The sequence below is a fragment of the Cervus canadensis genome, chromosome 21, assembly GCF_019320065.1.
Source record: "Cervus canadensis isolate Bull #8, Minnesota chromosome 21, ASM1932006v1, whole genome shotgun sequence".
NCBI classification, from domain to species: domain Eukaryota; kingdom Metazoa; phylum Chordata; class Mammalia; order Artiodactyla; family Cervidae; genus Cervus; species Cervus canadensis.
This window is the reverse complement of record NC_057406.1, coordinates 18,616,647-18,672,816: the sequence shown is the minus strand read 5'-3', so window position 1 is coordinate 18,672,816 and position 56,170 is coordinate 18,616,647. Positions and strand designations below refer to the sequence as shown.

At 38.8% G+C, this 56,170-nt stretch overlaps 1 protein-coding gene across 1 annotated transcript; it reads left to right on the top strand.

Annotated features, from left to right (window-relative positions):
- The first annotated feature begins 828 nt into the window (after nt 1-828).
- On the top strand, nt 829-55,579 carry LOC122423799 (pregnancy zone protein-like). Its single transcript, XM_043441190.1, has 37 exons — nt 829-960; nt 3,479-3,769; nt 6,012-6,192; nt 7,348-7,498; nt 7,646-7,698; nt 8,829-8,849; nt 9,299-9,467; nt 11,391-11,475; nt 14,270-14,393; nt 16,716-16,830; nt 19,228-19,337; nt 20,033-20,194; nt 20,692-20,919; nt 24,579-24,642; nt 30,193-30,335; nt 30,910-31,059; nt 33,910-34,074; nt 35,649-35,748; nt 37,289-37,460; nt 37,851-38,079; nt 38,955-39,081; nt 39,282-39,403; nt 39,932-39,983; nt 44,754-44,837; nt 45,376-45,552; nt 45,844-45,931; nt 46,730-46,886; nt 47,268-47,342; nt 47,840-48,017; nt 49,093-49,316; nt 50,719-50,937; nt 51,102-51,232; nt 51,829-51,919; nt 53,139-53,207; nt 53,842-53,944; nt 54,734-54,775; nt 55,405-55,579. The coding sequence occupies exons 2-37, from the start codon at nt 3,687-3,689 to the stop codon at nt 55,425-55,427; spliced, it is 4,467 nt and encodes a 1,488-aa protein (XP_043297125.1). The 5' UTR covers nt 829-960; nt 3,479-3,686; the 3' UTR covers nt 55,428-55,579.
- The last annotated feature ends 591 nt before the right edge of the window (nt 55,580-56,170 follow it).

Genomic DNA, 56,170 nt, shown 5'->3' with positions numbered 1-56,170 from the left:
CAAAATATTGATATTTGCACAAAGTCTCTTAAATCAATAAATCACGAACCCATTGTAGCTCATAAGCCCTCATACATCCAACTGTCTTAAATATATTTCTGGTATTAAAAATGTATAACATTTAAAATGGGTACTTTTGACTCATTTTGAAATTTTCTGTACTCATTTATTATAGTGGTGGGAGGTAAAAATAATAAAAGTTTTCATTTTTAAACCTCACCTTTTTCTTCCTCAACTCTTGTCAGTGTTTATATTGCCCCTGGGAGTTGCCTAAGAATAAAGGAGAGAGCACAGAAAGAAACACTGAATCCAGGAAAGAGATACCCAGCAAAACTCTTGATCTTAGAGTTCAGAAATGGGATTTCACTTATCTTAGACTCCGGAAGTGGGATAACTGTCATAAGAATGTACTTTTGTGAGTTTATTAGAATTAAAAATGAAATAATATTTTTCCTATCACTCATAAATCTAACTTGACTGATTGACAATGAGGTCTAGCTTTGCAAATCAGATTACTTGTAGGCACTTTCTAGAAATATAATTATGCAAGTCATAGTTTTGACAATAATAAAATGCACTTTGAGGTTTTATATTGATAAAAGTGTATTTAAATTAATAATATTTCAATTTTGCCAAAGTTATTGAGCACATCAAGTGATTCTAAGTAGGACTGTAGCAATTAGTAACCATTTATAAGTGCCTTTTTTGTAATGTTTCTAGACAGTGAGAACAAGAATGACTAATAACTGAGTTCCAAATCCTTTTGCAATTGACCTAGTTTCCAGTGGTGTGCTTTCAATAGAATTAAGGAAGTCATACTTGATTCATCAGCTGATCGGTAATTAAGCTCCAGTATTCTTGCCTGGAGAATCCCATGGACAGAGAAGCCTGGCAGGCTGTAGTCCATGGAGTCGAAAATAGCTGGGCACAGCTGAAGCAACTAAGCCCTGCACAGCACAGGTAAAATTGAAATTCTTTTTCAATGATGATTGCAATGTGACCTTTGGCTTATAACTTAAATAACTAAATATTCAGATGATGATGTTATAACAGAACTTCTTGTGTTTTTTTCCTATTTTAGAAAAATACTTATTTTATTTAGTTGCACTGGATCTTAGTTGTAGCATGTGGGATCTTAGTTCCCTGACCAGGGATGGAACCTGGGCCCCCTGTATTGGGAGCGTGAAGTCTCAGCCACCAGACCACCAAGGAAGACCTCTATCTCTCTTTAGGTGAACAAGACTTCTTGGTGCTTGCATCTATAGAACAGGAAGTAGAATAGGAATAGTCTAGAATAGAAACATAGGAGAGTAGACCATAGGAGAATAGAAAACATAGCAAGAGGATAGGTGAGATGTTTGTCAATCTAGCAGTAAATCATATTCATCCAAAGACACATGATCTGATTGGGGGACCCAGATGGATGGAATATACAATTAATTTCATTTAGAAATGACTTTCAAACAAAATTTTTCTTGTGTTTAATATTATTGAAATTATAGTAGCTATATATAGCTTTGATAAAGAATATATTGACCATACTTATAATGATAGCTTAATCTGGAAAAATCTATTACTACTCAGAACTGGATAGGTACAGGAACCTCTTTTATAGTTTTCATTATCTTTAGTTTCAGAAATGTATGATAGAGTGATCTTTAAAATATATTGAAGCAGTACTTCCCCAGTGGTCCAGTAGTTAAGACTTCACCTTCTAATGCAGGGGGTGCAGGTTCAATCCCTAGTCAGGGAGCTAAGATCCCACACATTTCGAGGCCAAGAAAAAAAATAAACAAAGTATAAAGCAGAAGTAATATAAAAAATTCAATAAAGGCTTTAAAAATGATCCACATCAAAAATTTTTTTAAAAAAATAAAACATATTGAAGCATGAAATAACAGGGTAAAATTATGTGGGAATACTAGATTGAGCAGAAACAAGAATGATGCAAAAATTTCCAACTTTTAAAAGAACAGTTTGCATTGTTTTAAATGGATAATGGTAGGCAATAAATGACTGCAGTATTTATATCAGTATTTATAAATATCAGTATTTATAATATATTTTTTGTTATCTTGCTCATGATAAGAAGTTTTAAAAGCTAAGCTTGTGTGAAAGGTTAAAATTCTTTTGGGAATGCAAGGAGGGAAAAGACTGAAGACCACAAAAATATGTAATATAAGCACTAGCAGAGAATGTGGAGAACATACTGTTTATGCTCTATGATAAATATTTTAAATGTATCCACTATCATTTTCAATTAAAAATCACAACAATAAAGTTATATAACACTTCAGATTTATTCTTCTACTCTAGAAATTTAAACTGGAATGGTGATTTTTCTTCATCAAAATGTGGATTTTTATACTTAGTCGTTAGGCATTTGGCTAAAGTAAGGGATTGGTATATATCCAAAAAAGTATAATTACGCCTATGAAAAGTTACTTGGAGCATTCTTGAAAATCATTTATTATTTATCATAAGTTACTTTATTCCATATTAAGCTGGCAGAGAATGAAGATATTTATTTATGGCAGTGTAGGAATGCAGGGTGGAAGTGGAAAGAGCATAGTTTCTAACGAGAGAAGAAACCAAATGAAGCTGAAAAGTTTTACCTTCATTCAGCAAGCATTTGCCAGGTACCAAGGCCTCAAACAAGTATTCTTACAGTTTACTTTAACCTAGCATTATATCACTCATAGTTTATTATCATCATTGAAATTTTATTTTAAATTAATCTTTATTGGAGTATACTTGATTCATAATGTTGTATTAGTTTCTGTTTACAGCAAAAGTGAAGCAACTTTACATATACATATATCCACTCTTTTTTAGACTTTTTTCCCCATATAGATCATTATAGAGTACTGAGTAGAGTTCCCCATGCTACACAGTAGGTTCTTATTAGTACATATTTTGTATATAGTAGTGTGTATGTCTATCCCAATCTCCCAATTTATCCCTTCCCTCTCTCCCCATGCTGTCCCCCTTTGTAGCTTTGTTTTCTACATCTGTAACTCTATTTCTGTTTTGTAAATTAGTTCATTTGTACCATCTTTTTAAAGATTCTAAAGGTTATTTTCTTAGAAGATAAAATTAATTAATTGGCTTTATATTCTAGATGTTAAATGAACTAAGAAACTATAATAATGTATTACATGGGTTCATTTTCTTTATAAATAAATATAAAGATAGATATAAAAAGTGAAAACTAAGCTTTCAAACAATGGAGAGATTATCTTTATATTTATTTTGTTTAAAATTCTGGGATAAATTTTCCTTTGTTTCGTTAAAGAACTCTGTTGGTTGACGCTCAGGGAATATGTGCTGTTCCCTGGACTTCCAGGAAAAGATCTGTGTTGTGTATTTACATAAGTAGCTCTTGATCATATCATTTATTTTGATTTTTTTTCTTAAAGATGTTTAAAGTGCTTTTTAACAACCACAACTAATGTAGTCTCAACATTCTATTTTTCAGGCCCTTTGAAAATTTGAGCAAGTGGATGGAAGTGATCTGCAATTGATTTTTTTATACTGGAAGTAGTTAATATGTTACAAAAATAAATGGTTAGCCATTTACTTTCACTATCCATCAGGTAAAATAAAAACCAGGGATTCTGGAACAAGAACAGAGTTCAAGGAATCAAGGACTCAGACTCCCATTCTTTCCTGGTCCTCTCTACACCATGAGGGGACATCAACTGCCTAATCCAGTCTTGATTCTGCTTTTCTTGCTCCTTCCCAGAGATGCTTCGGCTACCTCCAAACCGTAAGCAACATTTCCAGAAAATTCTAATGCCCTCCTCTTTCCCATTCTGTTATATGTTTCTTGACGTCTGTCTTTTTGTTTATTTCCTAATTCTCTATGAAATTATCTGCTGTTGAAAAGCATTGAAAATGATTACCGCAGGTGGTAAAAGGTAGACTCCAGTTCTAGAAAACTCAGAAACACAAGGTAATAATATTTGTGAAATATTTGTGAAACGTTCACCTACCAAGATGATGGAATTCTACAATATTCACCAAATAAAAATATATAATTCCTACCAAAAAAAAAAAGATAAATTCTTTACTGGCTAATGAAAAAGGCTGCAGTGTCTTGTCTTGGCCATTGCAAAGTGACATAGTATCTGTGTCTGCTCCAAGCCATGGGTTCCCAAGATGGATGAGACCTAAAGACAAGCCAGGATTTGTGTGTCAAGTCACTCAATCCTTCACCAAATCTTTAAAGGCTAGCATTAGATTTTGAGAACATACAGATCAACAAAATGTGGGCTGTGACCTCAGTACCTCATAGTATAAAAAAGAAAGAAAGAGAGAGAGATGGTGCACAGAGAATGAAATAAAATGCAAAAACAGAACCAAGATTCTGTGGGAATTGTTGTTCAGTCACTAAATTGTGTCCAACTCTGCAACCCCATGGACTGTAGCCTGCCAATGTCCTCTGTCCAAGGGGATTTCCAGGAAAGAATAATGGAGTGGGTTGCCATTTCCTCCTCCGGGGGATCTTCCTGGATCAGGGATCGAACCCTTATCTCCTGAGTCATTAGGCAAGCCCTCTGTGGGAATACTGACAAATAATACTCACTCCTCATGGGAACTGATATAAAGGAAGGGGCATCACCAAAGTCTACATAATGAAGTTGTTTTTGAGATGAGTCTTATGAAGCAAATAGAAGTTTTCCAGCTAGACCAGGACACTTCAGATAGATCGACAAGCATAAGCCACCAGAGCATCAGAGTACAGTATGTTTGTGCTTTTCTAAATGATGGATAAACAGCAACAGAGGAATGAGGAATGAGGAATCCCAGAGGAATTGTCTTCTGGCTGTATGTGGTAATACATCTGATGCTTAGCCTAGTTTGTCTTCTATCGGCAGATAGTGGAAAAAAGAAAAGAGCTAAGGTTGCTTCTGAAACAGTATTGAAAATAGATTCAGTTCCTCTCCATGAATTGTTATCTCTTTAATGTTTCCTGCAACAAAGTGATTTGTGATACCATCATACGAAACCCAAGACCACACACACACAGACAGATTCTCTTATTGGTTTCAGTGATGATTAATTGATTAATAATATTGTTTGTTAATAAATTAAAAGTGTTTTGAGAGGACTGTTGAAATATTACTGAGAATTAAAGTGGTATGATATTAATGTGTACAACACACATATATGTTGTGAAAGGATTTTCCCCATTGAGCTAACTAATCTATCACATAGATTAATCTAGTGATTTATCTAGCACATCTGTCTTTCAGCTATCTATTTTTGAGGGAGAGGTAAGAACATATAATTTCTGATCTCTGAGCAAATTTCAGTTATATAATACAGTGTTATCAGCCATAGTCACCACGTTAGATATTATATCTTCAGCTCTTATCACCTCATAAATAAAAGTTTATGCCCTTTTACCAACCTATTCCTATTTCCCTCTACTTCCCAGCCACTGGAAAGTACTTTTCTACTCTATGTTTCTAAGTTTGACTTTTTTTAAAAGAAGATTCCACATGTAAGTGATACCAGGCATAATTGTCTTTCTCTGGTTTATTTCACCTAGCATTGTGCCCTCAGGGCCATCTATGTTGTCACAAAGGGCAGGATGTCCTTCTTTGTTTAAGGTTGAATAACATGTGTGTGTGTGTGTGTGTGTGTGTGTGTGTGTGTGTGTGTGTGTGATCACATTTTCTTGGTTCACTGAAAATTTCTAATTTAGAAAATTACCTCTCCAAAATATATAACAACTCATGGAGTGCTTATCCATAGCTTACAAATAGGTTTGCTAATGTTGTAAGGGTGACTATTTCCACCATACCAGAGAAATGTCTGGGTGTTTAACTTGGTAGGGGGTTTCTGAGTTTCTACGGTCTCTGGATTGGCCTTTGAAGAATATACTCCTTGCCACTCCTGCTGAAACCTAACTCGGTTCTGTGACTGATGAAGATAGCAAAGATTATCTAGAAGACAACCACAACAACCTCTCCATGGCTGACCCAGACCCCTCTTCTCCACAGGCAGTACGTGGTGCTGATCCCCTCACAGCTGTATGCTGGTGTTCCTGAGAAGGTCTGCGTCCTGCTGAATCACCTCAATGAGACCGTGGCACTGACAGTAACTCTGGAATATCAGATGCAGCGCAGGATTCTCTTCACAGACATGGAGGCGAAAAACTCCTTTTACTGCCGCTCCTTCACGGTCAGCATTCCTCCTTGGGGGAAGGGAGATTATTACCGAGAGAGCACATTAGCTGATGCCTTGGGTTCTGACCCCCAACAATTAAAAAAAACCTCAGCTTGGTGCTCTGTGATGACCTTGATGGTTGGGGTAGGGATGGGAGGGAGGCTCAAGAGGGAGGGGATATGTATATTCATATACTTGATTAACTTGGTTGTCCAGCAGAAGCTAGCCCAACATCATCAAGCAATTATACGCCAATAAAAAATAAAATACAAAAAAGAAAAATGAAGAAAACTGAGGAGTACAGAATGAATTTCAAATAAGTCTAAAGATAAAAGTTTTACTGAATATACTTTCATAATATTTACAAACGGAACTGGTGCAATATACAAAAGATAATAATGGCTATAGGAGGGATTTTATTTGCTCTTAAAGCAAACTTTGAAGGTAAATAATGTTCATGCCTTTATAGATATAAACACATAGATTCATAAAGTTTAGTGACTTATCTAAGATTTCCCAGGTGATTGATGGTTAATGTACTGTCCTTGTAACCTTTTCTAACTTAAAGTATTAAATAGTTAATCATACCAGCTTACTACCAATGATAATATACAGTGCTGCTTTTGACTGTTAGAAAATAAATTTTAAAAATTATTTTAATACTACCATATTACTGTCAAAATGAGAACTTGTTATTGCCTTCATTGTCATGACTGGTTGAAGAATTATTTCATCTTTATTGCAATGACTTTTCTCCTTTAATCAAATCAATAAATTGCCACTTTCATGTTATACAATCATATTAATATATAAAGCAGGGGACATTCCATTTGACCCTGAAAAAATGAAAATGAAAGTATCTGTTTCTCAGTCGTGTCCACCTGACTCTTTGTGACCCAGTGGTCTGTAGCCCACCAGGCCCCTCTGTCCATGGAATTCTCCAGGCAGGAATCTTGAAGTGGCCATTCCCTTCTCCAGGGGATCTTCCTGACCCAGGGATTGAACCTGGGTCTCCTGCATTGCAGGTGGATTCTTTACCATCTGAACCACCAAGGAAGCCTAGCCCTTATTAATTCCCATGGAACTAACTGGAGAAATGAGAAAGTCACAAAGGCTGAGACATTCAGAAGTGGATCTGGACAGATTCTTCAGCTCATTTCTGTTTTACAGATTCCGGAGTCAGCTTCCTCAGCATTCATAACTGTGCAGGTGCAAGGGCCAACCCAGAACTTCATAAAGAGGAAGCCAATATACATTAGAAAAGAAGAAAGCCTAGTCTTTGTCCAGACAGACAAACCCATCTACAAGCCAGGACAAACAGGTATAAGGAACCAAACAAGCAAAGGCAATCTGAAGGGTTGGAAGTGTGGTTCTCTGTTACATTTTGGAAATCCTGGCACATTGTTATTTGTGTTATCATCCTGAATTTCCACTGGTGGCTTTCATGAGAAAAATCTCTGTGTTTCAGTGAAATTCCGCATTGTCTCTATGGATGTCAACTTTCACCCTTTGAATGAAACGGTGAGTCTCATAACAATGGCTATTTTGTTGTTGTTCAGTTGCCAAGTTGTGTCTGACTCTTTGCAGCCCCATGAACTGCAATACACCGGCTTCCTTGTCCTGCACTAACTCCCAGAGTTTGCTCAAGTCCATGTCCCAATATTGAGTAAGTGATGCTATCTAACCATATCCTACTCTGTCGCCCTCTCTCCTTTGCCTTCCATCGTTCCCAGCAGTAAGACTGGCAGAAAAAAAGGCCAAAATGTAAAACCTGTTCTTTGGAGAACCTGAGACCAATATGAGATACTTAAATCTACCACAGAAAGTTCTCCAAAGCATATGACTACTCGAGGATAAGGGAGATAAGTTCATCAACTACATTCTTAAAGTTAATTAAATATTCAGTTGAAATTATCTCCTTAAAGACTCAATTATTCTAAATGGGCAAAAGAAAATAAATGCATTTGATATCTCTCTTAAGAGAAATGGAGAATTTCTCACAGATAAAAGTTAACTGCAAAATAAAACTCATTATTTGGACCTTTTTACATAAGTCTAGGTTGCATTATTTCATAAAAGGAAATCATGATTTCTTTTGTTTGTTTTTTTAAGAATGGTTTTTTCCTTCTCTTTAAAAAAAAAAATTATTTGTTTTTGGCCATGCTGGGTCTTTGTTGCTCTCAGACTTTTCTCTAGCAGTGGAGAGCGGGGGCTACTCTCTAGTCGCAGTGCACAGGCTTCTCATCGCGGTGGCTTCTCTTGTTGCAGAGCACAGGCTCTAAGGTGCCTGGGCTCAGCAGTTATGGTTCCCAGGCTCTAGAGCACAGACTCAATAGTTGGTGCACACAGATTTAGTTGACTCACAGAATGTGGGATCTTCCCAAATCAGGAATCGAAACTGTCGCCTGCATTGGCAGGTGGATTCTTTACCACTGAGCCACCAGGGAAGCCCCCGTGATTTCTTCAGAGACTATGTCCCAGACCAAACATACGAAGTGTTATGACTCAAACAGGGCCACATGTCCTCATCCAGACAAGAACTGAATAGGCAGGCTCACTTCCTGCTGGTCCAAATACTGTTTTAATGCTGGTGTCACAGTTTTGTCTTTCTATACTCTATCTCACACTCATGCTATTTGTTTTCTTTTCAGTTCCCGGTGGTTTATATTGAGGTAGGTAATATCTTATGTCTCTCACTTGGAATGAGGACTCACTGTGAGTTATATTAACGTCTCTTTCCACTTTCTCCTTCCCCACTGGCACTTCTCCAGAACTAAATAAACACTGTTTTCCCTGTCTGTCATAAATCCTGGGGAGAGTGGATAAGATGTCAATGAAGGAACAAAATACCCTGAGATGATGCAATGTAGTGGCTCTTGCAATATTTCTGACCGAGATAGGTATGCATAATCACAAAAAGAGCTACTATCACCTGTCGTGTCTCAGCTGGGCAAGTTTCCCATTTCTCAGTCTAGAATTCCTAGAAACCTTTGATAATACCTCTGGTACCAATTTACCAACCAGCTAATTAGCCTATTTCATTCTCTCTGAAAATCTGTCCTTCTACTCAAAACTATATATTTCAATTGCCGCAATATATATCTGATGCTTTTACCTATAGAACCCCAAAAGGAACCGGATTTTCCAATGGCTCAGTCTCAAATTGCAAGGGGGACTCAGTCAGCTCTCTTTCCCACTCTCAGTGGAGCCCACACTGGGTTCCTACAAGGTGGTACTGCAGAAGGAGCCTGGGCAAAAAATAAAGCACTCTTTTGAAGTGAATGAATACGGTAAGAATCCCACACATGTCAAAGACATTTATGACATTAAAGAATGTAAGATTGGATCATTTTTTCATGTAGGTGACAAAAAAAATCTGGCATATAACAATTGAAAAGTAGCAAGTATTTTTATTTATCTAAATATTTGCCAAACGTTTCATGCAACTATCTCATTTAATCTTTACAACAGCCCTCTGAGGCAGATATTATACCATCTCTATTGTACAAATGAGTATATTGATACTAGAGAAGTTAAAAATTTACCAAAGTCACGGAGCCAAGAAGCAAAAGAGATTTTAATATTTCCAACCAACGCTATTCAAACATAAATTGTTAACCAATATATTGTGTTATCTACATGCATCTCTTGATCTGTATCTTACAACAGGACATATTTTCTGGGATTACATCCTTGCTGTCTGTAACCTACATGTAATCTATGCTAATAATAGTACTCAGACATTGAAACCATCTTATTAGTTATCAGTTATGTGGAATTTCTAATGTAAGTTAAATACATCATGCTGTGGATAAGGAGTTGTTGTTGTTCTATTGCTAAGTCATGTCCAACTCTTTGCAACCCCACGGACTGAAGCAGGTCAGGTTTCCCTGTCCTTCACTATCTCCTGGAGCTCACTCAAACTCATGTCCATTGAGTCAGTCATGCCATCCAACTATCTCATCCTGTGCTCCCTCTTATCCTCCTGTCCTCAGTCTTTCCCAGCATCACAGCCTTTTCCAATGAGTCAGTTTTTCACATCAGCTGAACAAAACATTGCAGTTTCAGCTTCAGCATCAGTCCTTCCAATGAATATTCAGGGTTGATTTCTTTTAGGATTGACTGATTAGATCTCTTTGCTGTCTAAAGGACTCTCAAGAGTCTTCTTCAACACCACAGTCGAAAGCATCAATGCTTCGATGCTCAGCCTTTTTTATGGTCCAACTCTCAAATCCATACTTGGCTACTGGAAAAATCATAGCTTCAATTATATGGACGTTTGTCAGCAAAGTGATGTCTCTGCTTTTTAATACACTGTCTAGGTTTGTCATAGCTTTTCTTCCAAGGAGCAAGCAGCTTTTAATTTCACGGCTACAGTCACCATCTGAAGTGATTTGAGAGCCCAAGAATATAAAATCTGCCACTATTTCCACTTTTCTCCATCTATTTGCCATGAATAGGAGACTTATCACAAAAACAGGATTCTCCATTCTCACCAGAACTGCCATGAGAATTATAGAATAGGGATTAATTATAAGAACAACTAACATTATATACAACTGTGTGGGAGAGGCTGGAAAAATCTGAGTCCAGCAGCAGGAGTTGGTGGATCAGAGGAAATTACTAGCCAGGCTTCCTGAAGCCAGGGTGAGGATGTACAGATCAGAATTTACAAGGGCACATTCAGATTCCAGAGTGGGCCACTGAGGGAAACTGGTAGAAGAATCAATGCGAGAATGTTAGCTCTCCCTCCTCCCACTTTGGTATTTCTATAACCAGGTGTCTGGTGGTGGGCCTAGGGTCTCTATGAGTCAGCAGGGTTAGAAGTTGGGAAGAATAGCTAGAACAGACAGGGAAAAAAATAAGGACAACCTGAAAGTTTCTGGCCCCTCTGCACCTGTGACCATGTCTAATCATGGTGACCTTCAGAGACTAATGGAGCTGTTTCCCTCCCACCTTTGAAATCTTGGACAAATTCTGAGGAGAGTCTAGGAACTATAATACCAGCCTAAGTTACCATGGTGCTAACTGCCCGTGGGTATGAATGACATTTCTTTCTGCCAATAGTGACCTGCCGCTCCTTATTGTAATTGAAATCACTTCATGTGACTCTTTGTTACAAAATTCTGTAATAGAATCATTACTAGTACTCTTGCAAGACTTTCTGCCTGCTCTCACATTTGTGTTTTTTTTTTCCCTTTTGTTGACAACAGTTTTGCCCAAATTTGAGGTCCAAGTGAAAATGCCCAAGAAGATTAGTTTCCTAGAGGATGAATTTGAGGTTTCTGTCTGCAGCTTGTGAGTTACAATTTTTCATCTCATTCCTATTTTTCTACCCTGTTTATATTGCACAAAATGATTACTGGCCTTCCAAATATTTTAATTAAAGAAGTAATGAGTCTCTCCAACTTGTCTGCGCTTAGACCAAGGAGCAGGGGTGATAGCATGCAACATGTTTACTATTGTTAGTAAAATTATTAACTGAGCATTTAAAATGTGCCAGGCAATGTTTAAAGTGCCTTGCACTTATTTGTGTTTTTGTTCTTACACTAACCTTGTGAGATAAGGATAATAATTCTCATTTTACAAATGAGGAAACTGTAACATATAAAGAATAAACTAACTTGTTCAAGTTCCTACAGACAATAAATGGCAGATTGGAATTTAAATCCAACAGTCTGGCTCCGGACCCTGAACCTTTCTCCATAATTCTATATTGCCTTGGCAAGTAACAAAAAAAATATAGCTGCATGAAGCATTTCTATATCCCAGACACTGGGCTAGAATGAACCCAAACCATCTAATTCTGGAGCCCATGCTCATAGCTTCCATGTTATTCCATGTCTTATTATCTCCAATTTTATTTGTCCCCATTTTTTTAAATTCTGGGAAGTGAGAAAGAAGTTAAGCAGACCCTCTATCTTAAATGCTGGATACATTAATATAGAATTAAAAATGCATGTCATTTAACTTTTTTGCAAAGTAGAAATAGAGATACAGACATAGAGAACAAATGGCAGGGACACCAAAAGGGGAAAGGCGTGTGGGATGAATTGGGAAACTGGGATTGACACGTATACACTACTGATACTATGCATAAAATAGATAATTAATGAGAACATATGGTATAGTGCAGGGAACTCTACTCACTGCTCTGTGGTAACCTAAATGGTAAGGAAATCCAAAAAAAAAGGGGATATGTGTTTCTGTAGAGCTGACTCACCTTGTTATACAGCAGAAACTAACACAATATTGTAAAACAACTATATTCTGGTTTAATACAATGAAATTTTTAAAAAGAAATAAACAAAAATGCATGCTATTTATTTCTTCCCTGATTGCCTTTGGGCAATAAAGTCCCCTCCAGTTACATCAAGGAGGTTGGATTTACTGCTTGCTTTTAAAAACAACATGAAAAACGTGTGTTTTCCTCCTTCTCACCAGTTCTGATGCTTTGCATTTTTTCATTAGGGAGAAAGTCTTTTGCTTCGGATTTAAAGATAAGATTCAACAAAGTGACTAAATTTAGTAAATAATTTATTACTTTATCAGCACTTATAGAAATTTGAGGGGGAGGAGACACTAAAAAGAGGAAGCTTGGGGTTTCTGAGACCAAACTTTACCTACTTCATAGTTTGGACAGGGTCTCCAACCTAAGCATGCAACAGAATCTATGGAGGTGCTTAGTTTAAATGTAGATTCCTTGGCCCCACCTCGAAATCTAAGGAAGGATTCAGTACTGTAAATCTCACTGCATGTCTCAGGGAACGTCCATGGAGGTGGTCCAGAAAGCTTGACTGAGTTCACGCCTTAGTCTGTTCAGGCCGTCATAACAAAGTACCACAGATTGAGGAACTTATTAACAACAGAAATGTATTGTTCACAGTTCTGTTGTTGTTCTGTCACTCAGTTGTGTCTGATTCTTTGTGTCCCAATGGACTGCAGCACGCCAGGCTTCCCTGTCCTTCACCATCTCCCGGAGCTTGCTCAAACTCATGTCCATTGAGTCGGTGATGCCATCCAACCACCTCGTCCTCTGTCATCCCGTCTCCTCCTGTTTACAGTCCCAGAGGCTGGGAAATCCAAGATCAAGGTGCCTGCCTGGTCACATTCTGGTGAAGGTCCTCTTTCTGGTTCAGAGCATCTTCTTATGTCCTCACATGGAAAGAGGGACAAGAGATCTCTCTGGAGCCTCTTTTATGAAGGCACTGACCCATTGAGAACTTTGCCCTCCTCCCAAAGCCCTCACCTCCTAAACTATCATCCTTTGGGGTTTAGAATTTCAACATGAATTTCAGGGTGACATAAATATTCAGGCCATATATCACATCCTTCCATCAGATTTGGCAGAATCCAACTATCATGATACAGTTCATTTACAATATTTTTGTTCTGTAATTAGTGCTTTCCCATTTAATTCCTCACTTATCCTCTTAAAACATACATAAGTTAGGGAGGACTTAGAAATACACTCTTTGGACTTCCTTGATGGTCCAGTGACTAAAAATTTGCCTTCCAAGGCAGGGGGTGCAGAGTCAATCCCTGGTTAGGGAGATAAGATCCCTCATGTTTTGCTGCCAAAAAACAAACATAAAACAGAAGCAATATTGTAACAAATTCAGGAAAGATTTTTTTTTTTAGGTCCACAACAACAACAAAAAAATCTTAAAAAATAAAACCAGCAAACAAACAAAAGAAATACACTCTCTATGTTTCCCTAATTTTTTTTCCCTTAAATGACTTTGGAGGTGTTGACAAAGCTAGAATCATAACTTAGATAATATGACAGCAGAGAAAGAAGGAAATAGGCAGTTTTATAGTCAAACCTCAACTGAGAGGAAGGCAAGATCTGAGAAAAACCACATTGTTACTTTTCCATTTGGAGGTGTTTCAAAAAACAATTCAGTACTCATAAATATTTTCTTTTAGAGGTGTAGATAAGACAGTTTCAGAATAAGTACTTCTAAATGATAATGCTATGAAAGGAAATGCAGTTGCTGTAGATGAGTAAGATGAATGGATCAAATCATGTGTAGGAAATGTGAGTTATTTATGTTAAATATCTTTTTGTATGACCACTTTATTGTTACAGATATACATATGGAAAGCCTGTCCATGGCCTGGTGACGATTAATGTGTGCAGAAAATATATACAGTACGGTTCTCTCTGCCATGGAAAATATCCACAAAGCATCTGTGAAGAATTCAGTCAACAGGTATATGGAAACCATTCTCCCCAGGACACTAACACCAGATCTTGCTTTCTTGTGACTGATAATACAATAAAGAGCACAATACAATGCAACATAGTACAATGTGACGTGAGAGTAGTGTTAGAATTAGTCACCTATGAAAACTGTGGAATAAGGGAAATATTTTAAGATTGCCTGGCAATAATCAGAACCCACTTGAAGACAGGCCTCGTGGATTTACAATAGTATTTATTTGGCCAGTTTTGCAATTTCCTTCTGACAGCAATCAAAATGCCAGGTGTCGGGCCTAAAAGGATGTGGAAGTCTCCAAAGCTGGCTTTAATCAAACAGAAAACAGAAGGAAAATATGGCAAATGTTAAGAATTGGGCCAGTGGGAGAATCAAGTGACACTATGGAATCTATCCTGCATGTGGGAGTCTATGAGATCAGCATCAGGTTGAAGGGAGGGGGGGCGGACCAAGAGAAAAGATGGACGGGAGTCCTCGATTACATCAGAGAAGATGTAAGGGAAACAGCAGCAGGACATGTTGTATTAAGAAATGAAATGTATGATTTACTGATTTCGGAGGAAGAGTACACAAAAGGTCAAGGTGAGGCAGTGTGAGCAGACATCGTCAGGTGTGGAAAAACAAGCTATCCAAGCTGCAGAATGAAAGGCTAAGGTGGTGAACATGGTGATGAAGGTTAAGATGAATACTGATAAGCAAGATAAACATGAGAGAAATCCAGCTGTCAAAATCTTTATCGAATCAGGGAAACTAAGATTCATTTTCATTTTCAAATGAGTCATGACATCTGTATATAAGTAAATTAAATGAATTAAACTTGTGCAATAAATATTTATTTATTGTGCAATAAATATTTCTAGGCAAGAATACTGGAATGCATAACCATTCCCTTCTCCAGGGAATCTTCTGGACCCAGGGATCAAACCTTGGTCTCCTGCATTGCAGGCAAGACTATTTACCATCTGAGCCACCAGGGAAGCCCAAACTGTGACTAAATTATACTATGCAATAAATATTTTCATGCAAAGAAGTACAAAAATGAAAACAAATCTTTATTATAATATGGAATCCAACGTTTAGTTTAGAAATCTGATTTCTATAATGATTCATCTAGTCAGTAAATGGAGAAGGCAATGGCAACCCACTCCAGTACTCTTGCCTGGAAATTCCCATGGAAGGAGGAGCCTGGTAGGCTGCAGTCCATTGGGTCGCTAAGAGTCGGACATGACTGAGCAACTTCACTTTCACTTTTCACTTTCATGCATTGGAGAAGGAAATGGCAACCCACTCCAGTGTCCTTGCCTGGAGAATCCCAGGGACGGGGGAGCCTGGTGGGCTGCCGTCTATGGGGTCGCACAGAGTCGAACATGACTGAAGCGACTTAGCAGCAGCAGCAGTCAATAAATATATGTGCTTTCATTAATGTCCTAGATATCAAGAAAACACAGTTAACAGTCCCTAGTCAATATTTGGGCTTCCCGGATGACTCAGCAGTAAAGAATCTGCCTGCAATGCAGGAGATGTGGGTTCGATCCTGGGTCGCGAAGATCCCCTGGAGAAGGAAATGGCAACCTGGTATTCTTGCCTGGAGAATCCCATGGACAGAGAAGACTGGTGGTCTACAGTCTATGGGGTGACAAAAGAGTCAGACACAACTGAGCCACTGAATAACTACAGTCAATATTTAGGTGGAGATCATTACAGAGGCTTCTTAGAACATGTTATGTCTGAGTTGAGTTTAGAAGAGCTGTAACTGTTGGCCACAATGAGAGAGAAAGCAAGAAAAGATATTTAAGGAACAACGTACACAAAGAGATAAAATTACAAAATACCATGGCATGTTGGGAAACACTGAGCTACATTGCATTAGTCGTGTCCAACTCTTTCAACGCTGTGGGCTACAGCCCACCAGGCTCCTCTGTCCAAGGGCTTTCCCAGGCAAGAATATCAGAGTGGGTTACCATGACCTCCTCCAGGAGATCCTACCAACCCAGGAATCGAACCTGCATTTCCTGTGTCTCCTGCATTGGCAGGCAGGTTCTTTACCACTAGCGCCACCTAGGAAGGAAAGTTTAATATGACAGAAATGGGATAGACTTTCAGAAGGGAGGGGAGAAAGCTAAGGTTGGCAATGATTGATGCAATGATTAATGAACAAATTTTGTATCGCCTGGGGGAAAAGATAAGCACCCAAAAGGTGAACAAAACATTTGTAAAATTTTCTTCTGTGGCCAGCACAAAATCGTCATTGGTTGACAACTGACTTTTTAAAATCACAAATCAGAGGACCCAGGACTTCTCTTCCTTTCTTTTCAGGCAGACAATGAAGGTTGTTTCACACAACTAGTAAATGCTAAATCATTTCAGCTGAGACAAAAAGGATATGAGAATACATTACAAGTGGAAGCCAAGGTCAGAGAGGAGGGAACAGGTTTGTATTATTATTAAATGTATATTAATTTATTTATATATTTATCAAACATTTATCAAACATTCAATCCATGTAAAATACTTTCTAGTTTCTGGGGACTGTGTTAGTGATATGGTCTCTGCCCTCAAGGAATTAGGAATCTAGAAAGAAATTATACATATAAATGGCTATGTATATATGTATCTATGTATTATATATAACCATAATAAAATTTGGAGGCTTCCCAGGTAGCACTAGTGATAAAGAAACCACCTGCCAATGCAGGCGATGCAGCTTTGATCCCTGGGTGGGGAAGATCCCCTGGAGGAGGGCATGACAACCCACTCCAGCACTCTTGCCTGGAGAATGCCATCGACAGAGGAACTTGGCAGGCTATGGTCCATAGGGTCACAAGGAGTCAGACATGACTGAAGCGACTTAGCACACACCATGAAGTTTTCACAGGAAGTGTTAAAAAAAATAAGGGCACAATGAGTGTGAAGAGAGATAGTTTATTCTAATATAGACCAAAAAAAACTTCTAAAAGGTAGCATTTGAGCAGATCTGAATAGAATGGATTGTATTTTGAAACAATAATGCACCAGAAAAGCATAATATGCATAAAACAAATGTCTTCAGTCCCAAAGGAATCTTTAAAGTAGGCTGGTGCTAAGGTGTTTAGAAAAGTCAATTGTATACTAGAGAGGTTAGACTTTATTATGAAAGCATTGGATATCTTCAGCTATATTTAAGAAGAATGACCTAATAAACTATTTTTTAAGTTAATTCCAAAAAACTATTCATATAAATAAATAAAATAATTGTCAATTCCAAATAAAATGCTAACTTAACAGAACCCTTAAATATAAAAAAAAAAAAATAGCAACTGAACATACATACAATGCTAATTACAAGGTAAGGCAACGATAAAAAGTAAAAAAAAAATCTATTAATGCTATTAAAAGTATGAGTTCATACCCAGAATTATCATAATGCTATTTTGAATATTATCCACTTTTTAAAAATCACAAGTTTTCATCACATAGAAAAGAACACAAATTTCACTTTTCTTCAAAGGGATGTCAATCCTAAATGTGATTTAAAACATTTGAGTAAAACTTTTTAGTTTATTCCCTCAAGCTATTGAATATTTTCCAATTGCCATTTAGTAGTTTTATATAGAATATACACTACTTAGACTACTCAGAGAAAAGAACATGGCATATATTATAATTATACAACACAAAAGAGGGCTTTGGTTATATTTTTATATTTGTAAAGTTAAAGTTTGATTAAAATAGTCACTGTTCTTTTTTGTTTTTTATTGTCATTTCAATTAAAAAAATATAAAAACAGGAAAAAAAAAGTTAATTTTAGCAGGCATGAAGAGGACAGGCTAGATGAAAAATATGTTACAATGTGTTAAATCAGAATACTATCCAAAATGACCCCACAGACTGCAATTTGGGGGTCTGCAGGGAAATGAAATGTCATTAACCAAGATAAGGAAAAGATGAGAAAGAATTATGGTGATGAGGATTTGTCTAAGACAATTCATCATAGCTTGGAATATCAAAATGTCAATTGATTCACTCAGTGGACAATTTCAAAATAAAAGTCTGAGCAAAATCAGGACCCGAAATGTAAATCTGAAACCATTCTTACTGTATTCAGATCCTCCTAAGAGAAAAAGCAAGTGTTCTGAAAATAAGTTCATTATTATTACTAAGTTGAGGCTAGAGGTGGACAAGGAGGGGCTCAAAAACTGAAACAACTACAGGCAAGAGATTAGATAAATAAGCAGAATAAAACTAGAAGACAAGGGGTTAGAGAAGGAAATGGCAACCCACTCTAGTATTCTTGCCTGGAGAATCCCAAGGAGAGGAGCCTGGCAGGCTACAGCCCATGGGATCACAAAGAGTCGGACATGACTAAGCGATTGAGCACACATAGGGTTCGAGTGGGGGAAAATGAAAAAGTAGTTTCTTTTGACAGAGGAGGGCTTTAGATAATGGAGATAAAATACAGATCACACGTCACTGAATGAAAAAGCCCTGGGTATTGGCTATATTTTTCACCATGTGCTGAAAAGAAGGCTTTTGCTGGGGAAGGGGTTTGTGACAGAAATTTAAGAATATTTTTAGGCCAATGTGAAGAATCAAGTTGTTCCCAAATGGTTGCTGGAGAGGAGCAAGATAGAGCAAGATCTCTGAGGAAATGAGGAGAAAAACTCCTCAAGAACATGAATGGAACAAGCAGGGTATTTGTGAAACCAGAGAATTGAGGAATTATAGATGTCAATGAAAGAATAACAGTATATGGATTTTTTTTGTTATAATGGAGTGAAGCTGGAATGGGGTAGGAGGTGAGGCGAATAGAACATATAGAACAGTTCAACTTCTCTGAATTATTCTTCAGGGTTGGAATTAACCGGACATGGATCAAGTGAAATCACAAACACCTTAAGCAAACTGAAATTTACGAAAGTGGATTCACACTACAGACGTGGGCTTCCTTTCTTTGGGCAGGTAAAGTTTCTTTTCAGTATAACCATAATTGGGGGCATGTGACTTCTAGGAAAACCAATCTTTATATCAAAAGTTATCTTTTAAATGAATCAAAATTCTTTTATTATACAAAAGCAAAATTTAATATAGAAACAAACATTTATTTACAGTGAGTGAAGAAATTATAAAAACTTAAAAGGCAAATACCTTATATAGGACTTCACTGGTGGCTCAGCAGTAAAGAATCTACCTGCCAAGCAGGAAACATAGGTTTGATCCCTGAGTCGGGAAAATTCCCTGGAGAAGGAAATGGCAACCCACTGCAGGAGATCCCATGGACAGAGGAGCCTGGCAGGTTACAGTCCATGGGGTCGCAAAGAGTCAGACACAACTGAGCAACTAAACAGTGACAATCAAAACAAAAAGAAGCCTTATATAGTGAGATAGAGAACAACAAAGATGAAGAAAATTGGGGAAGGCAACACCGTGAATCTACTATTGACAGTTCTCAATTAAATACTTATAAGTTATCTAAACAGAAATGTCAAAAAGAAAAACACTAGAGCCCAGAAAAAAAATCTTACTTTTATATTCTAAGATCTTCATTAAGTGACAACGGCCAAAGTGTCAAGAAGTGAACACAACAGAGTGGAAAATATTGCTATATAACACCTGAAATCAGCTTTCACTTCCTTATTTCTCTTTCCTATTTCTAGGTTCTTCTAGTCGATGACAAGGATCAGCCAATCCCCAATGAGACTGTAGTGGTCAATGTGGATACACTGACATATAATGCCAGATTTACTACAAATGAGCATGGTTTGGTGAACATTTCCATTGATACCAGTAACTTCACATCTTCTTTCATTTCAGTTGAGGTAAGTGAAAATCTAAATACAAAATAAGAAACAAAAAATTCTCTGTCAGAAAGCTTTCACTTTAGACTTTATGACGATGATCTAGTTTCAGGAGGCATTTATTAAACCATCTTGATAGTCCCTTGAAAATCCACCATTTTTATAGGCTTTATTACAAACTAGATTTTAATTGTTTCTTTGGTAAACCACTGTTTTCATTTTGTGTGAAATATTCTAAAGTCCTTATGCAATGTACAACCATAAGGGTATTAAGAAAAAGTTATTGATCTTGATTATGAGTGAATGTGCCTAAATTCATGTAGTGTAACTTTAAATAAACTTAAAGGAAGTTGTTTCTAGATTACGCTTTATTTTGGAAGGCAGCCTATAATGAAATAAGTAAGCATGGGTCTTAAAAAATCTTCAGCAAATTACAGAGTGACATATATATATGTATGTATGTATATATATAATGTTAATAAAAATAAATTACTTAAGACCTTTATTCTATCCATTAGGTCATTTACAAGCAGAATAGCAACTGTTTTGATAGCAGGTGGCTTGAAGAATTTCACTCACCAGCAATGCACACTGCAAGACATATTTTCTCCCCAAGCAAGAGTTACATTCAGTTTGAACCTGTGGCTGGTACTGTGACCTGTGGGCAAACACTGGAGATTCGGGTGCACTACATCCTGAATGGACAGATTCTGACAGATGAAAGGGAATTAACCTTTTATTATTTGGTAAGACTAAAAGCCACTGTAGCTCTCTAATTATATAAACCCTAAAAAGATTACTGTTTAGTTGCTAAGTCATGTCTGACTGTGACTGGTATTTCCCAGGTAAGAATAATGGAATAGGTTGCCATGTCCTTCTCCAGGGGATCTTCCTAATTCAGGATCGAACCCAGGTCTCCTGCACTGCAGGTAGATTCTTTTCCACTGAGCCACCAGGGAAGTTCCAACTAAAAAGATAGAATTTGTATCTAAATAACACCCTTTATATCATTTTAATTTGTTTCTGTGTTTATGAGTGAAAAGAAGTTGCTTCCTAACAAATTAATGCTTTTTCATTCATGTTCTAGTCTCCCCTGAAACTTTAAGTATTTTTCATTTTTTTCTGAGTTCCATTAGAAAATTGTTGAACAGAAGAGGAAAGAGCTTAGGCGACATATTAGTCAAAAAGAATGTTTTTTTCTTAGAACTCAGTAGATCAATAGACAAAGGATAAAAATCAAAACAGTCAATAGGAAATAAAACGTATACATAATCTTTAGGGAGAAAGTTGAATTTTACATTAATTGGAGAAGTGAAAATTTTAAAAATAAAGCAGTAGACTTTTACTCCTATAAAAGTTCTAAATAATTTACAAGTTCAAGAACTTCTGTGTGACTATAGGGAAAAGTACATTGACAGGCATATTATAAATTGGTATGATACTTTTGAGGTCAGTATACCTACTTATGGCCAAAAATTATAAATATACAAAGCTGGTAGTTACCCAGGTAAGTCTTATGCACAAAAAAAAACCTTATGTGTAGAAAATTCTGTATAGGAACATTAACTATATATAGTATTTTTTTAATTCTAAAAAAAGTTAAATAATTGACAGTAAGTTAGAATCCTAGTTTTATTGCTTCCTAGTTAGGTAACCTCAGGTAATTTACTTAATCTCATCTGTAAAGAATAAAGTCAGTCATCTCACCTGAATACTGAAGATAGTATTTATGCTTACTTCATAGAGTTATTGTTGTGATCCACACAATTAGAGGCGTTAACGTAGTCAATGAAGCAGAAGTAAATGTATTTCTGGAATTCTCTTTGCTTTTTCAATGATCCAGTGGATGTTGGCAATTTGATCTCTGGTTCCTCTACCTTTTCTAAATCCAGCTTGAACATCTGGGAGTTTTCAGTTCACATACTGCCGAAGCCTTGCTTGAAGGATTTTGAGAATAACCTTGCTAGCATTTGTAATGAGTGCAACTGTGCAGTGTAGTTTGAACATTCTTTGGCATTGCCTTTCTTTGGGATTAGAATGAAAACTGACCTTTTCCAGTCCTGTGGCCACTGCTGAGTTTTCCAAATTTGCTGGCATATTGAGTGCAGCACTTTCACCGCATTATCTTTTGGATTTGAAATAGCTCAGCTGGAATTTCACCACCTCCACTAGCTTTGTTCATAGCAATGCTTCCTAAGGCCCGCTTGACTTCACACTCCAGGTTGTCTGGCTCTAGGTGAGTGATTACACCATCGTCCTTATCCGGGTCAGGCAGGAGGAGAAGAGGATGACAGAGGATGAGATGGTTGGATGGCATCACCAACTCGACGGACAAGAGTTTGAGTAAATTCTGGGAGTTGGTGATGGACAGGGAGGCCTTGCGTGCTGCAGTTCATGAGGTCGCAAAGAGTCAGACACGACTGAGAGACTGAATTGAACTGAACTGAAGTCCTTTTTTGTACAGTTCTTCTGTATATTCTAGAGGCTTCCTTGGTGGCTCAGACAGTAAAACATCTGCCTGCAATGTGAGAGACCTGGGTTCGATCCCTGGGTCAGGAAGATCCTCTGGAGAGAGAAATAGCAACCCACTCCAGTACCCTTGCCTGGAAAATCCCATGGACGGAGGGGTCTTGTATGCTACAGTCCATGGGGTTGCAAAGAGTCAGACATGACTGAGCAACTTCACTTTCCTTTCCTTTCACTTTCTGTATATTCTTGCCACCTCTTCTTAACATCCTCTGCTTCTGTTAAATCCACACCATTTCTTTCCTTTATTGTGCCCATCTTTGCATGAAATACTACCTTGGTGTATTTAATTTTCTTGAATACTTATGCTTCATTGACTACACTGAAGCCTTTGACACAGTTTTCCACAAGAAACTGTGGAAAATTCTGAAAGAGATGGGAATACAAGATCAGCTTATCTGCCTTCTGAGAAACCTGTATGCAGGTCAAGAAGCAACAGTTAGAACCAGACATGAAACAATGGACTGGTTCAAAACTGGGAAAAGAGTACGTCAAGGCTGTATATTGTCACCCTGCTCATTTAACTTCTATGCAGAGGGCATCACGTGACATGCCAGGCTGGATGAAGTACAAGCTGGAATCAAGATTGTTGAGAGAAATATCAACAACCTCAGATATGACACCACCCTAATGGAAGAAAGCAAAGAGGAACTAAAGAGCCTGTTGATGAAGGTGAAAGAGGAGTGAAAAAGCTGGCCTAAAACTCAACATTCAAAAAACTAAAATCATGGCATCCAGTCCCATCACTTCATGGCAAATAGATGGGTAAATAATGGAAACAGTGACAGGCTTTATTTTCTTGGACGCCAAAATCACAGCAGATGGTGACTGCAACCATGAAATTAAAAGACGCTTGCTCCTGGAAGAAAAGCTATGACAAACCTAGACAGTGTACTAAAAAGCAGAGACATCACTTTGCCTACAAAGGTGCATATAGTCAAAGCTATGGTTTTTCCACTAGTCATATACAGATTTGAGAGGTGGACCATAAAGAAGGCTAAGCACCATAGAATTGATGCCTTCGAGCTGTGGTGCTAGAGAAGACTCTTGAAAGTCCTTTGGACAGCATGGAGATCAAATTGGTCAGTCCTAAAGGAAATCAACCCTGAATATTTATTGGAAAGACTGATGCTGAAGCTGAGGCTCCAACACTTTGGCCACCTGATGCAAAGAGCTGACTCATTGGAAAAGATCTTGATGCTGGGAAAGATTGAGGGCAGGAGAAGAAGAGGGCAACAGAGGATGAGATACTTGGATGGCATCATCGACTTAATGGACATGAGTTTGAGCAAACTCTGTGAGATGGTGAAGGACAGGGAAGCCTGGAGTGCTGCAGTCCATGGGGTTGCAAATAGTCAGACACAACTGAGCAACTGAACAACAACATAGAGTTATTGCCAGAATTAAAGAAAAATCTTAAAATTATTTAGTTCAGTACCAGACACATGGAGAGTGTAAATACTTTTAATTTTTTGCTGTTTTTTAAAATAAAGGCAGCAATAGATAATGCTTACGTATATTTTCTACCTCCCTTCACTATATATTGCTTTGCATATAATAGATGCTTAAAATATATGTTGAAAAAATATGTAAATTTAAAATATTAATATCCAAGATAAGTAATAAATAGTAAGAAAATTCTAAAACATTGTAAAATTGCATGTGTTATTTAAAGTGTATTGTTTGAAGTTTATTACTTAAACTACACATATTGGAAAATATTGGAAGAGAAATTTAGTAAACGAAAGTAACTTTTGGGTTGAAGTAGTGAGATTCTTGTTATTTGTGAATTATAAATATGTTATTTGTATATTATAAATATGTAAGTTTAATAACTACCCTTTAAAATGATAATAAACGTATTTCCCTCTGTCTTCAGATCAAAGCAAGAGGAAGCATCGCTCAATCAGGAACCCATGTGTTATCCATTAAACAAAGAGCGTGTAAGTATTTTCAGGCTTTCCTATTTTTTTTCTCTTAAATTGCCCTAAACACTTTAGCTATTTCTTACATCAAAGCAATTGGCTACCAACTTTCTTACATCAACCAAAGATGGGGAAGCTGATTTTAAAAATAAGAATACTAGGTTCATTTTAGTACTTTTTAAAATCCTTTTTATAGCGTTTCTATATTTTAAATTTTATTTCCAAAGTAAAATTTATTCATTTTATTATTAAATTTTTGTAATACAGAAAATAATTGAAAAATGAAAACAATCAGCAAAGAAAAATTTTACTCTGTATGATTTTGTATTAGTTTCTTATTGCTTCTGTAGGAAGTTTGCTGGCTAAAAACCACACAAATTTACTATCTTGTAGTTCTGTAGATAGAAGTCTTACTGGGCTAACATCAAGGTGTCAGCAGAATTAAATTCCTTCTGGAACTCTAGAGGATTGCCTGTTTCCTCACCTTTTCCAGCTTCTACAGACCTCCTGCATTCCTTGGTTTATGGCCTCTTCTATCTTAAATGCCAGTAATACACCATCTTCAAGTCTCTCACTTGTATTCCTGCCTCTCTGTTTTAGATCATACTTTCCTTCTGTATTTTCTTGAATCATAAATATCCATTTATATCTGTTAATTAACTTTTCAAGAAATACTCTATTACCAAAGATACGTATGTTTAGTCTCTTTGTTACATGTCCCCAGGCTAAATCTCATAAGTAGCTTCCCTTATTTTCTGTTCATTTGAATTATAGGCTATCAGTTTACTAAAGCAATTTTTATAAACAAAAGCATATTTGGAAAGATCAAAAAGTCCATTCACCCAAGGTGAGTGAATATTTTCAAGAAAAATAAAGAATATGTATTATAAAGATTAGAACATATCTGTCTTTTATTTTTGACACATCATTTCTCACATTAGTACCTGGCACACAGTGGGCATGCAATACATATTTTTAAACTAATTCCTAAATGAAGGTTAAGATATTTCTTTATGATTTACAACTGTTAAGTTTTTTGGAAAAAGAGTTTCCCCATCAAAACTATATTTCAAGAGAGTCTATCTTCCTATCTTGATATAGCTCATAATAGGAGCTTTGCATAAAAACATTAATAAAACATGGCCATTGCCCTCAAGATGCTATATTTTTGTGCACTCTTCTGCTTGTGTGTTTGAACAAATCTCATTCTTTATTAAAAATTCTAATGGAAGAACTTAGAATTCAGTACTATTTCTTTATTTCATAAAGTAAAAAAATTGCTAGCCAAAAAAAAAAAAGTCAACTTGCTTAAGATAAACTACTGTGCCAAGAAGTGTCTCTTTTCACTCTATTTCTCTAGTGGCCCTTTATCCTTTTTATTTAAGCAGTTCAGCACAACATAAAGCCAGCATTGCACTTCAACATTCTTCAGAATTTTCCAAATGAAGATTTTTATTTAATCACCTAACTCTACTATTCACCACCTTTGTTGAAATAATCATAAAAAGCTGGATTAAAAAGACCTTTATAATTAATCATGACTTTTAGATTGTGCTTAAAATCTTGCAATTCTTTGAATTTTAAATTCATCTATTATTAAATTTCTACTAACTCTATCACTAAATGAAAGCTTCTTTTTCTAGTCTATCCATTTTCCCAGCAGGATGAGACAACCAAGGCCATAATAAAGACATATCACTCTAAACCCTGCTCACCATAGATTCTCCTTAGGTCCATAAAATCTCTTATCTAGATAAAAATCTCTCTTACTAAATTGTTTTATTGCTTAAAAAAATTGATTTCAGGTACTCAAATATGGAACAGTCCCTCTAATTTTCCATTTATCATGGATTTTTATGGGACTGAACATTATAGTGGTTTTTCTAGAGCAGGTAAGTTTGTTCCCAATAGCATATCAAAAACCCAATTTCCTCAAGAGAAAATTTCTTCAAAATTAGTTCCCGCTTCCCTTGTGGCTCAGCTGGTAAAGAATCTGCCTGCAATGCGAGAGACCTAGGTTTGATCCCTGGGTTGGGAAAATCCCCTAGAGAAGGGAAAAGCTACCCTCTCAATATTCTGGCCTGGAGAATTTCATGAACTGTATAGTCCATGGGGTCGCAGAGAGTCGGACATGACCGAGAGACTTTAACTTTCACTAATAGAATTTAAATCCTACATGCTGCTGCTGCTGCTGCTAAGTTGCTTCAGTCATGTTCAACTCTGTGTGACCCCATAGATGGCAGCCCACCAAGCTCCTCTGTCCCTGGGGTTCTCCAGGCAAGAACACTGGAGTGGGTTGCCATTTCCTTCTCTAATGCATGAAAGTGAAAAGTGAAAGTGAAGGCGCTCAGTCCTGTCCAACTCTTAGCAACCCCATGGACTGCAGCCTACCAGGCTCCTCCCATGAGTTTTCAGGCAAGAGTACTGGAGTGGGTTTCCATGTCCTTCTCCAAAATCCTACATAATATATTAAGTATCTTGAGAAGTGAAATGGGGAGAAGGAAGTGTCTCTCTCTGTAAGATAAAGCATACTTTATTTTATTTGATGATAGCTGTGTAAATGGTTGTTTTTCCATTTGTCTTGGATTTCTGGGAAACTGTTAAATTTAAGCACTCTAGTGTTTAACCATTCATTATGTGAAGTCAGGTGGGCCTTAGAAAGCATCACTATGAACAAAGCTAGCAGATGTGATGGAATTCCAGTTGAGCTATTTCAAATCCTGAAAGATGATGCTGTGAAAGTGCTGCACTCAGTATGTCAGCAAATTTGGAAAACAGCAGTGGCCACAGGACTGGAAAAGGTCCGTTTTCACTCCAATTCCGAAGAAAGGCAATCCCAAAGAATGCTCAAACTACCGCACAATTACACTCATCTCACACGCTAGAAAAGTGATGCTTAAAATTCTCCAAGCCAGGCTTCAGCAATATGTGAACCGGGAACTTCCAGATATTCAAGCTGGTTTTAGAAAAGGCAGAGGAATCAGAGATCAAATTGCCAACATCCGCTGGATCATCGAAAAAGCAAGAGAGTTCCAGAAAAACATCTATTTCTGCTTTACTGACTACGCCAAAGCCTTCGACTGTGTGGATCACAATAAACTGTGGAAAATTCTTCAAGAGATGGGAATACCAGACCACCTGACCTGCCTCTTGAGAAACCTGTATGCAGGTCAGGAAGCAACAGAACTGGACATGGAACAACAGACTGGTTCCAAATAGGAAAGGGGTACGTCAAGGCTGTATATTGTCACCCTGCTTATTTAACTTCTCTGCAGAGTACATCATGAGAAATGCTGGGCTGGAGGAAGCACAAGCTGGAATCAAGATTGCCGGGACAAATATCAATAACCTCAGAAATGCAGATGACACCACCCTTATGGCAGAGAGTGAAGATGAACTAAAAAGCCTCTTGATGAAAGTGAAAGAGGAGAGTGAAAAAGTTGGCTTAAAGCTCAACATTCATAAAACAAACATCATGGCATCTGGTCCCAGCACCTCATGGGAAACAGATGGGGAGACAGTGGAAACAGTGTCAGACTTTGTTTTTTCGGGCTCCCAAATCACTGCAGATGGTGACTGCAGCCATGAAATTAAAAGACGCTTACTCCTTGGAAGAAAAGTTATGACCAACCTAGAGAGCGTATTAAAAAGCAGAGACATTACTTTGCCAACAAAGGTCCGTCTAGTCAAGGCTATGGTTTTTCCAGTGGTCATGTATGGATGTGAGAGTTGGACTGTGAAGAAAGCTGAGCACTGAAGAATTGATGCTTTTAAACTGTGGTGTTGGAGAAGACTCTTGAGAGTCCCTTGGACTGCAAGGAGATTCATCCAGTCCATTCTAAAGGAGATCAGTCCTGGGTGTTCATTGGAAGGACTGATGCTGAAGCTGAAACTCCAATACTTTGGCCACTTTATGTGAAGAGTTGACTCATTGGAAAAGACCCTGATGCTGGGAGGGATTGGGGGCAGGAGGAGAAAGGGACGACAGAGGATGAGATGGTTGGATGGCATCACCAACTCGATGGACATGAGTTTGAGTAGACTCTGGGAGTTGGTGATGGACAGGGAGACCTGGCGTGCTGTGATTCATGGGGTCACAAAGAGTCGGACACCACTGAGCGACTGAACTGAACTGAATGACCTCTTAATAATTAATTCCTGCCTAAGTTAACCCTGCTTAAGAAATTCAATTTCTTATGGTTTTAGTTTTATTACTTCAATTTTTTTTACTAATTCATTTTCTAAGCTTATTTTTAATTGGAGGATAATGCTTTACAATGGTATATTAGTTTCTGTCATACAACAACATGAATCAGCCATTAGTTCACATTTATTTTAACCCTGCTGTTTTGTGTATTTTCCCCACAAGTTGCCCTCAAATCTTCTATAGATGTATAAGACAACAGCTTTAAAATAAGTTTATGCTACAAAGATCATACAGAACAAGATTAAAGGTGTGTGAATTAAACACTGTGTAATTCACACAGAAAACAACTAAAATAGATGCATTATAAAAATCAGAAGCATACTTTGTTTTGTACATGATTATGTGTACCTGTGCTTGTGTTTAGTCGCTCAGTCATGTCCGACTCTTTTCAGCCCCATGGACTGTAGCCTGACAGGTTCCTCTGTCCATGGAGATTCTCCAGGCAAGAATACTGGAGTGGGTTGCCATGCCCTCCTCCAGGAGGTCTTCCCAACTCAGGGGTTGAACCGAGGTCTCCCACATTGCAGGTGGATTCTTTACCAGCTGAGCCACTAGGGAAGCCCAAGAATACTGGAGTGGATAGCCTATCCCTTCTCCAGGGGATCTTCCAGACCCATGAGTCAAACCAGGGTCTCCTGCATTGCAGGCCGATTCTTTACCAGCTGAGCTCCCAGGGAAGCCCATGTGTACCTGTATCTCTGCTCTATTGTAAATGGCCTGACGGTAAAGATTGTGTTGCATTCTTTGACTTGCCATCATGCATATGACAGGCTTCCCTGGACATGACTGAGCGACTAAGTACATTCATATGACAAGACTTGTGCTGACTGGATCATAGAGATCATTAAAAATGTCTAGAAGTTCTTCTCTCTTGACTTCTTAATGTCTTTTTTTTAATTTAAAAATGGAGACTTACTAAATGTTCTTTCCTTCTTAAGCAGGGGAAATCAACTGTAATCTACATCTTTAAGGAAAATATTAATATCAGTAGTTCAGCATATGTTTACTGAATACTACTGCATAGAATCTGCCTGCAATGTAGGAGACCAGGTTTGATCCCTAGGTGGGGAAAATCCCCTGGAAAAGGGAATGGCAACCCACTCCAGTATTCTTGCCTGGAGAATTCCTTGGAAAGAGGAGCCTGGAGAGCTACAGTCCATGGAGTCACATAGAGTCAGACACGACTGAGAGACTAACACTTTCGCTTTCACTGCAAGGACAATGGCATAAAGGCAGGTCTTTTTGTAACTTTAGTACACTCCACATGTAAATAAGTAAAATAATTTGAGAGGCTCCTCTTTATAAAATTGAAGCTCTTTCCTCTTCCTAATCTATTATCTTGAACTTTCTTTACTTTGCAGTAAAAGGGGTATTTTCCTTCTCCTTTCGAGTGGAATCGAACCTGGCTCCTATAGCCCAGTTACTTGTTTATACCGTTTTACCTAATGGAGAAGTTGTCGCAGATACTGAGAAGCTCGATATTGAAAACTGTTTTGCCAATGAGGTGGGTGTTTTGTTTAAGACCAGTCCTTTTCTTCATCTCCCCTTTTTGAGCAATGAAAAAATAAGGAACTTATGTTCATTAAAAGACTGTCAGGTAGTGCTCCTAAAACTTTCTGCCAAAGGATCTCTAACAGCAGAGAATGATAACGAAACCTGAGCAGTTTTGAGTCTAATGGAGTAGTTCAAAGCAGGTGGCCATTAGCACGATTTCTTGGAAGTCTCTTGTTTAATCTGAAAATTCATGAGGAATTCAAAATATATTCAAGGGACTTTCCTGGGGTGTGTGCTGTGTGCTAAATTGCTTCACTCATATCCAACTCTTTGTGACCCTAGGGACCATAGTCCACCAGGCTCCTCTGTCCATGGGATTCTCCAGGCATGAATACTGGAGTGGGTTGCCATGCCCTCCTCCAGGGGATCGTTCTGATCCAGGGATCAAACCCACATCTCTTACATGTCCTTCATTGCAGGTGGATTCTTGATCACTAGCACCACCTGGGAAGCCTGGGGTAGAAGAGTGTTTTAAGATTGTAACAATTGGAAAATTCATTGCTATAATTATATCCTCCTTACAGGTAAATCTGAGCTTCTCCTCAGCCCAAGGCCTTCCAGCCTCAAACACCAGCCTGAAGGTCACAGCTGCTCCTTACTCCCTCTGTGGCCTCCGAGCCGTGGACCAGAGTGTCCTGCTAATGAAGCCTGAAGCTGAGCTCTCGCCTCAATCAGTGAGTCCCATCTCAGTCTCAGATATCAGAAAATGCACACATGATATGACATTTCTGGAAGCTGGAAGTTATACCTGCAAAAGACAAGTTCTTTAGAGTGTCAGGAATAGTGCACTAAGTCACAGAAGAGTTTGAATTCTACTTGTTTCTGAAAAGGACATTGCACAAGATGCTTTCCACAGATCATTTCACTTCATTGTCTGCTACAGTGTATCAAAGACTGAGCAGTTCTTGCTCACCTGGGCCTTGCACAGTCCTCACATGTAAAAGAGGCTCAACACATTTTTAATGAGTAAATAAATGGGTAATTCCTTAAGGAGGGTATTATTACCTTCATTTTATGAAATAAGAAAACACAGCAGAGTTAGATTAAGCAACTATAGAAACAATGCACCAAAAAATATATTTTAAAGGTGGAATTTGAACCAAATTTTATTCAATGCCATGTCTAATACACCACAATTCAAGATAGTATGTGAAATGTCAAATTTTTAAATCTTCTCTAAAGTCCAGGCACTTACTTGTTTTCAGTATGGACAAACAAGATTCCAAGCAAACTTGTCTTTTAAACATGTTTCCTGGGACTTCCCTGGTGGTCCAGTGGATCAGACTCTGCTTCTACTGCGGGGATCTCAGATCCTTGCACAGGGAATTAAGATCCCATATGCTGCACAGCACAGCTTAAAAAAAAAAAAAGATGTTTGTTATAATGAAAAACATGTAAAAGAGCTCAGTAGTTTTTTAGTCTTCATTGTCCATTTATTTATTTAACAAATACCCACTGCATCTTGACTACAAGATAGTGCTCTAAGAGGAAGAGTTCTAATGGTGAAAAATAAATGTGGTCTTTGACCATTTTAGACTCATAGTCTCATGTGTTAAGCAAGCAAGCAACAAAAACATATCAACATATAGTAGTTCTAAGTGTCGGTAAGTATCATTTAAGGAATAAACAGGATGTTGAGATGAAGAAAACAGTTGAACATGTTTTAATGTAGTGATTGCGGATCTCTTCTTAGATAGTCAGATAACAGGGACAGGGGCAGGGAATGCAAATAATGGAAGCAGCCTGAGAGTCCTGAGGCGAGAACAAGTCTCAGAGTGTTTCCCAAGGAAACGGTAATGACTTCACATAAAGTGGTGAGAGAAAAGGATGGTAGAGGCAGTAGGTGGAATGGAAAGTAAGGAAGATCATGAGGAGGACTGTGAACCTGGAGTGGAATTAGGCATTGACAGCAAAGTGAAAAGTGAAAGTGAAGTCGTTCAGTCATGTCTGACTCTTTTGTGACCCCATGGACTGTAGCCTACCAGGATCCTCCGTCCACAGGATTTTCCAAGCAAGAATACTGGAGTGGGTTGCCATTTCCTTCTCCAGGGGATCCTCCCGACCCAGGAATTGAATTGACAGCAAAGGCAGTGATAAATCCGTGAGGAGTTTAAAGCATGAGAGTGACGATTTAGATTTACCTAGTCATGAAGATCCTGTTTGCTGTTCAGAGTATGGGAGAAAGAATGAAAGCACAGAAATAAGAGGCTATGGTAATATCTTAGATAAGAGATATGTGACCCCAGGTCCACATGGGGTCAGTGTGTTTTTAACAGCCTGAATACTGCACAACTGAGCAGGTGGCCTTATGATGGGGCTTCCTAGGTGGTGCTAGTAGTAAAGAACCTGCCTGCCAATGTAGAAGACATAAGAGATGCGGGTTCTATCCCTGGAATGGGAAGATCTCCTGTAGGAGGGCATGGCAACCCACTCCAGTATTCTTGCCTGGAGAATCCTATAGACAGAGGAGTCTGGTGGGCTACAGTTCAGAGGGTCGCAAAGAGTCGGACACAACTGAAGCAACTTAGCATGCACTCACTAGGCAAAAACTGAACTAGAATGAATTTATTTCTAGGTTACCTTTGCATCCAGTTTCCTCCTGAGTTAAACTTGGTCCTAAAGCAGTAGACTGGGGGGAAAAAAATGGTAAAAATGTAATCACATAAAGTGGGAAAAGAAAATAAATTAAGTATTTACAGAGGCTGTTTCTAGGTGATGGATATGAATGACTTCTATTCTTCAATCATGCTTCTCTGTACTCTCTACCTTTTTGCTTTCTTTTAAAAGTTGGACCTAGGGTCTGTCAAACAGAGTGCAGTATGTCAGAAAGAGAAAAACAAATATATTAACACATATGTGTAGAGTCTAGAGAAATGGTAGTAATGAACTTATTTCCAGGGCAGGAATAGAGACCCAGACAGAGAGAATGACATATAGACACAGGTGGGGAAGGGGAGAGTGGGACAAATTGGGAAATTGACATATATACACTACCGTGTGTGAAATAGATGGTTAGCGGGAACCTGCTGTAAAGTGGAGGAAGCTCAGCTTGGTGCTCTGTGATGACCTAGAGGGGTGGGATGGGACGTGAGGGGGGAGGATGTCCCAAGAGGGAGGGGATACATGTATACATATAGCTGATTCGCGTTGTTGTGCAGCAGCAGCTAACACCACATTGTAAAGCAGTTATACACCAATAAATATAAATAAAATTCAAAAGATAAATTCAAAAAAAAGTAGGCATTTGGGCTGGGAGACAAAGAGACTTGAATTTTAGACTTACTCAAGCTAAATGACCTCTGAGTCTTTCATCAATATATTTGATTTCTTTATACATTATTTTCTTTCATACAACAACAGGATTGGGATCCATAACATTTGCTATCGCTCCATAATTTCTGTGTCATGTTTTATAATGTTGCTATGGGAGTGTTATATAAACACCAAGATCTCTTAAACTCCAGATTGAACATTATCTCACTTTATAAACTAAATAACAGTTTTTCCTTTGTTCTACTTTGCAGGTGTATAATTTGCTATCAGTAAAGAGAATCTTTAGCATGGGTTATAGAGACCCCATGAATGAAGATGGGGAAAAATGCATCAACGCGGAAGACATAACTCACAATGGAGTGATTTACACTCCAAAGCAGCTCATCAGTGATGACGATGTTTACAGTATCTTTGAGGTAATTCCTCTTCCTAAAAACACAACCTAAATTGATTCCTACCTCATTGTCAAGATGGAGAAGAAATGGATTTCTAAGCTCTAGAATCTGATCTTCCTCTCAACCACCAAAAAAAAAAAAAAAGCTATGACTAACAGAAAAATAGTGAAATGTCAGAGACATGGAGAACTTTGTACACACACAGTCAGTCATGAATTTCTCTGGCGCTTTAAGAGCAAGGGGTATACTTTTAGGGCCCACATTAACCAAGTTGATCCCAAAGCTAGTTGTCACCATCATATATCCTCTCAGTGATTCTCAGAGATTCCAATATGTGAGAAAAACAAAGCAAACATTTCCCACAGAGCCTCTGACATCCTTTAAAAAAGTGAATACTCTGTTGGCAACCACTCTAACAGTCATTTCACAATAAAGGAATCAGCAAACGACTAAATACATAAAGTAAAATACTTCGGCCAACAGTTTCAGTGCAGTAGAATTTCAGGTGAATTGAAAGTAGCTGTTCATAAAGAAGAATTTACGAAACTTGGAGTAGAAACATTAGCATGCCTTAGGTACATTAGATCAAATGTGTATCTTTAACTACAGTTAGGCAGAGTTATAAAAGGGAAGTTTATCCAGGTTGTGAGATTAAATCTTAGCTCCACCAAAAAGGACTGAAAACACTCACTATACCTTGAGGAAGTCATGCATTGTACTGCTGTGGAGGTCTGCCCCTTAGCTGAGAGCAGTTTAAACCTCCCTTTTCTGGAGCCTCCAGAATCAGTTGGTGGTGGAGGAAGAAAAAGAAAGCTCTTTATTAACTGTTAAATATTTCTTTCTGACTTCTTTCTCCCTGTTCCATACCACTGCCACCTCTGACAACTGTACCTCAGAGTCCCACAGTTTCCCAGGCACTCTTAGAGGACAGCAAGTAGTATTTAACTATGACTAATACTGAAGAAGGAGGAAGTCTGTAACAGGAAGCAAGGAATCAAGCTACTGTGGATGTCTGCATGTGTGTTTTGCATGCAGTTTCAGGATACTTAAAACTGAGAAAGAAAAAATGAAAGGATAAATCACAAAAAGGATGAGTTGAACACAGATATTCGGGCAAAGGCATATTTCCCAATAAAACAAAAATAAAGCAAAGTGTACTGACTATGAAGAAAATTCTCCAATATGCAACCCTACAATTTCAAATGAAAAGAAACAAAATACTATTCTCTGCAACAAAGTTAATGTGTGGGTTGAGGCAGGGAGAGGAAGAGAAGAAAAACATCCAAAGCTAAAATACTCAGTTTCTTGGAGGCAAAAGATAATTAAAGGAGCACCAAGCATACAGGAATCAAAATTCAGAAACAGGAATCAGAAGTAGATTCTAATCCCAACTCCCATTCATTAACTGGATGATCTGGACTCTCTGTGACCCCATTTTCATTTTTATGAAATATGTGTCCTCTCCATTGGGTGGAATTTTCACGATAACTCTATGAGTTCTATGTATAATGTTAAGGGTATAATACAAACGTAAGAAAATATTCCAGTCTCCAGACTGGATTGCCAATATATTTTAATAATTATTTTTCTTCCAGTCTGCAGGATTAAGTATTTTTACCAACTCAAAAATCCACAAGCCATATTTCTGTCAGCCGTTTTCACCATATCCAGCAATGCCTGTGACCTATGCAAATGGTAAGGGTGAAATAATAGAAGAAAAGTAATGTTTTGCTGGGTTGGGAAAAAAAGCCATTTTCTTAAGTACTGAATGTTATGACTCTGCAGCAATTTCTTGGTAAAATTTCCTCAAATAACTTTTTTCTCTAAAAAAAAATGAATTATGATTTCTCTGTCTCTCTCTAATCAAAATTAAATACAGTCTTGGTACTTTAAATCCTTTTTATCTACTGTGCCTTCAGCATCTGAATTAGTCAAGATAAGATAAATTATACCACCTTAGCAAACAAATCCCCACATCTCAGAGTCTGAGCACCTAACAGTTTATTTTAATGCTCTCACAAAAACTGCTTGTGAGACCAGGAGCTGTTCAAAACACCTCCAATGGTCAAAACACTGACCAATCATTGTCAAGGAGATTCATTCAGCTTTCATCTTGTGACTCCATCTCCAGCATGCTTTTGAAGGTTACTATCTTGGGGAAGAAGGAGTAGATATGCACATGACTTTACGGCCAGCTATGGAAGTGGCACAGATCACAGTGCCCTACCTGCAAGGGATCTGAGAAATGTGAACGATTATATGGATATTATTTGCCTCTGTCGTTCTTTTACGGAAGTCAGTGATTCAGACAAGTTGAATAATAGAATAGAATAATTCAGCTTTTGGCAGATATACTGTTAGTCTCCTTGTGTGTCTCAAGTATACATAGAAAAGAGGAAAAGTCAAAAAGATTCTATTTCCTCCTCTGCTGCTAACAGAGACATTTCTCTAGGCATGCTGAGATGCCTACGAATCCTATTTCCCCCGTGCTGTGTGCTGAGCTACGACACTTCAGTCGTGTCCAACCCTTTGTGAGCCTATAAACTGTAGCCTGACAGGCTCCTCTGTCCATGGGATTCTTGAATATTGGAGTGGGTTGCCATGCCCTCCTCCACGGGATCTTCCTGACCCAGGGATCAAACTCATGTCTCCTATGTCTCCTACATTAGCAGGCAGGTTCTTTACCACTAGTGACACCTGGGAAGCCCATAAGCAGCATGTGCTGTGCTGTTCTTACTCACTTAGTCATGTCTGACTCTTTGAGACCCCATGGACTGTAGCCCGCCAGGCTCCTCTGTCCTTGGGGATTCTCCAGGCAAGAATACGGGAGTGGGTTGCCGTGCCCTCCTCCACGGGGTCTTCCTGACCCAGGGATCAAACTCAGGTCTCACACATTGCAGGCGGATTCTTTACCATCTGAGCAGTATAGGGGGGTTTAAACTACTCTTTATTCTTCCTTTTACCAGTTGAAAAATCAGCTTAGGGAGAGTTATGTTTGTTTTCATTTCTAGAGAAAAATACATTTGCCTCTAAGCTATTTGATGAAGCAGCAGGATTAACCTTCCAATAAGTCAAATAGATGAGTAAACAAAGTAGGAAGGTGGTAGGGTAAATTGTTCTAATAAAAGACTTTCCCTGAGTGTATGACCTTGTTCTACTTGATACATAAGGCGGCTCTGAGAAATCAATGATAAAACTCAGGCTTACATTGGGCCCTCTTGTTGTCTCTCCACAGCTCCCCCAGGTCCACCAGGCCCCGTACATGGAGCAGCCGGTTCTCTAGTACGTGGACCTGCAGGGTTACCTTATCCATTGGATGCAAGAGACGCCTCTTCAGCCATGAAAGTGAAAGAAACAATCCGGAAGTATTTCCCTGAGACCTGGATCTGGGAGTTGATACCACTCGAGTAAGTTGTGTGCTGCTTGGAACTGAGTTCGTAGGAGACTTTGAATCCTCCTCGATGATTCTGGTGTAATTGTAGGGCTCCCAGTCCTTTCTGTTCTGCCCCACTCTTTTCTGATAGATGTGTAGATTCATAATTCATTTATCTCATAGCTAAACAATGCAATTTTGTTTTTCTAATTTGGTCCTGAGATACTTCAAACAATAGAAAGCCACCCTTGACCCTAAAAAGAAAAAAATAAATTTCAGAGACCTCTCTAGGAGCACCAAACTTTATATCAAATTTAGCATTTATCACACTGGGTTTCTAAAGTGTCATGCTCTGGAGTCAGCTGTGGTCTATGATTTAAGAAAAGGAGTTCATTGACTCTCGTCTTCTTTTTCCCCTCTCTAGTATATCGGGCAGACATGAGTTGGCAATCCAGGTCCCTGACACCATCACGGAGTGGAAGGCCAGCGCCCTCTGCTTGTCTGAAACAGCAGGGCTTGGCCTCTCGCCCACCATCTCTCTCACAGTCTTCCAGCCCTTCTTCCTGGAACTCACTCTTCCCTATTCTGTGGTTCGAGGAGAAGCCTTCACACTCAAAGCCACTGTGTTCAACTATCTGTCCCATTGCATTCGGGTAAGGGCACTTGTCTGGATGTAACTGAAGGTATGAGGAAGGAACACACCATTCGTTTCCTAAATCTCCCCCAGGTCATCTAGTAAATCATAATTGAATACGATGTGGCCTAATTTTGGACTGGAATAGGTGCTAAGAACAAAGCTCCCCAACAGGTCCGAGATGGTAAGGTTACAATCATCCGGGCTTCCCTGGTGACTCAGATAGTAAAGAATCTGTCTGCAATGTGGGAGACCTGGGTTTAATCCCTGGGTTGTGAAGATCCCCTGGAGAAGGGAATGGCAACCCGCTCCAGTATTCTCACCTGGAGAATCCCCAAGGACAGAGGAGCCTGGTGGGCTACAGTCCAGGGAGTTGCAAAGAGTCAGACACGACTGAGTAAATAACACTCACTTTCAGGTGCTAAGAGCAAAGCTCCCCAACAGATCCAAGGTGGTAAGGTTATAGTCATCCAGGACTCTATTTTGTTTGTGCATTCCTGAATTCAGATATTACTCCCACCTGATTATTTTTTCACTCTTAACAAAAGAAAAATATTTCTTCCTTGTGTTGGCACAAGCCTAAATCCTGAGTATTTATCCTGATTCCCGTCAGTTTTTCAGTGTCCTTATCAGTCAGTCAGTTCAGTTGCTCAGTCGTGTCTGACTCTTTTGCCACCCCATGAATCGAAACATACCAGGCCTCCCTGTCCTTATGACAAACATCTAAACTACAAAATACCTGACAGGATTTACCTTGTCTGAACATCTTCTCAAAGCTTCTCATTAGTATGCATTGTCCCTTTAAGCTTCTTTCCCCTCCGCCCACCCCGACACCCCATTACTGACCTTTTGCCTGTGTTCTTTCTCCAACTCGTGGGTGGGATTGGGGGACAGGTGAGTGTGCAGCTGGAGGCCTCTTATGCTTTCTTGGCCATCCCAGTAGAGAAGAATGAAGAATCTCACTGTGTCTGTGGAAATAAGCAGAAAACCGTGTCCTGGGCTGTGACCCCAAAGTCACTGGGTGAGTGATAACGGTGTTCACAAATCCTACTTCTTTTGTTGTAATGATTGCTTTCCACTCCCACTCAGATGCATGTTTTTCTCTCCTCGTTTGACAATGATCAAAGGGAAGAAAATAATTATATATATTGGAGAGGCTTAAAAAGAAGAAACCATTCAATATAGGATCACTGTTTAACTCTTTAAGAATCTTATTCCCAGGAGAGGTGAATTTCACAGCTACTGCAGAAGCCCTGCGGTCTCAGGAACTATGTGGCAATGAGGTGCCTCACTTCCCAGCACTTGGACAGAAGGACACCGTTATCAAGCCTTTACTAGTTGAGGTATGCAGGTCTAATTTCTCTGAGTCTCAGAAGCTTTATTATGGAAATCGCATTATCTAACATGTTTGTGGCAGTGACATTTCATTCCCATGAATATGAATATGTCCACAACTCAAGCTTTCACTAACATTTTCTCTTCTAAAGTGATTGCTTCTTCTCTGATACATTATCACTTCTCTTTTTTTTTAATTCATTTTTTAATTGGAGAATAATTGCTTTTCAATGTTGTATTAGCTTCTACTGTACAACAGTGTGAATCAGCTATATGTATACATGTATCCCCTCCTTCTGAATCCTCCCTTCCACTCACCCCCCAAATCCCATCCCTCTAGGTCATTACAGAGCCCTGAGCTGAGCTCCCTATGCTATACAGGAGCTTCCCACTAGTTATCTATTTCACACACAGTAGTATATATGTTTGTTCTCTATTCCTTCCCTGTAAATAGGTTCATCAGTACCATTTTTCTAGATTCCATATATATATATATGCATAACTTTTCTTCTTAATTTTCTTCTTTCAATACAAAGCCTGAAGGAATAGAAAGAGAAGAAACTTTCAACACACTTCTCTGTGCATCAGGTAAGTGTCAGAAATAGATAAAATTCTTATGTTAAGCCTTGCCAAAGTATATGATGTGAAATGCCCTTGGAGGCATGTTTTCTCTGCTGGAAAAAAAAGAAAGGAAAGAATTATACTATCCCATGTGCAAATCGAAGGACATTTGATGGAGAACAATCTTTTCCTGATGAAGGCATCAAAAAGTTAAAGAGATTCACCTAAAAATTCTTGGTCAATAATGAGGACTAAAGCTGATGACTATCTGACAGGATTCTTTCCAATACACCTTGCTTCCCAAACTTCTTCCTACACAATTTTCCAAATATTGAAATATCTTTGTGGCACTAGTATTATTGATTATTCTTAATAGTTTAAGTGTATTCATGTTTTCAACAAATTATTTGAAGAATTTTAGGTCATTAACATATAGAGAAAAACAATATTTAATGATTACCCTTAAAATTACCATCTAAACATTCATACAGTCATTCAGAAAAATGACTATTAAAGTGTTCAACTCTACACTATCTAAAATCATATTGAGAACAATGCTTAGTGTACAGATGGCCTCTCTTTTCTATTTAAGTATCCCCTGATAATCTCAGCTAGTCACAGAACTTTAATAACTGTACCAGAGACCACAAAATGTATATATCTTTGGTCCATACCTCTTTCCTGAACTGAGACTCATGTATTCAACTGTTCCCTTATCATCTCCACTTGCAGGCTTGGAGGTCTAAGAGGTCTCTCAAAACTAGCTTGCTCAAAACTGAACCCCTGCAGGACTCGCTGCTTCTCCTACAATTTTCTCCATCTCAGATGATGGAAATCCTATTCTTCTGCTTGCTGGAGATAAAAATTTTGGAGTTGTCCTTTGTTATATTCTTTCTCTTTTACTCCACACCCAATCGATTCCAAATCTAGTTGGTTCTACCTTTAAATATTATTCAGAATTTTCCCACTTCTCATCATGTCCACTCCTGCTCTAGACCTTTCTCTCTTGGATCATCTCAGGCACCTCCAAACTGGTCTCCTGGTCATCTCGCTCTGTTCTTCTATAGCAAGAGAATCATTGCAAACCATATTTCACACCATGCCCCTCCTCTGTTCAGAATCTTCCAAAAGTCTCCCATGTCCCTCAAAGTTAGAGCATGTCTCCAACCTCACCTGCAAAGTCTTTCTACCTTTGTGACTTCATATCCTCTTACCCTGTCCTCCACTCACCCTGCTCCTCCTAATCTAATCACACTGGTCTCCCAAGCTGATCTTGGAACACATCCAGCATGCTCTCATCTTTGGTGTCTTTTCATGTTTTGTTCCATCTTCCAGCAAGTCTCTTCCCTTAGATATCTATAAATTTTGCTCCCTGATTTACTTAGTCTCCATCACCTATGATTTTTTTAAAACTATTTATATATTTATTTATTTTGGCTATTCAGTTCAGTTCAGTCACTCAGTCATGTCTGACTCTTTGTGACCTCATGGACTGCAGCACACCAGGCTTCCCTGTCCATCACCAATTCCCAGAGTTTGCTCAAACTCATGTCTATTGAGTCGGTGATACCATTCAACCATCCCATCCTCTGTCATCCCTTTCTCCTCCTGCCTTCAATCTTTCCCAGCATCAGGGTCTTTTCAAACGAGTCAGTTCTTTGCATCACTTGGCCAAAGTATTGCAATTTCAGCTTCGGCATCACTCCTTCCAATGAATATTGAGGACTGACGGGTTGGATCTCCTTGCAGTCCAAGGGACTCTCAAGAGTTTTCTCCAACACCATAGTTCAAAACCATCAATTCTTTGGTGCTCAGCTTTCTTTATGGTCCAACGCTCACATCCATACATGACTACTGAAAAAGCTATAGCTTTGACTAGACAGACCTTTATCAGCAAGGTAATGTCGCTGCTTTTTAATATGCTGTCTAGGTTGGTCATAGTTTTTCTTCCAAGGAGCAAGCATCTTTTAATTTCAGGGCTGCAGTCACCATCTTCAGTGATTTTGGAGCCCCAAAATATAAAGTGTCACACTGTCTCCATTGTTTGCCCATCTATTTGTCATGAAGTGACGGGACCAGATGCCATGATCTTCATTTTCTGAATGTTGAGTTTTAAGTCAGCTTTTTCACTCTCCCCTTTCACTTTCATCAAGAGGCTCTTTAGTTCTTTTTCACTTTCTGCCATACGGGTGGTGTCATTCTGCGTATCTGTTATTGATAGTTCTCCCGGCAATGTTGATTCCAACTAGCGTTTCATCCAACCCAGCATTTCACATAACATACTTTGCATATAAGTTAAAAAAGCAGGGTGACAATATACAGCCTTGACGTACTCCTTTCCCAATTTGGAACCAGTCTGTTGTTCAATGTCCAGTTCAAACTGTCGCTTCTTGACCTGCATACAAATTTCTCAAGAGGCAGGTAAGGTGGTCTGGTATTCCCATCTCTTGAATTTTCCACAGTTTGGTGTGATCTTCACAGTTAAAGGTTTTGGCATAATCAATAAAGCAGAAGTAGATGTTTTTCTGGTATTCTCTTGCTTTTTCAATGATAGAATGGATGTTGGCAATTTGATCTCTGGTTCCTCTGCCTTTTCTAAAACCAGCTTGAACATCTGGAAGTTCTAGGTTCACATACTGTTGAAGCCTGGCTTGGAGAATTTTGAGCATTACTTTGCTAGTGTGTGAGGTGAGTGCAATTGTGCAGTAGTTGGAACATTCATAGGCATTGCTTTTCTTTGGGATTGGAATGAAAACTGACCTTTTCCAGCCCTGTGGCCACTGCTGAGTTTTCCAAATTTGCTGGCATATTGAGTGCAGCACTTTCACAGCATCATCTTTAAGGGTTTGAAATAGCTCAACTGGAATTCCATCACCTCCACTAGCTTTGTTTACAGTGATGCTTCCTAAGGCCCACCTGATTTCACATTCCAGGATGTCTGGCTCTAGGTGAGTGATCACACCATTGTGATTATCTGGGTCATGAAGATCTTTTTTGTACAGTTCTTCTGTGTATTCTTGCCACCTCTTCTTAATATCTTCTGCTTCTGTTAGGTCCATACCATTTCTGTCCTTTATTGTGCCCATCTTTGCATGAAATGTTCCCTTGTAATTTTCTTGAAGATATCTTTAGTCTTTCCCATTTTATTGTTTTCCTCTATTTCTTTGCATTGATCCCTGAGGAAGGCTTTCTTATCTCTCCTTGCTATTCTTTGGAACTCTGCGTTCAAATGGATATAGCTTTCCTTTTCTCCTTTCTCTTTTGCTTCTTTTCTCAGCTATTTGTAAGGCCTCCTCAGACAGCCATTTTGCCTTTTTGCATTTCTTTTTCTTGGGGATGGTCTTGATCCCTGCCTCCTGTACAATGTCATAAACCTCTGTCCATATTTCTTCAGGCACTCTGTCTATCAGATCTAATCCCTGGAATTTATTTGTCAGTTCCACTGTATAATCATAAGGAATTTAAGTCATACCTGAATGGTCTAGTGGTTTTCCCTACTTTCTTCAATTTAAGTCTGAATTCTGTAAAAAAGAGTTCATGATATGAGCCACAGTCAGCTCCTGGTCTTATTTTGCTGACTATATAGAGCTTCTTCATCTTTGGCTGCAAAGAATATAATCAATCTGATTTCGGTATTGACCATCTGGTGATGTCCATGTGTAGAGTCTTCTCTTGTGTTGTTGGAAGAGGGTGTTTGCTATGACCAGTGCAAGTTCTTGACAAAACTCTGTTAGCCTTTGTCCTGCTTCATTTTGTACTCCAAGGCCAAATTTGCCTGTTACTCCAGGTATCTCTTGACTTCCTACTTTTGCATTCCAGTCCCTTATAATGAAAAGGACATTTATTGAGTGTTAGTTCTGGAAGGTCTGGTAGGTCTTCAGAGAACCATTCAATTTCAGCTTCCTCAGCATTACTGGTTGGGGATTACTGACTTGGATTACTGTAATATTGACTGGCTTGCCTTGGAAATAAACAGAGATCATTCTGTCATTTTTGAGATTGCACCCAAGTACTGCATTTTGGACTCTTGTTGACTATGAAGGCTACTCCATTTCTTCTAAGGGATTCTTGCTTACAGTAGTAAATATAATGGGCCAGGTCTTAGTTGGGGAGTGTGAATCTAGTTCCCTGACCAGGGATTGAACCCAGGCCCCCTGAATTGAGAGCATGGAGTCTTAGCCACTGAACCACCAGGGAAATACCTTATTTTTTAATCAATGAGTATTTAGATGGCAACTTTCTCCCCACACCCTGCACTTCCTGGTTTACCTTGCCTCACTAGCTCAACCATATAAACACTCTGCTTTATTTTTTGTATAGAACTTATCAGTATCTAGCATACTAAAAATTTGTTATTTTATTACTCCCATCAAAATGAAGTTATTATGATGTCAGGGAATATCTTCCGAAAATTGCTATGTCACTGCACTTAAAACAGAATCTGGTACATAGAACACACTTAATACATATTTATGGAGTAAATATGATTTTTTTACAACCACTAGCTGTAATAGAAGTTAACATGAAGAATAAAGAGAAGGAAATAAGTGTAACATAAGGTATATGCTTATATAGAGATCTATAGAGATTTAGCACAAATATATATGATTAATATGAACTTCACTGTGAGATGAATTGTGGCTCTAGGAGAAACTTGGATTGCATCAAAGAAGTTAAATAATAGCTAAGAAAACGTGATGTTGGATCTTGATCACAGAGATGGAAAAAATGCAAACAGAACTAAAACATTTCTCTCATTTTTTCCCTCCCTTCTGTCTATTTGTCTTGTTTCATTAGAAACTGGAGAATCTGAAAAGTTGTCATTAAAACTTCCTTCAAATGTGGTTGAAGGTTCTGCCAGGGCAACATATGCAGTTTTGGGTGAGTCTCCCATCCCAAAAGAAGCGTCTGTCCATCCCTTTAACTCTAGTGCATGGGGTCTCCTCATCCCTTCCTAATGGAGTCCCTGAGTCTAGGCATTGCACTGAGAAAGCACCAAGGACCACACTGTGTATTAGTGGGAAAGGGGTACTGATTTGATACTGGGTTACACCTTAAACCTTGATATACTCTAAAGAGTAAGGAGAGTCATCTCTTTGTGTTCTCACCTTCAAGATATTGGCTAGATAGTGATGCTTCCTCCTAGAGATGAAACTAATCATTTTTTACCAGATGTGTGACTCATCAGAAAGGTACATCCTGCCACTTTGTTTTTTTCCTATTTTTCCCATCTTTGAACATCTACTTTATTGTTCCCACATTTCTCTTTCTATTTCTTGTTTTTCTTCACCTCTTATGCTTTCTGGTCCTCCCCTTTATACATGATTTGACTTCTCACTTAGCTAGTCATCTATTTTCCTACCTTAACATCAATAAGCTCTGAGTTCCTCTAAATTTTTTTCTGTATTTCATTCCTCAGGTGATATACTAGGCTCTGCAATGCAAAATCTTCAGAATCTTCTCCAGATGCCCTATGGTTGTGGAGAACAGAATATGGTCCTTTTCACCCCTAACATCTATGTTCTGAACTATCTAAATGAGACAGGACAGCTCACTGAGAAGATCAAGTCCAAAGCCATCAGCTACCTCATCAGTGGTGAGAGATTACTCCCAAAGGAAAAACATTAATTGATTTCCTAAATATCTCCTCCAGTGAACTCAAATCCATGTCCCTTCAATTAAGATTTAGTAATTACCTTTGCTGTGTCATCCAACAAGATGTCTCACAATACAACCAGAGAATTAAATGGCATCATCAAATCTTGGAGACTTTATAGTAAAATAGTAGCTTCCCTGTGATTCCTCAATGAGTTTTAAGGAAAAGCCTGATTCCTTCTCCAGTGTCTCTGCTATTTCCTAAATCTATGCAAACGTCCTTCTTCTTCAGGTTACCAAAGACAGTTGAACTATAAGCACAGTGATGGTTCTTACAGCGCCTTTGGGGATCGTGGTGGTAGAAGTCAGGGAAACACTTGGTAAGATAATTATTTCCATACGCTGTCTGTAGAGCCAAGATATTTCAGATAACTGGAAGTAGCTCTTCTCTGATACCTGGACTTATTGTGTAGAAATTTGTTACCCTTTAAAAACCCACATGCTTATCATTGCTAGCAGAGGATCTCACCATTTCATGTATGAAAGCTCACTGTTCTGATAGTACAGTTGTTGTTTAGCTGCTAAGTCATGTCCAACTCTTTTGGGACCCCATAGACTGTAGCCCACCTGGCTCCTCTGTCCATGGGATTCCTCAGGCAAGAATACTGGAGTGGATTGCCATTTCCTTCTCCAGGGGATCTTCCAGACCCAAGGATAGAATCTGTGTCTCCTGCTTTGCAGGTAGATAGTACAATAGATAGTCGTAAAATTAGGGCCTCCTCAAGCAGAAATATAATGCATAAGGTGTCATAATGTGAAATGAGAGAGAAAGAAGTTTCTATATTGTGCATTCAGGGAGAAGAGGAGGCGAAGGACAGAAAGACACTGTGGTGTAGTAAAAGCATTCAGAAAATGGCAATTTGGGTGGTGGGAAGGCTTTGAGTCTCCAACAAACATTTTATGAGGAAAACAGTATCAACTCTGGAGAAACCAATAAAGTTGAGATTTTTAAATAGATTCAGAAGTTTGTTGGACAAATAAGAGTATATTCAGTATTCAAGGGTCATCTCCCCACCAATTTTCCCCATGGAATTGTGAAGCTATCTGGAAGCAATGATGCACAGTGAGCTTTAAAAGGGAGATGGTCCTCAGATCTCCTTCTCTTCTTTGCTGGACAGGCTTACTGCATTTGTGCTGAAGTCTTTTTCTCAAGCCCAGTCACACATCTTTGTGGAGGACTCGCACATCAGAGACTCCCTTACCTGGCTCTCACAGAAGCAGAAAGAAAATGGTTGTTTCCAGCGCTCCGGATCATTGCTAAACAATGCTATTAAGGTGATGCCTTTAAATTTGCTCTGGTCCCTGAGAAGAGTGAAATGTATGAGCTGTGATGCTCCTATGGATTCCTCAAGTCCTGGTGACATAACTTTGAGAAGGACAGCAGAAGTGAAAGCTTTGAAACCTAACAATAAATTAGGTGTTTCCTATGGTAAGAAAACAGCATGTCCAAGAAACTCCACTATGTCATTAAAAGTGAGGGAAAGTTATTTGGGACAGATTTCAGAATTTGGGGGTGAAGGAGGAAGTGGAGGAAACAATAATATTACCCTAGAAAAGAAACATTCTGGTGAAGATAACCAAGGGGGAAATTAGAGTTAGCTGACTCTGCGTGATGGCTCTTGGAGTGTTTGAGTGTCTCTGCCTCTGATCCTGCAGGGTGGGGTTGATGATGAGGTAACGCTCTCTGCCTACATCACCATCGCTCTACTGGAGATGCCGCTGCTCGTCACCGTACGTACCGCCACTCCCACCCTCTAATGTACCTCCCTCTAATGTAAGGATGAAACTCGTGGAGCTATGAATCCCTGAGGAAAATGAGTTGTGACTTTCACATTATTTAATATTAGCATATTTCATTGGAGCATAAAGGATGATAGATCCCTTGGGAAGCTGCAAAGGAAATTACCCTCTGGTCAGAACTGTGGTGTCGTGCAAGCACATTGGGGCATTTAATCTGTGACTAGCCAGGGGACAGTTCATTAGCCTGGTTCAGCTAGCTTAAGGTCTTCCTTCATTTTCAGTAAATCAGAAAGAGAAAAACACATTTTGTATATTAATGCATATATGTGGAATCTAGAAAAATGGTACAGATGAACCTCTTTGCAAGGCAGAAACAGGATTGATGTGGACAATGAGAACATATGGATACCAAAGGGGAAAGGTGGGGGCAGGATGAACTGGGAGATTTGGATTGACATATATACACTTTATCTTTATCTTCTTTATAGCACTCAGCTGTCCGCAATGCTCTTTTCTGCCTGGAAAGGGCCTGGCAATCTGCCTCAGAGGCCCAAGGAAGTCTTGTCTATACCAAGGCGTTATTGGCCTATGCCTTCGCACTAGCAGGAGACCAAGCCAAGCGAAAGGAGCTGCTTGAGTCACTAGACAAAGAGGCTGTCAGAGAAGGTGAGAATTGACTTCCAAAAATCACACCAATGATCAAAGAGAGAGGGCCTATTTTATTCACATTTATTTTGGGCTTCCCTAGTAGCTCAGCTGGTGAAGAATCCGCCGGCAATGCAGGAGATCCCGGTTCAATTCCTGGGTCAGGAAGATCCCCTGGAGAAGGGATAGGCTACCCACTCCAGTATTCTTGGGCTTCCCTGGTGGCTCAGCTGGTAAAGAATCTGCCTGCAATGCAGGAGACCTGGGTTCTATCCCTGGTTTGGGAAGAGCCACTGGAGAAGGAAACGACTACCCACTCCAGTATTCTCACCTGGAGAATTCCGTGAACTGTATATAATCAGTCCATGGGGTCACAAAGAGTTGGAAATGACTGAACGACTTTCACTTTTCACTTTCACATCATGCTTATATTATATTCTATCCATTTTATTATTATAAGAAGATTAATTATTACTGACCTAACATCTCTAGGTAACATGGATGATTTTATCAATTCACACATTATAGACCTCTAAACAGTCCAGTTTCTAATATCACACGGGATGTAATAAACACAAAGACACGAGGTGATTTACTGGAACCTCAATGTACTTTCTCGGCAAAGATTAGCTTGATTGGTGATTACTTAATACTTTCACTTCAAGCATGTCTCGGCTTCCCTGATAGCTCAGTTGGTAAAGAATCTGCTCACAATGCAGGAGACCCCGATTTGATTCCTGGGTTGGGAAGATCCACTGGATAAAGGAAAGACTACCCACTCCAGTATTCTTGGGCTTCCCTGGAGGCTCAGCTGGTAAAGAATCTGCCTGCAGTGTGGGAGACCTGGGTTCAATCCCTGGGGTTGGGAAGATCCCCTGGAGAAAGGAAAGGCTACTGACTCCAGTATTCTGGCCTGGAGTATTCCATGGACTCTATAGTCCATGGGGTCGCAAAAAATCGGACACTACTGAGAGACTTTCACTTCACTTCACGTGTGCCCATTCACTGGGTGAGCTGTAATTACAGGGATCATTCATGAATTAGATTTTTGAAAATGTTCCCTAAGCTGAAGATTATATCCTTTTTTATTTCTAAGAGGACTCAATCCACTGGCAACGTCCTGGGAAGTCTCAAGAAGTTAATGAACTCTACAGTCCACGCCGGGCTCCTTCTGTTGACGTGGAGATGACATCTTACTGCCTCCTTGCCTATCTTACTGCGCAGCCTGCCCCATCTTCAGAAGATCTGTCTGTGGCTACAAAGATTGTAAAATGGCTCACCAAGCAACAGAACCCCAACGGGGGCTTCTCCTCCACTCAGGTCTGTGAAGAGACTCTAGGAAGAAAAATAAATGTACTAATACCTATGTAGACACAACCATATTCTAAGAGTTGAGTAAGTGAGTAGTGTTTCTAATTTATATTTTATTCTTGCATAACCAGAAAGGTTTCAGCCTCATTATTTTATACTTGGGTTATTTCTCTGTCCTCTATTCAATCTCTCATAATTTGTCTTCTTAGTGGATCCTCTTCTATAAAGTGGCCAATCTTCCTAAAGCAATGTTTTCATACTATTACTTCCTTTAGGGTCTTTCCTGGTGGTCCAGACTCTGTGCTTCCACTGCAGGGGGCTCAGGTTCTATCCCATGTTGGTGGGGGAACTAGGATCCCACATACTTTGTAGCATTTTTCATCCAAAGACTAAAATTATTTTGCCCAAAATATTTCCTCTCCTCAGTAAACATGAATAATCTTGTCTAATAAGGCAAATCTCTTCGCTTTTCCTGGAATTGGCTCACTCTTTTCCAGGTCTTTATTTCCAATATGTCCCTCCCTGTTACTGCCTGATGCCTCTTTACTGCCTTCATAAATCTTTCTCACTATTCAGAGATAACCTTATTTCTCATCTTCTTCACAGTCTTCTCTTATTATGTATACTAGCTCCAACTCCTTCTTTCTCTGAATTTTCCCAACAAATATTGCTATAGAAATGTATATATTACATGTCTCCATTCTCGGTCGTGTCTGACTCTTTGCGACCCCATGGACTGTAACCTGTGAGACTCCTCTGTCTATGGGATTCTCCAGGCAAGAATACTGGAGTAAGTTGCCATTTCCTACTCCAGGGATCTTCCTGACCCAGGGATCAAACCCAAGTCTCTTGCATCTCCTGCATTGGCAGGCAGATTCTTTACCACTCTGCCACCTGTGAAGCTCATAGAAATACACAGAAATACATAGATTATTGAAATGTCTTCTACTTTATGTCAAATATTTGAGTCTTAGTCCCATATGTACATTGTAAACTACTTGAATGAGGAAACTGCATTTCCCCAAAGTACCTAAGGGTTTCCAGATGGTTCAAATGGTAAAGAATCTGCCTGCAATGCGGGAGACCTGGATTCAATCCCTGCGTTGGGAAGATCCCCTGGAGAAGGGGATGGCTATCCAGTCCAGTATTCTTGCCTAGAGAATTCCATGGACAGAGAAGCCTGGTCGGCTACAGTCCATGGGATCACAGGGTCAGACATGATGGAGTGACTAACACACACAAAGTACCTAGACTAGTTCATGATGAATAAGGAACTCTGAATAGACTTGAAATTCAGTGAATGAACAGTGCTTATGACTAGGTAACTCTGAGAGTAGCATGATTATGGTTCATATCCAGTATGATTTGGCCACCTTCCTCTCCTATAATTTCTGCACCCATCTTTTTTCAGGATACAGTGGTGGCTCTCCAGGCACTCTCCAGATATGGAGCAGCAACTTTCACTAAAGGGGAGAAAGCAGCTACTGTCACCATTAAGTCAGCAGAGACCTTCTCTGAAGAATTCCGAGTAGATGAAGCCAAACGTCTACTGCTGCAGGAGGTGGCTTTGCCAAAGATCCCGGGAGAGTACAGCACAGCCGTGTCAGGGTCAGGATGTGTGTACGTCCAGGTGAGACCTGCCAGGATTTCGGAAGTGTCACAAATGGGAGGTCAAGTCTCAAGAAGTAGATCTGAACTTCAAAACAGAGAAAGAAATGCATACCTAGAAGCATTACCTAGAAGCAATAGATTGAGTACAAAAATAAAGGCTTTTGTTTCCCCCGTTTGTTTTAGACATCCTTAAGATATAATATCCTGCCCAAGAAAGAAGGAAAAGCTCCCTTTACTCTGAAAGTTGAAACTCTCCCGAAGGATTGTGATAGATTCAGCACTCACAGGAAAGTCCAGATTCACATCAACATTAGGTAAATCCTAAACTGCTACCTGACCTATTGTAAATTATGGTGAAATTGATTTTCTGGTGCAGAGGACCTTCACTGTCCAGGGTCATACATAATGAATAAGAAACTCTTGCAGTATTTATTCAAAAGAAATTTTTCTTCACTCTTAACCGAAAAGCTTTAATGTTGAGAATATGATGTCACCATACCTGCAGAGTATGACTTCTTATGAGTTTTCCAAACAATTACGTGCTCAGTTGTTCAGTCATGTCCCACTCTTTTACAACCCCATGGACTGTAGCCCGGCAGGCTCCTTTGTCCATGGAGTTTTCCAGGCAAGAATACTGGAGTGGGTTGCCACTTCCTTCCCCCTGAGGGGGGTCTTGTTGCTAACCCAGGGATCAAGCTTGTGTCTCCTGCATTGGCTGGCAGATTCTTTACCACTAGCGCCACCCGGGAAGCCCCCAGACAACTATAGCAGAAGCAAATAGAGTAGATGGTGAAGTTGAATGGTAACCAGGGATAGGAAACACTAGAAATAAAACAGGAGAGACTTCTGTCTTGAATGAAGTCCAAAGGATTTTGTTTGACTGCCTTGTCCGTACACCTTGACTTCATAGTTACACTGGGGAACGACCCAGCTCCAACATGGTCATTGTTGATGTGAAGATGGTATCAGGCTTCATACCTGTGAAATCATCAGTGAGAAAGGTAAGCCCTAAATCCCTTACAGATAGCAAAGTCATGGCAAATAAATGCTATAAATTTAATTTTTTTGATTCAGTTCTTCAAGAGGTCTCTCAAACTTGTGTCTCTAGTGTGTATTTCCATCATTCGAACAGTGGGCATCCTAGTTATATGGTCTCAACTATAAGTTTTAAATCATAAACATGGTTAATAATGTTTAACCTTGAGACTTCTAGGAATCCATAGTGCATTGAATCATCTTTCCATTATGTATAAAAAGGAAAAGGGAGACTACATCATATGTATATATGTACATATATTCTCCTTTTTTTTTTTCTGAACTTTTCCTTGACATAGAAGAGACAGTTTTTATCTCTTCATCATTGAACAAATGTTTGCTTTAGAGTTTTTGATCATTTTCCTTATTGGTTCAAGGAAGTTCCCAATTTTTGTATAATTTACAAAAGTTATTGTAACAAATGGGCCCTGTGTTTTAGTTCAAATCTTTTTCTGTATTTTAGATGACAGTGATTTTATTTTTAATTAGTATAATAAATCACATTGGTCTTTTAAATTCTGAAGCAACTTTACATTCTTAGGACTAACTGGACCTGGTCACTGTATTTATTTTTTAAAATAAATTTCTGAATTCTGTTTGCTTATAAATGGTTGTGTTTTGTGTGTGTGGTTTTTTTTTTTAATATCATGACTGACACTCAGTTCAGTTCAGTCACTCAGTCATGTCTGACTTTCTGCAACCCCATGAACTGCAGCACGTCAGGCCTCCCTGTCCATTACCAATTCCCCGAGTTTACCCAAATTCATATCCATTGAGTCAGTGATGCCATCCAACCATCTCATCCTCTGTCGCCCCCTTCTCCCAGTGACTGATGTCATCCCAGTGACTGACACTGGGCTATACTTTTTGTTTCTTACATTATTCTTACTGGTTTCTGGTATCAAAATTATGCTAGACTCAAAAGATGGGGAGAAATGTCTTTTAGCCTTCCCCTCCCCTCTTTTTTAAATATAGTTAGAAGATAATTCCCTACCTCTATATGTAGATAATAGATAGGGAGAGTGTTTAGTCAATGTTATTTTTATTACTATTGCTATTATTCTTGAGGAGATCAAATTAGAGTGTGATGTTCTGAGAAGCCATCTAGAACATAAATATCTGAAGACTATCTCAACCTGAAAGTCCCTCATCTCATACCCTTTGGTTTATCCTCTGCATCTACAGCTCCAGGAAATGGCTCAGATTCAGAGGACTGAAGTGAACACCAACCATGTCCTGATTTACTTTGAAGAGGTAAGAGTCTCTGTAACTCTGCTAGGTCCAAGAGAGCCACTAGAGGTTCTAACAAGCCAACCCAGGTTCCAAAGAGTGTACTTTACACACACAGCTTACCGTATTACAAAAGCCTCTGGTATAAGTGTTAGTCACTCAGTCGTGTTCGACTCTTTACAACCCCACAGACTACAGCTTACCAAGCTCTCTGTCCATCCAAGAAATTCTCCAGGCAAGAATACTGGAGTGGCTTGCCATTCCCTTCTCCAGAGGAATCTTCCTGACCCAGGGATTGAAACCGGGTCTCCCACATAGTAGGCAGATTTTTTTACCATCTGAGCCTCTAGGAAAGCCCCATATTATAAAACTCCCTTATATTTCATGTATGAAAGGGGTAGGGGAAGAAAATAGCTATAGAGGAAAATGAACCCTGGCCAAGTCAACAGGCTTGATTTACTACATTTAACTGTCTGTAGAATAATCTTCTTGCCCTTCTCTTATCTGTCCTTGAATGTATTATACAAGTCTGAAGCCATCTCGTTCTTTCCATAGGTTTTGGTACAGAGAATAGCATAAGTACAGGGTCTGATAATGTCTTGGGGAAAAAGAGACTCAGTTAATCTTTGATTCCAATTCAGTTTTCCTGTCTCTTCAGTTAACCCATCAAATCCTGAGTTTCTCCTTCTCAGTGGAACAAGACATCGCAGTAAAGAATTTAAAACCAGCTACAGTAAAGGCATATGATTACTATGAGACAGGTGAGTGAGATTCAGACATGCCAAGCCTTGAAAGGAAAAAGATGACTAATCTAGGATAGTGTCACCATAACTGAAAGAAAACTCCACAATCTCTCACTGGAAGAAAGAGTGAGTTTATGATCACAGGATAATCTTATTAGTAATACTTATCCCCAAACAAGTATTAGAGTCATTCTTATAAACTGATCATAGAGCAATAAGGGGATCAGTTCTTTCTAAATTCCCCCATGAAGTTGTTTGTTCTACACTGAATTTTTCCAGAAAGGAAAAAAGAGTAGCAATAACTTTAAAAAGCCACTTCTCAGTACTAATGTGTGCTATGAGACCCAAAATTTGATCTATTTTTCACCTGGGCCTTGGAGAGTCACAAATTTTGGGAAACTGTGTAATATATCAGGAAATTCTTTGATTTGCTCATGACTCTGAACTAGAAACTTACCAGCATCTTAGCATGCTGGTAGCATTTCAACTTAACTCTTTCTTAGAAAAGAAAAGGTTCAGAGCGGAAGGTACAACTCCAATAAGAAAAACATAATTGTGAAGAAGGGCTATACAGTGTCCTACAGAAAGACAGTTATCCATCTGTGAACTTTGTATCCAAGCCCAACTTTCTCTTACTTCCCACCAACCAATCCCAAGCGGCTTAGTACAAAAGAAGTCCTTTTATTGGCTCTATAACTATGCTTTATACTTTCTTTCATAGCTTACACAGTTTATTTACAGTTAACTACTCATGTGCCTATTACTGCATGTCTGTCTTCACTCTGTCTCATTCTTTTTGCATTTCAGAGGAATTCACCATTGAACAGTACAGTGTTCCCTGCAGTGCTGGTAAAGTATAGACAGTAAAATCTGATGCTAATGAAAAGAAAATAAATAAACATTTGTTGTCTGCTTAAAGCTGCTTCTTGAGCATTCCCTTACCATATTATAAAACTCCTTGGTGAATCATTTATGAGTTGAACTATCTCAGATGTATTATAGACTTTCACAGTAGGAAAAAATGCAAGTAAAATATAATACATGTATCTGGGTTGACTTGTTTGAGGATGAATCCAGGAATTTGGCACATATAAAAGCTAAATCATCTAATATTTAGTTTACATTTCTGTGCTCAGTGGTGATATATTTATCACCCATGGCCTTTCTGAGATGTTTCTAAACTTATACAAGCTAAAGTCAGGCAACTTTTCACTCTAAAATTGTCCATATAATACTGCATAAGAACATCTATAAGATGTTCCTTTTGACTGATTGACAGAGTTCAACTTTGACAATACAACACTTGTTATGAGACCTTCCACCCTCCACTTTAAAACATGGAAAAACTGAGAACAACCTTATCAATAAAAATAAATAAGCATACTAAGTTCAAATACTTATCATTAAAATATGAAAAATTATCCCTTTATTAGATCACAGAATTTTCCTAATATTTCTATCTTTTCTTTACTGTTGAGAATCTGAACATGGAAATGATTGAAGATGGTAACTTGTGGACCTCATCAGATGAACTGCTCCAGAAACAAAGAACAAAGACTTACCAGAAGAGAGGACGGTAGGAGAAAGAAGGGACAGGAATTGGAAGTATGCTAAATTTGTATGTTGAATAAATTTAAGACATTCATAACTCTATCTTTTTATCAATGTTATATTTTCCTTCTGAAATATGTATCTATTCTCCACAGTGTTTGTTTGTTTTTTTTTTTTCTGGCCACTCCACATGGCATGCAGGATCTTAGTTCCCCAGCTAGGGATATAACCCTTGCCCCACACAGTGGAAGCACAGTATGTTAACCACTGGACACCAGGGAAGTCCCCACAGTGTTTTTAAAAATACAGAAAAACTACACAAGAGGTACACACACAAAAACCTGTAGATAATTAAAAATTAAATTCCAAAATCTGCTTTCCCAGAAGATGGGGGAAAGAAAACAATATTTCTAAATATTGGAAACAACCAAAATGTCCATCAAACTAGCTGTGGTACATCCATACCATGGAATGCTACTCACTAATAAAGAAGGACAAAGTACTGATACGGGCAACAACTTGGATGGATCTCGAAAACTTTACACTCAGTGAAAAGAAATACAACCTCAAAAGGTCACACTGTATGACTCGTTTCATAAAACATTCTTGAAATGACAAAACCATAGAAATGGAAGATAAATGAGTGGTTTCCAGGGGTTATGGGTGCTAGGGAAATGGGAAAAGGGGTGTGAA

Bases quoted from the DNA above. Each gene is read 5' to 3' on its own strand.
- LOC122423799 (XM_043441190.1), top strand. From the start codon at position 3,687: ATGAGGGGACATCAACTGCCTAATCCAGTCTTGATTCTGCTTTTCTTG. The intron at 19,338-20,032 runs GTAAAGTTTCTT...TCCTATTTCTAG, and splicing joins GGCTTCCTTTCTTTGGGCAG to GTTCTTCTAGTCGATGACAA. The intron at 39,984-44,753 runs GTAAGTGTCAGA...TTGTTTCATTAG, and splicing joins CACACTTCTCTGTGCATCAG to AAACTGGAGAATCTGAAAAG.